General features: G+C 53.2%; 2 protein-coding genes across 4 annotated transcripts in view; both read left to right on the forward strand.

The window, feature by feature from the left end:
- Hmcn2 (hemicentin 2) overlaps positions 1–3,827 on the forward strand; it is a 152,281-nt gene extending 148,454 nt beyond the window's left edge. For all 3 annotated transcript variants that reach the window (XM_050155359.1, XM_050155357.1, XM_050155358.1), the window contains 4 exons: positions 647–967; positions 1,567–1,686; positions 2,212–2,338; positions 3,118–3,827. In XM_050155359.1, coding sequence (XP_050011316.1) covers positions 647–967; positions 1,567–1,686; positions 2,212–2,338; positions 3,118–3,463 — 914 coding nt within the window. In that variant the 3' untranslated portion in view covers positions 3,464–3,827. The remainder of the gene's footprint in view (positions 1–646; positions 968–1,566; positions 1,687–2,211; positions 2,339–3,117) is intronic.
- Positions 3,828–11,978: 8,151 nt separating this feature from the next.
- Ass1 (argininosuccinate synthase 1) lies at positions 11,979–60,636 on the forward strand. The gene is made up of 16 exons (XM_050155398.1): positions 11,979–12,076; positions 17,067–17,132; positions 18,886–18,995; positions 20,544–20,612; positions 22,501–22,689; positions 28,040–28,096; positions 29,927–30,001; positions 33,285–33,355; positions 33,994–34,024; positions 38,971–39,061; positions 41,618–41,702; positions 42,279–42,343; positions 49,597–49,728; positions 54,358–54,514; positions 58,912–58,977; positions 60,353–60,636. The coding sequence occupies exons 3-16, from the start codon at positions 18,891–18,893 to the stop codon at positions 60,396–60,398; spliced, it is 1,239 nt and encodes a 412-aa protein (XP_050011355.1). The 5' UTR covers positions 11,979–12,076; positions 17,067–17,132; positions 18,886–18,890; the 3' UTR covers positions 60,399–60,636.
- The last annotated feature ends 3,820 nt before the right edge of the window (positions 60,637–64,456 follow it).

Raw genomic sequence — 64,456 nt, forward strand, 5'->3', positions numbered from 1 at the left:
ATGCCAGAGGGGGAAGAGGTGAAGACAGGACAGGACCTCAGACAGGCAAAGGGGGTAGAACAGATGACTATCACTAAGGGCTGTGGGACTCTATAGCCTGGGGTGATGCTCAGAGCTGGCAGGTGGCCCCTGAATGCAGCCCTGAGAGCCCAGAGCTGGGAGGTGGCCCCTGATTGCAGCCCTGGATGCTCAGAGCTGGGAGGTGTCCCCTGACTGCAGCCCTGGGGTGCTCAGAGTGGGGAGGTGGTCCCTGGCTGCACCCCTAGGGTGCTCAGAGCTGGGAGGTGATTTTGTCCCTGACTGCAGCCCTGGGGTGCTCAAAGAGAGGAGGTGTCCCCTGATTTACAGTCATAGGGTCAGAGGATATGCTGGTAGAGGGATCCTCAGGAGGCCAGCGTGAAGGAAACATCTGTGTAGTGTGCAAAGCATTGAATTCTGGGAAGATGGCAGGAAGGGGCAGCTGGAGCCAGGCACAGAGGCACATGCCTCTCATCTCAACACTCAGGAGACAGAGGCAGGAGGATCATGAGTTTAGAAGCATTCTGAGCAAGACTCTGTTTCAAAAAAAAAGATATATGGGGACAGCTGAAGCAAAGGCAGCCACAGAGCACCCTATCCCTCACATCCCACCTGGCTTCCTCCACAGACATCAATGAGTGCCTACAGCTGCCCACACCCTGTGCCTACCAGTGCCACAACCTCCAGGGTAGCTACCGATGCCTATGCCCGCCGGGCCAGATCCTCCTACGGGATGACAGGACCTGCGCCCCATTGGAACGAAACAATCAAAATATCACCACTGTCAGCCTCCGGAGCCCATTTGTGTCCTGGCTTCGGTCTCGGATACCCAGGCCCAGTGGCTCCTACCATGCCTGGGTCTCCCTCCGGCCTGGTTCTGGAGCCCTGAGCAGTGTGGGAAGGGCCTGGTGCCCAGCTGGCTTCATAAGGCAGAACGGTGTGTGTACAGGTAAGGTGGGCCTGGGCTCCTAGGCTGGGCATGGAGCTGGGCAAACTCAGAATCCCAGCACTCATGGATAAAGTGAGATGGGGGGAGGGGGAATGCTGTAAGTGAGGGGCAGAGCCGTGTCATACTGATGGACCAAAGCAATCCCAAGAGGGCTACTGGCATGGTCGTTTGACTTTGGGGTGCTTTGTCCAGAGGGAGGCCCCTCCTAGAAAGACGCCTGAGAAAAATGCACTTTGAGAAACACTCCTCTTGAGGGAGAGAGGTTTGGGGAGTGAAAGTTCTCTTGGATGTGAAGGTACCATGAGGGGTGTGGGAGCAGGGGTGCAGTCTATGGACACTGTGCAAGGAGGGCTGACTGCACAGAGGGGCCCTGTGCCTCTGCCTGGGACAGGACTCTCAAGAGAATGGCCCCTCCTCTTGCCTCGGTGATGGAGGCGATAGAGCTTCCACACACTCCACCAGCCGCGTGCAGCAGGCCTGGGTGGGGCAGGCAGGGGAGGGGTTGCCTGGAGCGGGGACCTTCCCTGATGGGTCTCAGAGCTCTTGGCCTCTTGGCAATCTGACTCAGCACTTCTGTTCTATCCCCCCACCCGGACCAGACCTTGACGAGTGCCGTGTGAGGAGCCTGTGCCAGCATGCCTGCCAAAACACAGAGGGCAGCTACTATTGCCTCTGCCCCTCTGGCTACCGCCTCCTCCCCAGTGGGAAGAATTGCCAGGGTGAGCCAGCCAGGGCCAGTCCACACCCCTCCACAAGCTGTGCTGTGTGTCCCTGGGCTATTTTCCTCCGGTCTCTGAATCTCGCCTTTCTGATGGTTGAAGTGAGACAGGAAGAGGGTGGTACTACTGCTGGTGGGTGTTATAATGGCCTCTAATGTTAGCCCAAGAACCTTCCAGGATGCGCAAGGCCTGGGGCTGGTCCAGCTGCTTCTCAGACCTGTGGAGGGGGATCCTCCCTGTTCACCCTTGCCCTCTGCCATGCAGAGAATAGACAGGAGGGATGGCCACTGGTAAAGACCCAGAGGGGAGGCTAGTGTCACTACCCTTCCAAGTTCTCCAGCTGATAGCAGGAAGTCCCTACAAGCCCTGCCCTGTAAAGACACACCCTGGGAAGATGAGAGTGTGGGGAAGGGGGTCTATCCTCAGGGCTCCGCCCACAGAAGGCTAGTCTCTGACTCCTGGGCCTCCGGGCTTCCTCTGCTCTCCCCTCCCACGTTCTATCTCCCACTGCACCCTACTGCTCAGACATCAACGAGTGTGAGGAAGATGGCATCGAGTGTGGGCCTGGCCAGATGTGCTTCAACACCCGAGGCAGCTTCCAGTGTGTGGACACACCCTGTCCGACCGCTTACCGGCAGGGCTCCAGCCCTGGGTAAGAAAGGGCCTAACTAGCAAAGTACAGGAGGTGGGGCACACACATACTCCCAGGGCCTCTCCTACAGCTCCCCTATGCCTGGACCCCCCACCTCCAGGAAGTCTTCCCAAGGCCAGGGTTAGCTGTCCTGCCAGGAATCCTGGGCAGGGGCGGGTGTAAAGTGCTGGCACACCTGGCAAACCTGTACCCAGGTGGAGACGAGCTTGCCTCCTGTGCGTGGTGATCCGGGCGCCTTGTGTGGTGTGCTCTCCGGGACAGAGAATGCACCCTCCCTTCTACACACATAACCTCGGAGAGAAAGCACCCAGAAACATAGAAATTAGAGGAATCTCACCGACTCTGGGACTCTCAGCTCACTATGTTCACAAAGACCTGAGTACTTGGGTCAGACGGCTTGTACTCGTGGGGCATGAGACCCTCCAGAGAGAAAATGAGGCAGGCAGTGGAGGAGACTCCTACAAAGCTGACCATGTGTCTTTGAGCCTCTACTACGCTAGGAGTCTAGGCATGTGGCTCAGCCCCAGGCTTCTCTCCTCTGGGCACCGCTGAGTGGACCTGAGCAGCTGAGTTCTACCACTGCTGTGTGCCTTCTGAGCTGCCCTGGGCTTTGGACCAGGAAGGAGAGGAGGAAGGAAATGCTAGAGGGGAGACGGCCCTATCTGGTGTCTCAGTTTGCTCATCTCTGAAACAGGCTAATAGTGGCACCTGTAGGCAAGGTATTCGGGGTTGAGGAGTACTAGGTGGCAGTCACATGAGCGTGTCTCTGCCACCCACAGGACCTGCTTCCGCCGCTGCTCGCAGGACTGCAGTGCCAGCAGCCCGTCCACACTACAGTACCGCCTGTTGCCGCTGCCCCTTGGCGTGCGCGCCCACCATGATGTGGCGCGCCTGGCCACCTTCTCCGAGGTCGGCGTCCCTGCCAACCGTACAGAGCTCACGGTGCTGGAGCAGGACCCGCGAAGCCCCTTTGCTCTGCGCCAGCTGCGTGCTGGACAAGGGGCGATCTATACCCGCCAGGCGCTCACCCGCGCTGGCCTCTACCGCATGACCGTACGTGCAGCGGCACCGCGCCACCAGAGTGTCTATGTCCTGCTAATTGCGGTGTCGCCCTACCCATACTGAGCAAGCAAAGCCAGAGTTGCAGGTCCACCACGACCTCACAGGGAGGAACAGGGCGGCCCTTGCCCATGACACCTGCAGTGATAAGAGGAATGTCCTCTTCTCCCGCCCCTTGCGTCAGCGAGATCTTCAGTAAACACGGCTGTGCACAGGACCTTGGCCCCAGGGCAGAGAGGGCTACCCCTTGGTGGCAAAGCCCTTTGTGCAGGCCCAATCCTAGCCTGCCTCAAATCTCAACGGGGAGCTGAACAAGGTCTCAGGGGTCCAGGACCCCAAAGAAGACAGACCCAGTAGGGATTACAGGGGCTGACACTGACCTGACCACAGGGAGTGTGTATAATATAAAAACTTTTTTTTACTGACTTGATAGCTTTGCCGAGTTATTTTACCTTGCTGCGGAAGGCCCTGGGAGGGAGGTGACCAGCCCCTGCTGTGACCCCAGCTGCTGGCTCTAACAGATCCTTGACCTTAGGAATCACAAGGTCTCCATCACTAGCTCGGGTGTTGGTTTGGTGTAAAACAGAGCAGCTCAGCAGGGCCTCCCTTCCCCCACAGAGCTGTGGGGGGATTAATGAAACTTGAATGTTCTTCATGGACACCAACCTGTGTTAGCAAAAACTTGGTATATTAATTCTCAAGAATAATTTTAAATCACCATGCATGATGGCACATACCCTTAATCCCAGTACTAGGGAGGCAGAGGCAGGGAGTTAGGTCATCCTCCTCTGCATAGTGGATTAGCCTGGACTACAAGAGAGACCCTGCCTCAAAACAATGGTAGCAGGTTTTCCTGCTCCCTAGCACCCTTGTCTAACTGGCAGGCACACACTTGGCTCCATTCCTCTGTTGTTTGTGAATCTTGTCACTAGAACATGAGACCTTGAGCACAGGGTTGGTTTTTACAAAATCACTTCTGGTGCCAGTGAGTGAACGAATTAGCTGACTTAAAAAAAAAAAAAAACCAGAACAACAAAACAAAACTCAACTGTGAAGTAATTCGCAAATCAGCTACAGCAAGCAAACAGACTACACGATTTTGTGTGGATGCGGACTGTTGAGGGGGAAATGGGCTGAGGGGACGGCAGCTTTGGTAACCTTGCCAGCAAGCTCAAGTTCGAATCCTAGAAACCGCATACTGGCATGGCGACCCAAGCTTGTAATCCCAGCGTTGAGGTGGCAGTGGCAAGTGGAATCCTGCCGTCTAGACGTCTGGATGGGCTCTCAAAGCCAAGGAGAGGCTCTGTTTCAAAGATGAGCTGGATGGCTCAGGTGGAAGTGTGCTCGTTCAGGCTTGATAGCCTGAGTTTGGTCTCTAGAGTCCATGGTAAAAGGGAGAACCCACCCCCGAGAGGCATCCCCTGGACTCTGCACCTGGGCCGTGGCACCCAGACACCACACACACAAATAACAAATTATTTTGAAAAGTGGTCCGTGTGTCTGGGAAACAATACCCATGTTTGCACACATACAAATATGCACATACACATGCAAGGCAAATACATGGAAACAGAGATGAGGAGGGGCGGGAGATGGGGAGCTGGAAGGCTGTAGAGATACGGATGGATATAAATGCCCACAGAGTTAGCTCAGTGTACAATGGATGGGGCTGAATAGATTCCAGATGCTCTTGTCCTCCCCCCAGAGAGGGATGGGTCATTATGTATAAGCCAAGTCAGTCTCCTAATCTCACTGGCTGAGCTACAGCCACAGCCCCTCTGGGGCAGTTATTAACAGTCCCATGGGGTAGACCTCACCAAAGGGCTGACCTTTGAGCAGCTACCTGGTAAAGGGAGGGAGGGAGAGAGCTCAACCACCATAAGGAGCAGCAGGGGGTCCAGGGCTTCAAAGGGGAGGGCCTAGCAATGAGGGTGGGGATTACTGGGGAAAAGGGGAAAGGGAACGAGTCCATCAGAAAGGTGGGGGATTTGGAAGTAGGGTCTTTGGGTAGGTCAGGAATGTGGCTTTGTTGCCCTGGAGGGACTGAGGTGCCCCTGTGTGCTGACCCAAGGCACTGCTTTCCCCATAGCCCCTGCTCTTCTTTCTAAACGGACAAGCCCCTGCCTCAGTGACCTGCCTTCTTGCTGGCTACCCCCAGACATAGCTGTGAAAGTTTATCTCTTGTGCAGAAGGTTTTGAGGAGGATATATTTCTCCCTGCCTCCCTGGCTTACTGCAAGAGCTATCTCCCCCTGAATATACCTTTTCCCCATCTAGGACCCAGAAAAAGCAATAAGACAGGGTCTTTTTCTGTAGCTCAGGCCGGGCTTGAACTCACCACAGTTCCTCCCTCAGCCTCCCAAGCGTACTTCAGAGGTACCCCACCACTCCCAGATATCTAGGCCTCTGTGTGGGTGCTGGGAATCAAACTTCGGTCCTCTGCAAGAGCAGCCAGTGCGCTCAACCCTGAGTGGCTCACCAACCCTTAGACTAGAAGCTGTCATAACAGCCAACAGAATTTCTCCAGGGCATATCTACCCTCTTTTTGGTTTTTGGTTTTTGTTTGTTTTGTTGGCTGTTTGTTGAAACAGAGTCTCATGTAGCCCAGGATGGCCCCAAGCTCACCACGTAGTTAAAGATAACCTTGACGTTGGGGTTACGGCATGTGCCTCCATGTCCTGTTTAGCCTTCTACTTTCCAAACAGATTTATGCTAAGCCAGGGCTCTGTCCACTTCTCTAAAGGATGAAAAGAGTAAATATTTTTGGCTTTTCGGGACATCTCGTTGCTGTTGCAATTCACCCCCTGTGCCTTTTGGAGTGCCAAAGCAGGCAGAGACAACACAGGCATCTAGGGGTATGCACTGCCCATGGGAACTTCAGCAGCAGGGGCTGAGTTAGCTCAGTGGCAGGACAGGATCCCAGCAGGTCCAAGGCCCTGGACTGGGTCCCCAGCCCACACCCTCAGGGGCGCAAAAGCACGTCCCAGTACTTACATTTTAAGGTTTTTATTTTCACACCATGGACTTGTCTTCTTTCAGACACAGCACAGAAGCTGTAAGAAGCCTGACTCCGGCTGTAAGCCACTCTGATTGGAACTGCAGGCTGGAGGAGGAGCGGTGGGAGAAGGCACACTGGGGGGGGGGGGTGCCCCAAGCCCACATTCCATTTATCTTAGACCCACCCGTGAGAATCTCCTGGAGATGAGGACACCGCCTCCTCCTCCGGCTGCAAACAGGGTCAGGAATCAGAACCAGCGCTGTCTTTCTGCCGGGCTGTTAATTTTTTATGGACTTTGTAGCACTAAGGAGGACAGGGCCCCACACTGGGACGGAGGACCAGCTGGGGTCATTCTTGCAAACTAGGTACAGCTCCCCTCTCCCTGTGGCTCTGTTGCCCTCCCTTCTGGAGTCTCAGCCAGCCCCCTGGGTTGTAAAGCTACTGTCTGGAGGCTCAGAGGAGAGCTCTCTGCTTAAACCCACATGACCCTCTGACCCTTGCTGCAAGGCTCTGAGCTGCTGTTGGTCTGGGTTCTATGAACCAGCAGGGGAGAGGTCAGCGTTAGAAGAAGGCCTAGAGGAAGGGAGTGAGGAGTGTACCTTCCCCAGGAGCCCTCCCTCCTCTTCCTCCTCTTTCTGAGGTTGTGAAACAGACCAGTGAGCAAAGTGAGCTTCCCAGCATTGTTCGGCCAGTGAGTGGGGACTAAGCTCTCCCCAGGGGACCCATGGGGCTGCTGGCTCATAAAGAAGCCTCCCGAGGTGTCTGAGGTGTCTCTGCTGGACCCAGACCCACAAGAGGTGCTTTCCGCTTCTGCCCTGTCACTCCCAGCTGCCATTGGTCACAGCCCCATCTAGCCATCCAGTCCTTGGGGCTCCTGACCTCCAAGGCTCTTCCCACCATCCTGGTGGAAAACAGCTCCGCCTGGTCGGTCACTCATTAAACTTCCTGATGCAGCTTTTCCACGAAGGGCAACAACTGGACGCTGTGTTCCTCTGGATGGGAGGGGCAAGCCGGGGTCCAGCCTGGAGGTCATTCTCTGTTCTGGCCACTCTGCCCAAGCCTGGGCAGTGACGCAGTGGGTTCTGAGGCCAGTCATTAGAAGCTTCAGGGCAAGGACTTTGAATACACTCTCAGGCTCCTCTGACAGCAACAGCTACAGAGCTCTTGGGTGGCAGAGGATTGGAGAGGGAAGGAGGTCCCTCCACAGCTATGTGCATAAGCTAAGCTAGACCCAAAGGTTGCTGGCGGGAGGCTGTGAGACCACATACATTGAGGTTGTCCTTCAGCGCAGGCGCCTCAGGAGACCACTCTGGAGGGCATGGTGAGATATGTGAACAGCCAGGGGCGGCAGAGGGAAGAAGCGACGGTAGTGGAGGATAAGACCACAGCAGAGAAACAAGGGGAAGGGACCGGAGCCTCAGGCTCTTCGAATCATACCACCTGCTAACTTGACAGTACATGGTTAGTGGGGAGGGATCAGAAAGGACCAAAGGACCTCCGTTGTGTGTAAAAAGCAAACTGCAGAGAAGGGCATCCCACGTGAAAACAAGCCCACGGGACAGCCATACACAGGAGCACAAAAGACGATGGCCAAGAGGAAGGTACAGGTGTCTCAGTCTGAGTCTCAGAAGTCATTCTATCTATTCAGGGGCTGGAGAGATGGCTCTACCCCTGCCGCATTGCAGTCATGAGGACCAGAGTTTGGGTACCAGCACCCACGTAACAAGCCAAGGGTCCCCTGACTGTAGCCCCAGATCCAAGTACAGGGTGCTAGAGGATGCCCAATGGTAGAGGACACCCGATGCTCTCTTCTGGACTCTGCACCAGCACCCACAAGGGTACATATACTCATAGAGACACGTACATAATGTGTGTATGTATGTGTGTGTGAGAGAGAGAGACAGAGGCGGGGGGGGGGGGGAATCTCTTAGCCATCTCCCAAGAGTCAAGACTACAAGCGTGAGCCACCATGCTTGGTTCAGGGCTCCATGCACACTAGACGAGCATCCTGCCTGAGCTACATCCTCGGCCTGCAGCTGAAGGCGTCTTATAAAACCCCATCTCTTCCAGCACTGGATCTTGCTAGCTAGGCAGCATTTCTCTTTGCCTTTTGAAAAACAGTTTCTTTTTTGCCCCAGTTGGACTCAAACTCAACATTATCTAGTCTGCTTCCCAAGAAATGGGGATCACAGATCTGTCCACCAATCCCACCTTAGTCCACACGTCTTGCCCAGGCGCCCACATCCAACAATGGCCAGCTCCCTGGCTCTCAGGAGTGAATACTTGAAGGCCTGAGCTGTAACTCAGGCTATACTGTGCCTTCCCTGCCTGTGCAAAGTCTCTAGTTCAATCCCTGCCACTGGCAAGTAAGCAATAAACAAAAGAAGTGTAGCTGGGTGCAGTGTCTCAGGCTGTACCCCCAACACTCAGAGCAAAGGCAAGAGGACCAGTGCAAATCTGAGAGCACCCTGGGCTCCATGGAGAGTACCAGGCTAGCCCAGAGCTACATAATAGACTGCAAATCAATCCCACCCCCCAGAAGAGTATACACGTCCATGGTGTCTTTGACACATCCTGGTTTAAAACAGATACCTGAATTTCCCATAGTGAAGGCCAAGTCAGGAAGTCCCTTCCCACACTCCACAGATTGACCTAACTCTTGCCATGCCTTTCTTGTTGCTCAGATGATACTAATTAATCTTTCGTTTAATATTTTTAGGGTTTCTTTATGTTAAGAAAAATTAAAAAGCTACAGAGAGATATAGATACATACCACGTTCATGTACTGGAAGACGCAGTATTATCTGCCTTCCCAGGTTGATATAGAGATTTATGTGTCTAAATTTTTGGGGTAGCCCTGGATTTGATTGCCAGCCCCACATACACATCCCAACAGGTAGGGTACAGGTTCTTATGTAGCCCAGGCTGGCCTCAAACTCATTACTTAACCAAGGATGACCTTGAACTTTCGCCCCTCCCGCAAGTGCCAGGTGACAGGTGTGGTGCACCCAGGGCTTTGTGCATGCCAGCTGAGCCCCAGCCCCTGCACCAAGAGGCTCTTTTACAGACACTGGCAGGCTGTTTCTGCTGTTTTATGGAAATGTCAAGAACATGAAATAGCCAGAGGGCTCACCATGAAGCTACAAGAATCAAGACAACACAGACTCAGCCTGACAGCAGATAAATAAACCAATGCAACAGAACAGGGGTGCGAGAGACAGACGCGCACTTACACAATCGCTTAGAACAGTCATAAAGGAACACGGGGGGGGGGGGCAGTGACAAACCACCAAAGAATTTGTTCTTTTCTTTTTCATGCATTTGTCTTTCGGAGCTTGAATGTGTGCCTTGGCGCATGCGCGGATACTAAAGAACGTCTTAAAGGAATCGAGTGGTTCTCTCCTTTCACAGTATGGATTTCTTGGGTCAAATTCAGCGCCTTTACCTGTTGAGCCCTCTTGCTGGCCCATCAAGGAGCTTTAAGAAGAGTGTGTGTGGCCCTGTTCTGGTCTGTGTTTTCACGACGCCTCTGGCTGCTGGACAGAGGAAGGGCTGGGCAACTATGTAGTCAAGCAGGGAAATGAGCATAGAGATGGGAGCGAGGAAAGTCCAGTGGTCTGAGCAAGCAAGGGGTAGAGTGTGAAGGAGGCAGAGCTGGTGAACCGCCATGAGTTCAAGGCCAGCCTAGTCTACAAGCAAGTTCTAGGCCAGTCAGGGATACATAGTGAGACCCTTCTATCCTCCTCTCTCTCTCTTCCTTCCTCTTTCCTTCCTTCATCCTTTCCTTCCTTCCTTCCTTCCTCCCTTCCTTCCTCTCTTTCCTTTCTCACTCGCCTAGATCCTGAAGGAGCCCTGACCTTGGTGTGGGAAGGGGAAAGGTGAAGGTCAAAGTCGTGGTGACTCATTTCTAGGGCCACACTCCATCCAAATTCCAGAGCTGGTTTACAGTAGAACTGAGATGGGCTGGGCTGAGTGTCCACCTCGAAGGTGGGGGGAATGAAGAGAACTCGGCTTGTGCAGGAGCCAGCTAGGCCCCTGCATTTGACCTCTGCCTCCTCATATTCCCAGGGCACATGTGTCAGTCCTCTGGGCTGGGGTCATTTCTGTAGCAGGGAGTAAAGGTCCAGTTGCCTGTGACCCTGGGATCACACACAGTCCCTCTCTCCCCCAGTTCAGCTCAAACCTAAGTCAGAGGGAAGGGTTCAGGCCAGAGCTCCGGCCACTGGCTTCTGATTCTGCTGTGCTCTTGACACACGGTGTAGCCTTGGGAAAGATGCACCCCCACTCTGCACTGCAGCTCCTAACTGTAGAATGAGGACAGAATTACATATTCACTATAAAGGGTAGCAGTGAGGATGGAAACAGAAGACTAATATACACATTTGCCCCACCCTGGGCCACTTCTACAGAGAAGAAACAGTCGGCAAGTGGGGAAGAATGGCCTCAAAGTAGCTCAGAAGCTGCTGGTGTGTTCTCCTGTTAGTGTGCAAAGCCCAGAGATGGTCCAGTGAGTGTCCCCGGGTCAGCTGCCATAGGGTGTCTTAGGTTCCTCAAGCTGCCCTGGGCATCTAGTCCCACCTGGCTCACTGAGGTCTGTAACTATCACCGACCATATTTGGGTTGGATGCCAGGGCCAGGAGCTCAAGAGAGCCCAATACCTAGGGTGGTGTTTATAAATGTGTCTGCCACCTTCTCCCTCCCAGAAGCCCCCACGGGAGACAGAGTAAAGGGTTGGGATGAGTCCCAGGGGCACCCAGAGTCAAAGGCTGATGCAATAAGCTGGGCAAGGTATGGGTGTGGGGCGGGCTAAGGGTTGGAAACTAGGCCTACCTGTGGGGTAGTGACCTTGGCCATGATCCTGGGTGTTGGGGTTCACTGGGGCAGGAGCTGTTCTGCTTGCTGCATGGCTCAGGTCAAACTGGAAAGCCTCCGGCCAGACTTCTGGCTCACATGGGTCACATAACCCCCCAGTTTCATTTTACAAGCCAGCAGCTTCACCTCTGAGAACCTCCACCTTCCCTGTCTTCTGACGGGTCAGCAGACAGACGAGCTTTGATTCACCAATTTACTGCGAGCTCAGGGCAATCTGGTCAGGTGCCAGGCTGAGGGGAGACAGTCGGGACCTGAAGCAGGCAACACCGGTCTTCCGCGGCCAACTCCTTTGGGTTTTCTCCGGTGGACCCTTGGCTCTGGTATGGGAGCTAGGGAAAGCGAGGGGCTCCGAGGGCAGGCGCTTGCCATTACATGAATCGTGTACACAGCCTCCGAACCTAAGCAACTTCACTTAAAGCGCTTTTGAGGCTTTTTTTTTTCAAGACGGCTGCTATCAGCCTGCTAGTCACGCGGGTCCCAGCCTCTACCGCCCTCCGAGGCGCCACTAGCCGGCCAGGATCTGGGGACCAAAGCTGCAAGCGCCCACGCCCCTGCGCCCCCGGGAGGCTGTGCTGGCGCCGAGGGAAGTGGGAGGGGCCAGCAGGCCGAGAACGGCGGGCCACGCCCACCGCAGGTGGCCGTGAGCTCTGAGAGGCTGCTGGCAGGGGCCGGGCCCGTGGGCGGGGCCTGTCGCGCGCCCGTTCCCACGTGTCCCAGGTTCCTGCCCCCCAGGCCCTGTGCTTATAACCCCGGGATGCGCGCCTGTCCCAGCCCTGCTCCGCCGACTGCCACTGCTGCCTGGATTCACTGGTAAGAAGTTTCGGGCCTACCTCGTTATCCTAGGACCCGTCCCAGGAATCCCAGAGAGGGAGAGAGAGCGAGCGAGAGAGCAGCTGCAAGGGGTGGGCACAGGGAGGCCCCCGAGTGACCGCGCAGTCGGTGGAAAGATTGAGGCTGATGCCCGGGCTCCTGTGACGCACATGTTTCTGCTGCCTAAGGAACCCAGCGGAGGGCACAAGTCATAGGATCTGAGAAGCAGGGGAGTATCGAGGTCCCGTCTGATTTTCCTTCTTGGATCCTATGTGCTGCGAAGGCACCAAGTAGAGACCCAAGGAGAGTCCAGAGGGTTGGGGAAGAGTAGGCACCAAGGAGAGTCCAGAGTATTGGGGGCTCCGAGTCCCTCTCCCTGGATCGGACTCTCTGTTTATCCCCAGGCGTGTTTCTCAAAGTGAGGCAAGAGGTTCAGTCCATCCTTTCCCTTAGGGGCTTGGGCGCGTGGCTTTCTTCTGAGTCTGAGGGTGCCCTGCTCAGGTGGACGTGCGGACCCTGCCTACCGGCCTTGTTCTAGGCTGTGACTGGTGTCCCTTCCTGGTGGGGTGCAGTGCGAAGCTCAGTTTGGGTGGGGCTTCTCCTAGCCAGGTTTCCTGCTGGCTGGCTGGCTGGTTCTTTGGGAGGAGCCCCTCCACAGGAAACGTCTGTTTCTGGGTTGTTACCGCCTTGGGCCCCCTCCAGGGAGGCAGGATCACTCTGTTACGGAGGGAAATCTCCAGGAGAGCCAACTGCAGTCTCAGTATTCCCCTCTGTAAAATGGGAATGTCAGACTGTCTGCAAGCTCAGTGGCAGGAGCAGACCTGCCCTCTCCCCAGGGGTAGATCAGGAAAATCCTTCCTTTTGATCCCTTCCCTTGCATCTCCTCCACCTGGCAGGAGATGTCTGACGTCACCCGCGGGTCTCCGGAGGTGCCAGTCTTGTTCTGGGACTCGTGCCATCCTAGAGTCCAGTAAACTGCAGAGAGCTATGTGGCCTGGGTCTGTTCAGTTGCTCACTGGGTCTGGGATGCAGACCTGAAAAGACATTTTCCCTGCTAGACCTTCAGAAGGGGGAGACAGTGGAGGGAGCCAAGAACTGGGCTGGGCAGAGACTGGAATAGTTCCTTTTTAACATCCCCCCCCCCTGCCCTCCACATTCTCTCTAGGGTCTTCCATCACATTCCAACAAAGGCTGAGAAGCTTTGCGAATGACCCCAAGGGCTTCCCAAGGGATTTTGGCTCTGTCCTGTGTCAGTGGACTCCAAAAATGGGGGGTGACTTCTGTCCACCACCCACCTCCCCAACCTCTATGCTGGGGCCAAGCACAGGAAGCCCACAGTCTAGCCCTGGGGTATACATGCCCCTCCCCCACCCCACATGCCTGCGTGCTCTGGTCTGTGGAAGCCAAGCACTCCCCCGGAGTCAATCCAGCCCACCTGCTGCACCAGCGTTTTCACATGGCCCCTAAGCCAGCCAAATGCCTTCGTCCACTGTGAACACTCAGCTCCTGGAGTGAGAGTGGCTTGCTTGTGGGCACCCATGTAGAAAGAGATGCCTTGTTGAACTCTGGATCTGAGGCACTGATTTTTTCTGAAGGCTTTGGGCAGAGTGGGTTTCCCAGGACCAGGCTCCCTGCCTCCTTTGAGGCTGGTTCCTCCCTAGACCTGAGGAAAGGCCAGGCGCCCAGGGACTCTTTGTTGGTGGCACTAATGAGTGGGTCGATGTGCTCTTCCAGACCTGGAGCTGTTAGCCTCAGAGCTGCCCCTGAAAAGCTGAACTCTGCCAACTTTCCCCATAGGCTAAAGAGACAGCTAATAGTAAAAGGCGAGTCAGGCGTGGTGGGCGCGCCTTTAGTCCCAGGACCAGAGAGCAGAGATCAAGGCCAGCCAGGTCTACAGAGTGAGTTCCAGGACAGCTTGGGCTACACAGAGAAACCCTGTCTCTCGAAAAACAAAACCAAAGATAGTAAAAGGTAGACCCTAGAGAGCTGCTCAGTGTAGACACTGGGAGAGAAACAAAGAGGTCCAGGGACCCCCCCCCCCCCCCCCGCCAAGTCCATCTGACACAGGCTGGGGTTTAAACAGGGCAAGAGGCATTGCATACTGAGCAATTCTGTTCAAGATGTGGCCGGGCCATCATCACCCAAGCTCTAGTCAGAACTGAGTGACATTGAATCTCCATTCTTTATTTATTTTTGAGACAAAGTCCCACTGTGTGGCCCTGGCTGTTCTGGAACCAGGCTGACCTCAAGCCCACAGAGATCCCCTTGCCTCTGCCTTCCAAGTGCTGAGATTAAAGGTGTGTACCACCGTGCCTGGCCTCTTGGGAGAAAGGTTCTTCTCTGGCTCTCACAGGTGCTTCAGCTTTTCCATTCCTCCAGAATTTCCTGGGAAATTTCATCCTTTCAGTAGTCTGAAAGTCAAAGGAGGGGGCACTAGTGTCTTCACGCCCGCCAGGACAGTTACACTAGATAAGGGTTTGAATGCCATAACACAGTGTTCTCACCCTTCCTAATGCTGCGACCCTTTAATACGCTTCTCATGCTGTGGCGACCCCCAACTATAAAATTATTTCCTTGCTAATTCATAACTCTAATTTTGCTACTGTTATGAATTGTAATGCAAATATCTGATGTGACCTCTGTGAAAGGGTCATTCGACAACCCCCACCCAGGTTGAGAACCACTGCCATAGGAGGTTGGTGCGCCTCCTGCTGGTCGGTATTGGGATTGCAGGCTAGCTGTATCAGACATAAAGCTGGAGAGGTGAGCCTAGGGGGGGCAGGTACAGTTAGGATTTTATTAGGAAAGTAATGACAAACCCAATTTGAACTGAATAAGGATGTCATCAGTTGGAGAGGGGGTGGAGGAATAGCCCAGGTAGCTGTTGTCTGGTGACAAGTTGTCAGGACAGGAAGTGGAGAGCAAAATGTCCTAGGAGCCAGGGAATGGAGGGCAGTCTGCACTCAGCCTGGGCTTGAAGCCACAAGCCTCTGAGCTGGGCTCATCCCATCTTGGTCACTGTCTGAATAGGTGGCAGTGGCAGCCTGTGCCTGAAGACAGCATCATGTGACCCATGCTCTTGTCACTCAAACGCTGTTGTTTTAAAGCCATACAAGCTTCCTGGGTGTTGAGGAACAGCCTGGCTGACCTGATATGTGTTTCCTGGGCACTGGCCACTTGGCTTTGGCTGAGGACACAGAGAGTGTCCCCTACCTTGCCAACTTACACAAGCTGGCAGCCAACTTGATGTGTGGTCATTTGTCCTCTGGCCTGTGTCTATCATGGCAAAGGCTGCCTGCCCTGGCCTTGAAAGCTTGGGAGTTGGGAATATGGGTTCTGCACTTTTTCTTGGTTCAGCCAGCCTTGGCCACATGCTTTCCCTGGGAAAGAAGCTCCGTGTCCTGAGCACCCAGAGTCAGGGGCAAGCTGAGGTTATTATCTTCAGAAGTGGTGTGGGTGTTTGGGAGGCCCCACACTGGAATCCCATCTCCAGCACGCCCTTAAACCCTCGAATCCAATGTGAGGGATAAGATGTTCTCACCCCTGCCTGACAGATGAGTGGCCATGGTTGGGGTGCTAAAACAACTCCAGCCCACATCCAGAGTACTCCTTCCCCTCTGCCTCTTCCTGTCTCCTCCCCAAGTCAAGGCTATAGCTTCATTTAGCTTTTGAGACTGCAGTCTCCTTAACCAAGGTCCTGACTAGTTTCTAGGCAGGCATACATGTGTGCATGCATATACACACTTATGTAGACACACACACACTTGGGTCTGTACCCCTCAAGTTTCTCAGGTACACAACATCAAATGCACAAAGATACACACACAAATGCAGCACACACACTGCAAGCCCGCATGTGAGCTTCAAGGCACACAGTCCTTGCTGGGCACACCCTTCACACTATACCGCCCCAACGTAGGCTCCCACAACCACAGCCTGGCAGATGGAGGTAGGCATAGAAGCCCACATTTCAGGGCATCCTAGTTCCTCCTCCCCAACCCCCAACAAGGGGCTGACCGCCAAAGAGTATATCCGCTCTGAAGTGCTAAATGCCCGCCGTAGGCACTGGGAGATGATCTCTGCTCCGAGCAGCTCGTGACAGAAGCAGATCAGAATTCAGTGGGTTGTGTGCCCTGTTGGGAGGGGCCACTGAGAGTGGGCAGTACTGGTGTTTGGTTTGTCTCTATGGAGACCTACTCCCTTTTCACCCTTCTTGGCGCCAGGTGTCCTTGGAAGGGAAAGAGGAAGTCACCATTAAGAACTTAATGAATCTCAGGCAGCGTCCATTCCCAGTGGTACCCTACTCCCTTACCAAACCTTTTGCCTAGCTCTTCCCTCTGACACCCCCAGAGAGGGTGTCACAGCGTCTTATGGGTGTGGTGTTTTGACTGCCTATATAGTCCCACATGTGAGCAGTGTTCTCAGAGGCCAGAAGAGGGCGCCAAATCCTCCAGAACTGGAGTTAACAGGTGTGAGCCTCTGTGTGGGTGCTGGGAATCGAATCCAGGTCCTCCCCAGTGCTCTTAACTGTGGAGCTGTCTCTCTAGCCTCCTCCCCACCTTGCTTCAGTCTCTTACTGAATCCAGACCTTACAGATTTGACTAGACTGACTGACCAGTGAGTTCCAGGAATCTTCCTGTCTCTGCCTCTGGGGTTATAGTGCACACCACTATACCGGCTTTTAAAATGGTTGCCAGGGATCTGAACTCAGGTCTCAGGCTTCTGCGGCGGGTATTTTGCCACTAAGTTACTTCTTCAGCTCGTGTTTATCATCTGGATTGTGACAGAGGCTTCCAGGTTGATGCATACAAAACTTAACTGGATGATTTAGATCCGTGCAGCTAAGGGGTAGAGTGCCTGCTTAGCGAACACACGACTCTAGATCTAGTCTTCCATGACACCATGTCTCCTGTCTCAGTCGGGCCCCTCATAGCATCAAATGGCCACAGAAGCCAGATTCAGGATCTCAACATCACATTTGCTTCTACAGAGTGGTTCACCGGACCAGGGAGACAGACCGCGGACTCCATCCAGGAACCTGTACCAGCAATCGCAGGTATTTTCCACCTTGATCCTTCTCCCTCCTTCCCTTCATCCTCTATGGCCAGTTGCCTAGCTGCAGTTGCCATGGGCACCATCTTCTGGTCCCAAGGTCAGGGCCTGCTGAGTCACTGAATGCCAAGGTCCAGGGCAGCTGGCTGAGCATAGGCAGCCAGTTGCTGCCTGCTGGAGACTGCAGGAAGCAGGGAGAATCGGCCCTTGCACCAACCACCTTGTTCCTGAGGTGTTTGCCTCCTGAAGTCCAAAGGGCATCAGGGCCTTCAAGAGACCCGCTGGGACTGACTAGAGAGTGGGCCTGGCGTATATGTGAGGAACTGCATGGTCTTGGCTCAAGCTCCAAAGTCCACGGGCAGCATGGCACTGGGTGGCCTGGGAAAGCCACTGGAACCCAAGGGACAGCACTCAACAGTCTCCATGGTAGTGGTGGCAACCAGGGGACCCTGCTGAATTCTTGAGGCTTGTGGAGGGCTGTCCATCACCCTTCCCAGCGACATCTAACAAGGACCCTAGGTGCCTCTGCCCTAAGGCAGGGGTTCTCCACGGCCTAACGCTGCAGCCCTTAATAACACAGTTCCTCGTGTTGTGCTGACCCCCGACCATAAAATTATTTTCATCGCCACCTCATCACTGTAGTTTTGCTACTGTTCTGAATCATAATGTACATGTCTGCTATGCAACCCCTGGTTGAGAACCACTGCCCTAGTGGAACTGTGAGACACAGAGTCCTGGGCCCACATCTGGCCCCACTGCCCACTGACAGATTATAATCACCGAGTTTCAGACTCTGAGCTTCCTCTTCAGCGTGGTGGGCCACGTGCATGGCATGCCTGAGGGCACTCAAGGAGCCATCTAGACAGAAGAAACAGCTGCAATGGCCAAGAGACAACCGTAGTACTTTCTGGAAGGCTCTGTTAGTTGAAGAAGGGGTTGTATTGTGGTAGGGCTTCTGGGAAAGAACCCCAGACTACGGAGAGGTGTTCTGCCTGTCCTCTCTCCGTACCCCTTTCTCAGTCTACACACAAGACACTCTGTGCCCCTGTGGGTTTGAATCGACAGATACTGGAGGTCTCTCGGGTCCCTTGAAAACAGGGTGTCAAGCTACTTCGAATTGCAGTGAGGGAAGGAGGGAGAAGCTCCCAGGACCAGGTGGCCGATCCTGTGGCTTTTTCGCCCAAAGGCGGGAGGCGACATCACTTATTGGGCAAAAAGCCAAGTTCCAAAGCCAGGCTTTCTCTTTGCCCTTGAACTGTTTGTTCTGTGACCTTGACCGCTGACCTTCCTGTGCACCGTCCACCTACTTCTGGGGTCCTTGTGAAGGCTCAGGGTGCCCAGGGCTCTATCTGATGCATCTTGCTTGACAAGGAACAGTTCTAAGGGGGCATGTCGGCTGTCTGCGGCTCTGGCTCAGGCCCCTTCCCAGCCTCTGCTACACGCATTCCTCTTGCTGGCTTTGGTCCAGCCCTCAGCCTCTGTCTAGCTGGTGGGGACTGGTTCCTAGACTGACCTCCTTATCACTGGCCCCGACCCCTGCCGTGAGCATTCTTGGATCCTGTGTGGAATGTGTTCAGAACAGCCAGGCCAGGGTCTCCTAGGAGGGGTGGATTCAGGAAGGTGGACATTCTGTTCCCAGTGCTTTATTGTCCCAGGGATAAAGCTGCCCAAGGCCTCCCCCCCCCCCGTGGGCCCTGAGCCAGGAGGGACTTGCAGGGTTGGCCTGTTACACTGACCATTTCTTCACACTCCCTCAGACGAGATGTCCAGCAAGGGCTCCGTGGTTCTGGCCTACAGTGGCGGCCTGGACACCTCCTGCATTCTTGTGTGGCTGAAGGAACAAGGCTATGATGTCATCGCTTACCTGGTAAGGAGGTGCCCGGCATGCCTGCCATCTGTCACTCTCTGTCCCTGCTGCCCACAGGTCACCGCGTCCTTCCACCAAGTCTTGCTTTTCTCTCTCTACAACTGTCCTGAGCCAGAAGGGGAACCGGCTTCTCACTTGCTGAGCTGCCTCCATTTCTTTGGCCTTGAGATGCCCCTCAGAACCAGAGAAGGGAACAGGATGGTGGGAACAGGGGCGTGCCTTTAGCTAGGCCTCTGCTATCTCTGTGCTTCGAAGTGGCACACAGTCCTGGCCTCTTCTCTCCCTCTAAGTGATCTTTAGTTCTAGGGCAGCAAATGGATCATCAGACAGAGGCTGTGCTTGGTGCTACTTCTGCGCCCAGGACCTAGCACAGACATCACTAATCGAGCCAGCTGCCCTCAGGATCCTCAGCAGCCTAGAAATCCACTCCACAGCTGTGCTCATCAAGACTCTGGGTTAGAAGCCCTTCAGCTCCAGCCTAGAGCAGCTGAAGGCAAAACAGAGCAAAAATCGAAAAGCAGTTCTTGCCTCTCATAGTGATGTCCAGGAGTAGGGAAGCTCCAGGCACGGCTAGATCACAGCTGTCTTTCCTTGGCTTCATTCCTGGCCTCTCCGCAGCAAGCAAAATCATAACCCAGCTGTGTCAGGCTCACACACTGGTAGTAGAGCCCAAGGCTCCTCCCATTGGCTGGAGTCAGGCCTTCCAGGCATTCTCTGTGGGTCCACCTTAGGAACACAGGTCTGTCACGCAGGTGGGAGTGGGTGTGGCATAATAGTTCCCACCATTCCTGGGTGGGGGGTGAGGTGGGGGAGATCCTCCCAGGGAAATGAGCTGAAAAATCCTCTGAAGAATTTGGAATTTGTTGGCAGTTTCTGAATAGTCAGCTGACCCGCTACACAGGACTGGGCTTGTAAGAGAGGGGGCTTTGTTCCAAGCCACCTGGTGAGTGGCAGGTGCATGTGTGTCAGGCAGGGCGGTCCTAGCTCTACAGACACCAGATTTGACATCTGGCAGATTGAAAACTGGGTAATCTCAGATGGGAACCTACAGCTGGGCCTTAGGAGAGCAGAACCCACCTGTGGGTTCAGGTGGGGACAGGCAATGGGCTCAAGTCCACAGGCAGAACTTTATGTGTGCAAGCTGAACGCCTCTGACCTGCAGCCTGCAGCCCACTAGGACACTCAGATAAGCTGGTCCCTGCCTATGGCCAGGGTGATGGTGCAGGGGAGGCCTCAGAGGAAGCCTCAGCTTTGTGGATGGTTACGACACATCTCTGTGTCCCAATGACTCGGGCGCCAGGAGCAGCTTTGCTACCCTCTCAGCCCAGGGGAACCAGTGACATGCACACCCAGCCACATGGGGCCAAGTGTGAGCTGCTGGGGAGCCCCAGCCTCCAAGTCCCCCTGCAGGCCCCATTCTTCCTTCTGCCACCTCCTCATCATGAGGCACTCCTTCTGTGATGGCTGCTTGGGTTCACCCAGGGGCCTCGCGATCCTCTCGCACCCTCTCCGTCCCTCGGCTTACTGGCCTCTGTTTCTGCTCCACAGGCCAACATCGGCCAGAAGGAAGACTTTGAGGAAGCCAGGAAGAAGGCCCTGAAGCTTGGGGCCAAAAAGGTACGTGTAAGAGGCCGGGCTGGGGGCTGGAGTGGAGCTGCGAGGGGAGGGGCAGCAGAGCTCCTGTCTCCCACACCCATCCCTTCAGTTTGCCCTCTTGCTTCCAGGGGGGGTGAGATCAAATGTGCTGCATTCAGATATATGAACACCACCATCATCTGTTCATCTTCCTATCCACTTATGCATCCATGCACCTACCTACCCACTAACCTACCTATCCACTTATCCATCCATGCACCTACCTACCCACTAACCTACCTATCCACTTATCCATCCGTGCACCTACTTACCTACTAACCTACCTATCCACTTATGCATCCATGCACCTACCTACCCACTAACCTACCTATCCACTTATCCATCCATGCACCTACTTACCCACTAACCTACCTATCCATGCATCCATGTACCTACTTACCCACTAACCTACCTATCCACTTATGCATCCATCCATGTACCTACTTACCTACTAACCTGTCCATCTATCAGTCCATCTGCTCAGTCATCCATCCATCCAACTCCTCATTTGTCCCTTGTTTTGTCCACCCCTCTTCTATCTCTCTTCCATCCACTCCTCCATCATCTACCTGCCCATCCCGCTGTCTGTCCATCGGCTTATCCTTCCATCCTTTTCCATCCCCAGGAAAATCCAGCTGGACTCAGTGTTGGCTGCATCTCTAACCTTTGACAGATATGCCTATGTTGGGTGGCCCCACTGAGTGCCATCTGTGAGCTGCTTCTAGTGGGTAACCTTGCCGCTTGAACCCTTTTGCTTGGGGATTGGATAGGAGACATTCAGTCTGATTCAGAACTGATCCCTCTGTAGGATACTTTTTCAATTGCTTGTCCCCGCAGGACTCCACAGGTCAGAAAGAGCACTCAGGGGTCAAGTCTCACAAACCCAAGGCACCCTGTGGCCAAAGCCTGGAGTGAGACTCTATTCAGGGCTGCCCAGAGGAGGAGACAGGAGGGCAGGGCTGCCTTATCCTTACCTAGGCAGAAGGAAAAGCACTGAGGACTTCAGCCAGTTTCTGCACAGGGACTGGTGTGTGGTGCCCTCACCCCTCAGTTTCTGCACAGGGACTGGTTCCTCTGGTCTCAGCACCCCTCTGTGTTCCTCTATGGAGTTGGCTTGTTTGAAACATTTGGGTGTTACTTTTGTGTTGCCAGTATGAAAGCTACCTTAACAAAAACAGCAATTAACACTATAGTACATGATGTAATGTGTTATATATTTCAAATTTTATCATGTGTATGGATGCATGTATGTCTGTACCACGTGTGTACCTAATGCCTGCAGACATCAGAAGAAGGTGTTGGATCCACTATGTGGGTGCTGGGAATCAAACTCAGGTCCTACAAGGTCAGGGGGTCCTCTTAGCAGCTGAGCCATCTCTTCAGCCCCAATCAATTGTTTTCACTGGTCTTCCTAGAAGGGTCTTCATTCCTCAGAGCTAGACTCTCAGTAGTTCACACACGGCTACTTGGCCTGGACATTTGGAATGTAGCGGATCCCTGGCTGCATTTACTAGCTGTTCCGAGCTCTGTCCCCTCACCTATTCCAGCAATTGTGACAACTGACAATATCTCCAGGAATTGCCAGGTTCCTTCTAGAGAAGCTCACCTGGTTGATAACTTCTATTCCAGATCCTAGGGAACAACAGAGTTCCCTTCTGTTGAGAAGGATGCTGGATGATATATTGGGATTGATTAGTAATGTCTGCCATGAGTGCAGAAGGGGGACTGATAGTATGGTTGGCTGGAACTGATTAGTGGTGTGTACTACAGGGCAGAAAGGAAGTCTGCTCTGATCTTGTATGGACTTCCAGGGTTCTGTGTTGGGCCCCAATCCTTGCTAGGCTCCCTCTCACAACCACTCTCTCTTTAGGTGTTCATTGAAGATGTGAGCAAGGAGTTTGTGGAGGAGTTCATCTGGCCTGCTGTCCAGTCCAGTGCGCTCTATGAAGACCGCTATCTCCTGGGTACCTCTCTGGCCAGGCCTTGCATAGCCCGCAAACAGGTGGAAATCGCCCAGCGCGAGGGGGCCAAGTATGTGTCTCACGGTGCCACGGGAAAGGTAAGGCTAGAGATGGGTGGATGGGTCTGGTGGCTGGAAGGAGGAAGGGAAGACGGGCCGCTGAGGATTTCAGAGGTGGCCAGGGTGAAGGGCTGGGCTGCCTGAGCAGCAATGGTCATCCCTTCGGTCTGTGTGTTCAGCTTCCCAGGGAAGCCTTGTCACCCTTGGTAGACCTGACACAGCCCCAGATAAAGTCACAGCATATGTCACCACGGGATGTCACAGAAAGGGCTAGAAAGAACTGGAGAGCAAGGTGGGTTCTGAAGGCCAGAACTTCAATGGCACAGTGTAAGGACCTGCTCCTTCCTAAGGCCCAGAGAAGGACTATGTTCGAGACCACCCCTGTTCCCAGAACCCAGGCATTCAGTCCTTGCCTCATAGAGGCCTCAGTTGTGTTCCCATCTCTGAGATGTCTGTTTGTCTCCTTTCCATGGGGGACCCGTCTTCCTGGATACCCTAACAGCCTCATCAAAACCCAGCTCCTCTGTGAAGACCAAACAAGGTCACATCTGGGGATTTAGACCTGGCACCTGGCTGTTTTGTTTGTTTGTTCTTGTTATTCCAAACAGGGTTTCTCTGTGTTATAGCCTTGGCTACCTGGAACTCTCTGTGTAGACCTGGCTGACCTGAAACTCATAGAGCTCTACCTGCCTCTGCCTCCTCCCCAGTGCTGGGGTTAAAGGGATGTGCATCAACACCTGGCTATGGCACCTGGTTTGAGGGACACTTTTGCTTGCATGTATAGCACAGACTAAAGAGGACCCCCAGGGGCAGTTCCCAGCTTCTATCCCCAGATGGCCGCACTCAACTGTATTAATGAACTCTCTCTGGGTGACGCGGTGCACATCTTTAATTCTAGCACTCGGGAGGCAGAGGCAGGAGGATCTCTGTGAGTTTGAGGCCAGCTTGGTCTACAGAGCTAGTTCTAAGACAGCCAGGGCTACACAGAGAAACCCTGTCTCAAAAAAAAACAAAGAAACAAACAAAAAGACACAGATTCTCAAACAGTGTACGCCATGACAGTAGTCTAGGACAGGGCACAGCTGTCAAACCTGTCTGCTCCGTAACCCACGAGGCTTGCCACCTTGCTGACATGGGGCTGTGATGTTGGGGGGTACAGGAGACATGCAGCTTAGGCAGACCTGGTGGTGGCCTGGAAACACCAACCACCAAGGTAACACTGGTGTGAAAGCTTGGCTGCTCCTTTGTTGTCTTGGATACTGATGAGCTAGCTGTGTCTGACATGCCTAGGGTGGGGACCTGCTGGGTGGCAGGCGCAGTTGAATACTTCAAGGCTATATTGGCCGTCCTTAGGAAACCCGAGGCTGCTGAAGGTCAGGAGTCAAGGGCCTTGGGTCAAGGGTCAGGAGGAAGACCGCTTCCTGTCTTCATGACATCTGTACTCTGGATATGAGCACAGGTAGACACATTGCAGAACCAAGGAGCAGAGTGTCCCTGAGACCAGAGACTGTGATAACAAATGTCCCAACTGGGGACACAGAGAAGCTATGGGAGAAGCAGCAGGGTCTGAGCCCGGCTGAGACAATTCTCCAGAGGATACTGGAGAACAACCCTCCTGGGTAGGAGCCATGAAGGGGAGCAGACTGGCCAGCAGTCTTCACACCCAAGAGGGTCCCACTTTTCACTGGTACCCAGTCTGCTTAGCTGGATTTTAGGGCACCACATGAGGAGAGGTGGGTGCTACGGGCTATCTGGGCGGTCCGTAAGTACCATCTTCCCTAAGAGCCACGTTGGGAAGTCAGACCCAGGGCTCAGAGCTGCACACTCGGCTCAGATCGAGCACCATGGTCTCCACATTGTTCACTTTCCCCTGCGGGTCTCTGCTTCACCATCTACAGAAGAGTGTGAAGATGGCACCCAGCTCCTGGGCCATTTAGAGAGATGAGTGAGGACCGGCAAAGGTCTCAGTGCAGAATAAAGCCCCCTGAGCCACTGAACCTTTCCAGATGAAATGAGAAGGCAGTGAACCTCCCCATCTTGGGAGGCTTGCAGGCTGAAGCTGAGAACAGGGCTCTGAAGGTCCATTCTATGGGGAATCAACCGGGCAGCATTCAGGCCAGTAGAGCAAGAAACTGCATCTCCTTCTAGTTCTTTCTTGAGATTGACCACATGCTGTGCATATGGCCACCAGAGGGCACCAGAGGCTTAGGTTTGAGGATACTATGGGCACAGGGTGCAGACAGGGCTTGAGTTCACTGCAGAAGTTTTTCAGGGCTTCACCAGCAGGGCTCTAGATCTTTCCACGTGGGCCCTTACAGCTGCTTTGATTGGGCTTGGGGGTGTCTCCACTGTTCACAGGGAAGAGGTCCAGTTTGAAGCATCTCAGGGTCCCTGATACCAGCAGCCAAAAGGCCAGTGAGACGCTGGGGAGCCAGAGCGGCTCTGTCTCTGCTCTTCCTGGTCTGGGTGTTCTCCACATGTGTACAGCACCCCACCTCCTTCCCCAGCACATGGCCCTCGCAGACAACTTCCAAGAGCTGGAGAGTGGAGAGGTCCTGGGATCAGCTGGGGCTTAGCACTGGGTTGCAGTATCGGCCTCTCTGGAACACACCGGTGACTGCACATCTCAGGAAGTGGTTGTCCCGGGAGAATGGTGGGCACGGTGATCAAGAGGCAGAGCCACACTGGGCATGAGGACATGCCGAAGGCTGGCTGAGGCAGGTCCCAACAGGATATTGGCAGAGTCCCGCTAAAGGCGTAGGGGTCCATGGCCAAGATGTGAGCAGGCTACCGGTACCCCAGACCAGAGAGGTCCCTGGGTAACCTCAAGAGTGAATCTCTGAGGAGCTAGGCTCCTTGTTGTTTTTAGTAGTCTCTATATATCCCAGGCTGGTCTTGAACTTGCCATTCTTCTACCTTAGCACCTGTCACTAAGAGTTGGTACAATAGTTTAATTTTTTTACTTATGTGTTTGTGTATGCACCACACAGGTGAATTAACGCACAGGGGTCAGAATAAGGCATTGGATCCCTTGGAACTGGGGTTACGTTACGTATGGTTGTGAGCCACCAAGTATGTCCTGGCAACCTAACCCATGCCTTCGGCAAGAGCAGCCAGTGCTGAGCCATCTCTCCAGCCCCAGCACTCTCACTGTGCTTCCTAGGCAGTAGCTCTGTACAGCCAGATGGAGGCGCTGTGGGACTGAGACACAAAGCCAGCAGGAACACTGGCAGGATGTGTTCAGATAGCCTAGAAGGGCAGGAGTTAGCCAGAGACATTGAATGAAGTGCAGCCCTGGCTGTAGGCGTGGCCTGTGCAAAGGCCCGGGGTCAAGGTGACTCTCAACTAAAGAGTGTCATTCAGAACAGCATTGTTTCTTATCCTTGGTTGCTGCAAAAGTGAACCCCCACCCATCCAGAGAGCTCGAGCCCCTAGATTTCAAAGAAAAGCGAGGAAATATGAGCCTAAGACTCTGGGGGTGCAGGGGTAGTTTTGTAAATGGCACCATCTGCAAGGCTACCCCCGGGCAGATGGGAGGCACTCCCCCTTCCTTGCCTTTCCATTCCCATGGGCGCTCACCATGATACACGCATGTGCACACGCACCAGTATGTGGACGACATGTGTGTGATATGACTCTGTCCCCCGCCTCCATCTCCCACTTAGGGACGCTACTAGGAGCTGCCCCAGCACCAGGAGCCCAAGGGTCAGTAAAGAAAATGCAAGGCCCTAGACTCTTACCTAGGACAGATTTTGAATCAAGAAAGCCTGTTTGTCCAGCTTTTCCAAGGCTCTCGACTTCTGAACAGATGGGTATCCATCCCCCTGCCATGTCTGGGTCAGCAGACACCAGCCTAGCCGGGCCTGGCTCACGAGGCACAGTTTGCCTTTTGTGTCAGTGAAACATGAAGCCACAGGGGAAGAGTGGCCAGGCTAGGTAGCACTTGGCCATGCACGGTGCAAATCTAAGATGAGGCATCGTTGTGCTAGAGCGTTCTGGATTCCTAAGGGTGCCGCCTCACCTTGCCTCAGTGTCCCCCCACCCAATGGAGTGGTTTGTACGGAACCCATGGTCTCACTCACTGCACCTGCCCAACTGAGCAGTCTCAGGATGGATGTGTGGCCTTTGTGACCCTGAGCACTGGTTCCGCATCTCTGGCCTTCTTGTTGTTCATCTCTCAAGCACTGCTAAAGGGCCCTCTGGCCCCTGGAACTGTCCCTGTGACAGAAGTAGGTGCCAGTGTGGGACTGAATGGAGACGGAGGGGCTGGCTGTGGGGCCCGGTGTCCAAGAGGCTCAGCAGCCGCTCTTTTCTGTGGGGAGGGGCTGGATCCAGGCTTTCCGCACCACCTGACAAGACTCCGGAAAATAACATGTTATTCCCACTGCTGCCTGGCTGCGCCCGTGCAGTTTTCACAGTAGGCGAAAGGGGCCTCTATTATTTCTCAGTGCCTGAGCCTCCCTCTCTGTGAGTGGCAGAGCAGACAACACAGAGACAGCATCCCTGGTAGCCTGTGTCTGCCCTACCCCTCTTCCTCCTGACTCACGGAGTGGTCAGGATGACCGTCTACAGGCTGCGAGGCGTGTGGGACCGGGGTTGGGGGTCTGTCTCTGCCCCAGGAGGACACGCATCTGTTCGCTTTACAGTACTGTGCCCCTTCTGGGCCTCAGTCTCCCTGTCTGTACAGAAAGAGGCTGAAAGCAGAAGGCCTTCCCAGGTCATTTAGTCCTATTCCCCACCCAAACCGCTAGGAACTGGGGAAACTGAGGCTTGGGGAGTGACAGGAATCACCACTTTGTGAGTGTGAAAGATCAAACCGTGAGGCTGGGCCCCTTGGGGGCCTGTGTTTTCCTGCTTGGAGTCTCTGGGATCCAGGTCTCCAGCCCCTAAGGAGCAGCACGCTCCTACAGGACCCTCTAGACTACATCCATGCACACACACACACACACACACACACACACACACACACGCACGCACGCACGCACGCGTATTCCTCCAGGCCTCCACCATGTTCTCAACAGTGCACATACTCACAGATGTCTCCGTGTGCCCATGCCCTGCCCTCAGCTTGAACATGGTACAGCTGTGTCCTGTTCAGTGTGCGGTCACCCTTCAGCCGTGCACACACGGTACAGCTGTGTGCTATACCCTTCAGCTAGCTGTACACATGCTTACCCAAGCCTTGCATCTTGTGCATGCCGTGGGAAAGCCCTGGGGTCCAGTCGTGGCCCCTCGCATGGAGCAGCATCTGCTTCTTTGGTCTCTGGCCTTAAAACAGGCTAGCAATGTCACAGGCTGGCACTGTGTGAGAAGGGAGCCCTCTGCCATTTTGTCGTCCATCCCCAGATGCCATCCTGTGGCACTCATAATCCCTTGCTCTCTGTTCCAGGGGAACGACCAGGTCCGCTTTGAGCTTACTTGCTACTCCTTGGCACCCCAGATTAAGGTAAGATGTTGCTCTTCCCCCTAGGGAGTAGACAGTGAGGTCCAGGAGGTGATACGGGTGGAGTCCTTGTGCTGTTAATATCTCTGTGTCTCTCCATGGTGCCCCTGGGTCCTGTAAAGGACACCAGTAGACAGGAGGTGGCAGTCTCTGGGAAGGTTGCTGTCTTCCTAGCCATTCTCTCTTCCTGAGGTGCAGTCTGGGTATGGGGGGTGGGGCATTGATATCTCTGGTCATGGGTCAGAAAAGTCTCTTCTTGCTACGTTCTGACCCCTTTCTGGATATTTGTGGCTGACTCCCTCCGTGTCTCAGAGCCTTCCCCAGGGACCTTTGGCATGTAACCTGGGGGTATATACATGTGCATGGACCAGACTGTTCCCTTCGGTCACCCTTGTCCCTCAGCCTGACTGACCTGGGCCTCTGTCTACTTACCCCTCCATCCCTTCACTCAATCATCCCTGCAGTATTTGCTGGGCATTAATATGATGCAGGCTGCATCCTCTAGTTTCTTCATCTTTAAAAAATTAAAATCCAGGCCTAGCACTCAGGAGGTAGAGGAAGGCAGTTCACTATGAATTAAAGCCCAACCTGATCTACATAGTGAATTCCAGGCTAGCCAGGGCTATGTAGTAAGATCCTGTCGAGAGAGAGAGAGAGAGAGAGAGAGAGAGAGAGAGAGAGAGAGAGAGAGAGAGAGAGAGAGAGAGAGAGAGAGAGAGAGAGAGAGAGAGAAAGAGAGAGAGAGAGAGAATTGGGTAACATAATTTAATATTTCATTGAACTCCATGTATCCAAAAAGTTATCCAACATGGACTCAGCATTTCCCAAACTGTTATAGAGGTTTTCACATCCTTTTCATGGTGCCAGCCCTCCAGGCGCGGTCTTGTCAACCAGTGGCTGCATTCTGCATTACACAACCTCAATCTGAGCTCCTTGGTAACCCCAGGAGACCTAATCCTTCTCCTTCCCCCTGGGCTTCTTCCTCTCTGTAGCATGTCTTTCTCTGTCCCTTGCCCGGACTGCCAGCTGTCCCCAGCCTGGGGACGGAGCTGGCCTGGAAGTGAGCGGTAATGAGTTCTGATACATCTGACCTCTGCAGGCCAGGCCTCCAAAGGTGCCCAGCACAGTAGCTGCGCTGCAGGGCCTCTGGCGCCAGGGCCCATCCTTCAACCTCTGCCTCTGGTTCCCACGGCCACTGTGGGGGATGGGGTGACTAGTTTCTGGATCTTTATTTAAAGAGGCAAAGCCCAGGGGCTATGGTGGGATGGGGCAGGGACCCAAACTGGCTGGTCTCTGGGAGCCTGGCCAATCATGAAGTTTCTCAGTTCTGAGCCTGATTAAGGACTGCTGTGTCTAGGGCTGGGCATTGAGGAGCGTACCCTGGTACCACTACACCCCACCGTGTCCACCACACCCCACTATGTCCACCACACCAGCGACATTGTACTGGGCGATATGCTGAGTTTACTTCTTGGGGACCAGTCCCTGACCCTGAAGGCCAGCAGGGCCCATATGGAATATGTATAGCTGGGACTCTTCCATAACGCCCCCCCCCCACTGCAGCATTATGGGGGGGGGCAAATTACACTCATGCTGTCTCCCTCCCACCCCAGCTCAGTTCACCAAGACTCACACTTTCAGACACTCAGGTCCCAGCTGGAGAAACAGGCCCAGAGGGATGCACAGCCGTTTGGTCACAGAACACAGGTCTCTCCAGCACCCAGTATTCCTTCCTTAGTCTCCCTGCTCACTCCCCAGGGAGTCTTTTGAGGGACACAGTGAGAGACTCCTTACCCAGGTCCTGACCCTTTGTCCCCTTTGTCCTGCCTCCAGGTCATCGCCCCCTGGAGGATGCCTGAGTTTTACAACCGGTTCAAGGGCCGAAATGATTTGATGGAGTATGCCAAGGTAGGTCTGAGCGTCAGCTAAGCCGCGGGCTATTAGGGCTGAGGCCACCTTGGTGGCATGAGACAAGATGGAGCCCCCTCCCATAGCATTTGTCCCCCAAGTCAGCCTCATAGGTGTGTGGTCCATTTCCTAGGTGGGCCTCTGTGAGGTGACCCAGTTCACTGAGCTGGGAGGCATTGAGTTGCCTGCCCTAAGAATCCTGCATGCCCCTTCTGCAGCATGTAGGCGTGGGTTCCAAGGAAACTGCCAGGAAGGGGGAGCAGGGGAGCTGTTCTGCACCTCAATTACCTGGCCACTGATGTCCCCAGTGCTTTCCCTGGATCAGGGAGACACTCCCAGGCCAATGTCAGACAAAGCCTTTCCTGGCGTCAGCCTTTTTTTTTGAAATACAAGTTGCAATAAAACATATTAGAAGTTTTGCATCGTGATCCTTAGCTGCTCCCCAGGGCACCTTTCTTTTTAGCGACTCGATGGCAGCACTTGACAAACAGCCTCAATCAATCAGACAGGGGGAAAAGCAAGTCGGTGCACACACCAGAAAATTGCTCAGGTTTTTAAATAGCAGTCGCCGAGGCTGGCTGTGTGAGCTCACTTCAGCCAAGGTGCCGCGTGGTAGGGGACGCTGCGGGGAACACGGGACTGCAGGGAAGGCAGCCCTGCCCCAGCCGCCAGCATCCCATTAGGCCCCTGAGCGCTGGGAGGAAAGGCGTCCTCCACCATCTGTTGTTTTATTATTAAGAGTGGAGTTTACAAGAGCAAACCCATATGTTGCCAAACAAATCGTCAAATAGTGGGGCTATTAAGGGAGTGGAGGTTGGCGAGGCGTCTTTTTTCCTGCCCCCTTGTCTCCTTGATGAAGAAGAATATGAAGCAGGCCCCGTCTTTAGGGATAATGAATTACAAGCCCTGTTCTTGGCCTCGCTCCCTCCCCTAGTCCAGTTAGAAGCAAGGGCCAGGCCGACCCGCGGCTGCTTGTACCCTCCCTCTGGACCCCACTGGTCGACAGCCCTGGTTTTTCCCAGCACAGCTGAATTTGTGGCCCCTTTTTTTCTGGATTCTGGGGAGAAGACACTTAGCTTCCACCTTGAATAACCTTCAGAGCAGGAAGAGTTTGTCCAGGAAGGTGTCTCCCCACCTTCTTCATGGGTGCTAGGTTCGGAATGGGGCTATGGAAAAACTTTAGCATATCCAGCTAGGAAAGGAGACCGCACCCAGGAAGTGACCAGAAGCATCAAGCAGCCGGGAGGCTTTGTGTGAGATTCACAGCCAGGCAGTATCTGAGACAGATGAGGGGAAAGGAAATCAATGGGGCTTTGAAAATCTCTGCTTTCAAAGCCCTTAAGTAGCCAGGGTCAAAGGGTGCTGTGGAGGCACGGGGAAGCCTTGGCTTCTGCCTGTCCCCAGACCACTGCTCAAGGCTCAGAACCACCTATGGTTGTCATTATCACAACTGATTAGAAATGATAGTGCCCTCATGGTGCGGGCGTACAATCCGAGAGCTGAGAGAGCGGAGGAAGGATCGCGAGTTCAGGGTCAGTCTGGGTAAATTAGTGCAGAAGGGAGCTGGAGTAGATGCCCATTTTACATGATGAATCCCTGGGTTCGATCCTCTCATAACTCAAAAAATTACTACTAAAGGTAACATTCTAAACCAGAGTTTGAGGTGGACACTAGAGCAGCACCTGCCCCAAGACCCCGCCACCACTGCCGCCTGCCCCCTGCCTGCTCCCCGCCTGCCCCCTGCCAAGGTTGTTTATTGTCATTAGTTAACCTGGGAGTCCTTAGGGCTGGGGTGAGTGAGGACAGAGAAGAGTGAAGAGACGAACTCGCTGTGCTGGATTCTGCTCTGTTCAGCATCTATGGCTCTGCCTAGGGCAGCCACCTGCCCTGCTCCTCCTTGCTGCCCCTTCCCACACTCCTCCCCTTTCTCTGTGGTCGAGGCCAATTGAGAAAGAGGCGAGGGTCCCGCATCGCCCCCAGAAATAAAGGCTCCAGGGAACCTGGCCAGCCACTTCTCTTGGCTGCCCAGCAACGTGCCCTCATATGTCACCAGCACCATCTTGCAAAGTTCTGGTCCCCAACCTGTCAGTTCCACATGGAGAGAGCATAGAGCAAGTGTGGGCGTTAGATCTGTGTCGAGCAGCGGGGAAATGAAGTTTTCTGGTTGCCTATGCTGTTTTAAAAAAGGACAAACGTCTCAAGGGCAGTTGTGGCTTATTTGGGGGGCTGCTGTTTTTTTAAGTTTAGCTAAAGGAACACCAAAGGGACTTCCTCTCTTTTCTTTTAGCATCACTTGAAGCTCGGGCCTATAATGAACTCGCACTAGCCCACACCTGGCGGAGGGCTCTAGAATCTTAGGCACCAGCCTGTGAACTGGGTGGGCAAACCTATCCCCTGAGAGACTCCCTAAATGGTTAAAGTTCCCACTGTGACCCCAGGGTTGAGGTGTAGAGGGACCTCAGAGGCGCTGTCTGGCCTCATAAGCTTGAGGGGCCATTGACCTGGCCATCTCTCCCAAGCTCCATGCCCACCAGAGTTGAAAGGGTGTAGCAATTTCTGAGCTGAAGCTCAGAACTCATGTGGGGTTACAGTCGAGTGTCTGTGCACAGAGGTGACTAGGACAGTCACCTACCCTTTCCCTGGAAACTGAGCCCGTGAAGGATGGCCAGCCGCTGTCTGGCCTGGGGTCTGGGCATCTATCCTTCAGCAATGGTGAGGACCATTTGGAAATCAAATAGCATCAAGCCACAAGAGATGGAGATGGAGGCTGGCTACCTGGCTCTACTTTGAGGGTCTGCAGAGTGGTTGCATGGCTTGGAAAGATGGCTCCCAGGAGATACCTTGTGATGGGGGCTCCTATAGGTGTTCCTCCTTTCATTGGGTTCACACGAAGCATTATAAACTCGGGATGGATGTCTCTGTGGCCCACTTGAGGCTGCATGGTAGATACTTAGGCTGCTATAGCCCTAGCTCTTAGGATGTGGTGGGTATCATAGCAGGTGCCAAGAAATGCCTAGCCAGTTCCTGCCCCTAAGTGCTTCTATGGGTCCTGGGACTGTGGGCTGATGATATCTTCTGGAAAGAACTCCACGGTCAGCCTCCATTCTGAGTAATGAGGGCACTCTAGTGTTTAAGATCCTCCCTCCCTCCCTAGGTAGCCTGGGAAGGGGAGAGGGACATGATTTGGGGCTAACTGGCACCTTGAGGGATCCCAGGCAGTGGAGCATGACCTTCATGTACCCTCCCAAGAACCTCCACCTGACCATTCTGTCTTCTTCTGTAGCAACATGGAATTCCCATCCCTGTCACACCCAAGAGCCCCTGGAGTATGGATGAGAACCTAATGCACATCAGGTAAGTCCAGCCCCTTCTGGCACTGAGGCTATGGCCGGGTGGTTAAGAACGCTGACTGCTCTTGCAGAGGACCTGGGTTTGGTTCCCAGCATCCTCATGGTGGCTCACAACCATCTGTAACTTCAGGGTACCAGCATTCTCTTCTGGTACCCATGGGCACTGCATACATACATGCAGGCAAACAGTCATACACATAAAATACAAATTAAGTTGGCGTGAGAAAGTACAGCCCCTTTGTTCCCAGGCCTGACTTTGCCATGTTCTCTTCACTAGGTGCAGGCAAGCCCTGCGTATTGATCTGGCAGGCCTGGGGTATTGGGAACAACTTCTCAGAGGAACTGGTCTCTCGAGTTAACACCTCAAGGGTGAAGAGGGCCAGACTGGAATGAGTGTTGAAGGCAGAGGTCCCCATGTGTGGCATCCCAGGGCTGCACCCATAAGACTGAGTGGGGAAACCCCAGTTCTTCCTTGCAGTCTGCAGCTTCCTTAGCTAACTGGGGTGGCTCAGAGTGTTCAGGGTGGGGTTGGCAGCATAGGCTTCGGCCGAGAGAAAAGGCAGACGACCTGTGGGCGATCCACAGGACAGTAGAGGTTTACGTGACACTACTGTGTATACTCAATTCACCTCTCCCCTACAGCTACGAGGCTGGAATCCTGGAGAACCCCAAGGTAAGCCCTTTGCCTAGGAGCCAGCTGCCCGTGGTGGTCCCCAGTGCTCACGCTATCTAATGCGCGTGAGGCCTAATTGAAATTTCACCAGGGGCCAGGGTAGTTTTACATGGCAGTCTCCCAAACTCTCCTCGTTGGCCACTCTGCCTGCCGTCTGCATGCTGGGCTCTGACTCCTGCGCCCCCTTGCCCCTGTCACCCTTGCCACCCCACTTCCCTGGTGTTCTAACTGCTGTAGAGATGAATACTGGAAGGAGCAGAAAGGATGGGCAATTGAAAGACAATAGGGAAGCGTTTGAGCAGATGAGGCACGTGAGAGAGGGTGCAGCCTGTCCCAACCAGCTGGGTAGGCGCTGGGCCACTGCCTGGATTGGGGTGCGAGGGCTCGAACCCAATGAGCCATATGTCTGGGTCTGTGTTCACACCCATCCTGGCTTAGTCTCTTGGGTTGGCCAGGGTGAGCCCGCAGACCCATTTCAGATGTCAGGTTTCTCTCCCCAGGGGCTTCTTGTCTCCTCCTGCCCACTGTGGGAAATGGGGGGCGGGCAGAGCAAAGCCTATCATAGGGAGAGAAAAATCTCTTTGTCCCCAAGGGAATGACTCCATTCCTGGCCCAGCCCCACACCCTGGGGGCTGCTTTGGTGGTGGTGGGGGTAGTCTGCTTGGAAGACATTAGAGAATTTGGCAGCTGGGCCTGGGGGTTCTGAAGGCTGGAGGAGAATCGACTGGGTGGTTTGGATCAGGATCTCCATTCCAAGGCCCCAGGGTACACCCTTGCCCAGGTCTGCACTCTACTGACCCCATTCCTAACCTAGCAGTACCAGGTCATGATGGCCACCCTAAAATGTATGACCCCAGACCTGCTTCTGGCATTTTCCTGCTTTGATTTCCTTGGATTCTGACTGTGAGCAGTCTCATTTTACCGACGGGGAAACCGAGGCCCAGAGAAATGACTCAGCTGAGCAAGACTTGGAGCTGGGACCCTCAGTGGCCTCGTTCTCCCCGTACCTTCCCACAGGCACCCATCCTGTCTGAGCCTCCAGTTTCTCTTGCACAAGGTAGCAATAGAAAGTGCTTAGCATGGCTTGGAACAAGGTCTGGGGTAGGGGGATGAGGGTCTTGCCTTCTCTTCAGGCCACAGTTAAGACTAAGAGTCTGAGGTCTGCTCAGAGCCTCCCTCACAAGCAGTAGGACCAGGCTGGGCCGGGTCTAAGGCTGTGGCAGAGGCAACAGCATGGCAGAGCCCTCACTTGTCACAAGGGAAAGCTGGTGCCCGGTGCCCCCACCCCACCCTGGGGACTGACGGCCCGTGGGGCTGCTGCCTGCTGGCCACAGGTTTTTCCAGTTCATGCTCTGCTGACCCCATGACACTCAGGCCAACCACAGCTCATTAGCCAGTCAGTCACACCGAGGGGGGCCTGGAACTGAAGCCCTGAGCAAGCCTTCTAGGTCCTTCCAAGCTAGCTCCTGTGAGGCCAGGAACCTGGGAAAACTCCCAGCCTCTTCTTAGCAGCCTGGGCCCTATCCTCACTAGAGAAGCAGAACTCCCAAACTGGTCACCTCAGAACGGGGAAGCAGCCTGGAGCCTGAGATTTAGTGTGATTTCCATGTCACTAAGGACAGATCTGGGTCCCAGAGCTAACATGTCCCAGTCAAAGGTATTGTGACTGCCAGGTCCCAGAGACAAGTGCCCTGCAGCAGAACCCCAAATCCCTGCTGCTCACTGCTGCACAGTCTCTAACCGCGCTCCCCTCACCAAGCAGTAGAAATGGGCCAGGCTGGGCTGAGGAGAGGCAACAGCATGGCTGCTGAGAGTCCCAGCCACTCCCTCCACTCTGGCCAGGAGACCCACATTGTCCTCTCTCTATGTTTTGGCCATGGAGGCTTTCCCCAATCCTATGGCACCCAGATGCTTTTGCTTCTGTGTCCCCTGCTCCATGCAGCGCCCCCCCCCACAGCCCTCCCCCACCCTCAGAGAGGAGCACTGAGAGCTTCCAGGGCCCCTCCCCCTCCCCAAAAAAGACCCGAGGTCTGCGGAAGGGAGGGTCTGAAGCAGATGGCTGAGCCATTTTCTGCCTCCGCCAGGGCTGATTGAAGGGCAATGAGGCAGCTAATACGAAGAAAGATAGAAATTTACTTGCTTTAACTTCATACGGCCCACAGTGAAAGAGTTCATTCAGCTGCCGGCCGCCATATCTGATGGGTGAATAAGCCACCCCCACATCCATCATGCCTCTACATCATGGGTTAGTTCATGGGCCATTTGCTGCAATCCTTCCTTCGCAGGCCTGTTTCATGCTTTCTTTCAATCTCCACCCCAACTCCCGTCTCTCCTCTCTCTCTCTCTCTCTCTCTCTCTCTCTCTCTCTCTCTCTCTCTCTCCCCCCCCCCCCCCCCCCCCCTCTCCTCTCTCTCTCTCTCTCTCTCTCTCTCTCTCTCTCTCTCCCCTCTCTCCTCTCCCTCCCTCCCTCCCTCCCTCTCCTCTCTTCCCCCCACCCAACCCAGATGACATTGGAAGTGAGCCCTCCCGCTGGGGTGGATAAATGGCACCAGATACTCAGCAATGAACTATTTGTCATTTGAACTGGGCTTTTAGGAGGGACAGTTAAAAAGAAGCCAGGCACCCCCTGAGCTCAGAATGCAAAGCAAACACCAGTTTATTTCTATTTAGTTATTTGATGGAATGGGGCTGTCAGCTGCCCACCCCACCCCGACTCCTGCTGTAGAGTGTATGAACTTGTCCTGTCCCGAGCACCTTCCTGTCTCTTGTCTTTCCCAAGGCATCCTTCCTCTACCATTAGGCTATGTGACCAGGGAAAGGACAGGTTCAAAACTGAAGTGGTTGCAGTCACTATAGACAGAGGCGGGAGGAGCGGTTTATGGGCTTGGAGCTCTGGACGTGTGGGGAAGTGATTGCTGTGCTGGTCACCCTGAAATCCACCTTCAGTCCGCTCCACCTGTGAGCTGAGCTTCAGGCATTTCTATGCACTGAGTGGGTCTGGGAACATGGCAAGGCTTTTCTATGCACTGAGCGGGTCTGGGAACATGGCATTTCTCTGAAGTCTGCTCCAGGATGAATGGCGTTGACACTCAACCGTAGGCATCAAACTGTTTCGCAGCCCAGGTTGCCATAGCAGCTGGGAAGCAGCATGAGATGCTGAAAGAGTACTAAGGTGTGGTTTGGACCAGCTACTTCTTTGGGCCTTACTTTTCCCTCTGGTTCCTGGAGGCCTCTTGCAGCGTGTGTGTGTGTGTGTGTGTGTGTGTGTGTGTGTGTGTGTGTGTCTTACAGACCCTTCACACCTCCCTGGGTCTGCCTTTAAGGCCACACTGTGTCCACCACACAAATAACACTTTAGGGGGGTGTGGCTGCCAGTCTAGGGTCCCTTGGAGCTCTGTAGTTGAGTGGGAAAGATAAACCTTACCACTGTGTGGCACCAAGGATTCTTGACAGATGACACTTGGTGTTAAATCTAGGGGGACCCTGGGAAAATAAGGTTGCTAGTCACTCCAGCAGAGAGCTGATGGGTAAGCATAGATAAGCATCCCAGGGTGCCTTTCTGTGGCCTCCCTTGGAGAAGGCACAGTGTCCATCTCCAAGCCGATGTCCCACCTGCAGAGTGAGTTTCCATCCACACCAGCCCTTGCTTGACATTTCCTGTGTTGCATTTAAACTTTAACGCAGTCAAGGGCACAGATCCCTTCCCCAGATGGAAACTAGAGTTTGAAGAATCACTTCTGAGGGTACCACAGCCTGACATCTGCCTTAGGGGTATTTTCCACAAGTCTCCCACAGTTGAATATGATGGTAATCCCAGCACTTAGGAGTTAGGGGGCAGGGAGATCCAGGAGTTCAAGGCCAAACTGGGTTACTTGAGACCCTGCCTGTACAATAGCACAAAGTAAAGTTCCCCATAGTTGTTGGGGGCCTTGTGATTTCCCCTCCCGTGTGCTAGGTGGCCTGGGCTGTTTGTGGTCGTGTGGAGCATGGTTCGTGCAAAACCTAGAAGTGGACGGTGCCCCCCAGCAGCCTCCCTGTCTGCCCCTGCTGATGGGGCAGCATTTGTTCCTGCCAGGCAAGGCTGCTTGGAGCTCCAAAGTGAGCAGTGATGTGTGAATGCGCTCGAAGTTTGAAAGGAAAGGCTGACGGCTGTGGTTCCCAGACGTCAGCAGGTGGACAGAACAGCTGGGCACAGGATGCCCCCGGGACGAACTTGAGCAGCCAAGCCCACAGGCTCCCAGCCCTGTGGTGGCAAGTATTCAGGCTTCAGACTTGGGTGGTGGGGGAACTGGAGCCTCTAGAGGCGAGAGGAAATTTCGAGAAAGTCCTGGGTAGCAAGCAGCCCCTCCGCCTCCTCCTAAGGAAGAGAGGCCCATTTTCTAACGCACCCAAGAAAAAAAATATACATAAAGGTTGATGTGTTTTCAAATGGTTTTGCTTTGTTCTTCTTTTCTCCCCGTGAGTATTAACCTCAGGGACCCCAGGGACGGCTTGGCCCGCTAGAGCACCTGCTGGGGTCACGCGCAGTCATTAGCTTTGCGGTCAGTGCAGAATAAACCCCAATTCCAGGCAGTGACGCGCGTGTGCGTGCGGCTCCCGGGAAGCCTGTGCACCGCAGTCCTGTGAAGTCCCACTCTTTCCTGCCTGACTTGCTTCTCTCCTGCTATTCTGCCTCCAGCTGTGGGGGCGTCAAAGAAAAAGATGAGATCAAGTTGAGGGGAAAAATTGTCTGATTTCTTGAGCCCTTTGTTTCTCAGGCCCCTGGCAGGCGGGGCTGGCTGGGAGCTGGTAGTCCCCGGGACCCACTGAACTGGTGGGGGAGTGCCAGGGACCAGTGGTCCTGGACAGGGACAAGTTGATACAGGTACCTGCAGGAGGTGGCGAGCAGGTGTGTGTGCTTGGTGTGGCTCGCGATGCCTCAACTTCCTACCTCTGTCTCTTTTTAGAACCAAGCACCTCCAGGTCTCTACACAAAGACTCAGGACCCTGCCAAAGCACCCAACAGCCCAGATGTCCTTGAGATAGAATTTAAAAAAGGTACGTGCCCATCCATGCAGAATAAGGGTGAGTGGATTGAAGGGGCCCCGCTCCTTTCCCCTCCTTGCCTGGGATGCAGGCCCTCTAACTCCTTGCATTCCTGGAAGCTAGAGCACAGGCAGGGCCTTTAAAGACTCCCAACCGTATGAGCTTCCAAGCTTGGGGGGAGAGTTTCCCAGGCTGTACTCCAGGGCACTGACATCAGATCTTGTCAGAGAACTTTCTGTCTCAAGTAGCTGGCTTTGGGAGAGTCACTCTCTATGTCCTTGAGCCTCAGTTTTCCCCATCTATAAACTGGGGGTGGGAGTACCTGCTATTTTCCTAGCATGCAAGGAGTTCTGTAGGGAGGGCATCCAGCCAGGTGCTGCCACCAGGAAGTACTTAGTAGTGGTTAGCCTGCCACATAGCTGGCCTCTGGGACTCCATTGAGACTCCACTCAGAAAGCTGGGCCCATTTGGGTCATCTGGGGTCTCCAGTCCCTGGACTCAAAGCTACTGCCCCTCTGGTTCCCTTCTCTTGCCCTGGAGGAAGGAATGGGTCATGGACTGTGTAGTGATTGAAACGGAGCCCAACTGAGAGGGTACAGGGATACAAGAAGGGGACTCTTTTAGGAAGGCTTCCTGAAGGAGACAGTACCTAGCAGAAGAACCTAGGGAGGCCGGAGGTTACGCATCCACCAAGTGGCCCCCAGGCTGAAACATAAGCAAGAGTCAGTCTCGGATGGCTCAGACTCTCTCCAAGGGACCTCAGAATTGGAGGACAGGGTGATGGGGGATGGTAGAGGCTCCGTGCGTCCCTGGCTGCTATGACCTTGTGGAACTTATCTCTCTGGGGCTGAGGTATAAGCCACGGAAAGGCTGTTTACAGATACCCAGTGTAAGGTATGGATGGAGTGAGGGTATGGTACCACAACGGGTCAGCTGCCCCCTCCAGCCTCTCCCAAGGAGCTGCCTCACCTGCCTGTGGCTACCTTCTTTGTCCCTCTTCAACTGTGTCAACTTGAATCTCACACTACCCAGGGACCAAAGAGGCCTTGGTTGGGACCCTAAACACAGGGGCAGCCTTGAGTCCCCTCAAGCCTTCTGTTGGGAAGGGGCCTCCCTGGAGCTTTACTCTGAGCAGATGGTAGGATGTGCCAGGCCACACTGCAGGATTCTCTCACAGGGCCTGTCAGCCCCTGGGAGCCGGGAGAGCAGAGGGCGGGAGGTAAGCAGGAGGTGCAGGGAGTCCCAGGCACAAGCCTCCAACAGCCCATCCTCGAGGAGCAGGGCAGCCCCAGGCGGAGTTGGAGAAGAGAGGGCTATCTGAGAAAGAGAGGGAGGCGCCCTCCCTTGCCTAGTCCTCATTCGCTCTCTAGTTAATTTATTTGAAGTTTTAATCTAATTATTAACTATTTTAAAAGCTAAGAGGCTTTCTCCGGCAGCAGCACCAACAATGTCAACCTCTCCTCCCCAGGCAGGCCCCATCCAAGGCCCCAGCGTTGGGTGATAATAGGACCAGGGATGGAGAGAAAGAGGGAGGCGAGGGGTAGGGGGTGGCGAGGGGGCTTAAGGTTCATTATTGGGCAGACTTACATTTAATAGCAATTTACAACCAAGTTATAAAACCCCTGGAAATGGGGGTTAAGAATGGTGAGGCTGTCAGCGCCCTGAGCAGAGCCCCTCCAAACGGCGCCTGGCTAATAAAGACTCCAAAGCCGCTATTGAGCCCTGATTGGCACCCGATGGCTCGCTACATGGTAATGAGCCGGGCAGATGGGTGGGGGATTAGCCGCCAACTTTGAACGGCTTTTCTTTGTCACTGTTACGGCTCTCTTGTTAGCCCCCTAATACATTTATTACCCATTTCACACCGCTCGAGAAAGTGCCCCCTCGCTATTCAAAGTCAACCCCAAACCCACCCACTGCCCCCTCCCCACCACCCCCCTCGACATGGCCCTTCCCTGGCTGAGCCTCGGCTGTCTCCCTCCTGCCACCCCAGACAACACATTTCAGAATTCATGGGTGTCTGCTGGAGTGAGCACCACCCCCAGATCATCCATCAGGTGGCTTTCTGAGGGTCTGGGGTACATGGCTGGGACCGAGAGGTCCCTGTCCACCTGGCAAGCATGGCAGAGCACTGCTTAGATGCATGTGTGTATGCACGCGCATGCACACACGCCTGTGCGTACTCGAAGGGTCTGGCTGCACCTCGGCCAGGCGGCCCCCGGGTAGCTGGTGGGGACAGAAGGTGCTCACTGGTAAGACAATGACGAAGCGTGAAATTCAATTAGTTCAGGGCCTGGTTCCAATTTCACAGCCCCTAAATGCTAAAGGGGCAGAGAGAATGGGAGGGAGGGGGCGAGCGTTTTTATTGCATTTTTCCCTTTCATTCTGGGGGGCTTTCTGGCCCCTTCTCTCCCCCCAGCACAGGGCTTTGAAGGAGTCATTGGGACTCCATATCTGTCACATCCATTTAAGGCGATGTGGGTGGAGGGAGAGGGTGGGGTGGTGGGCACAGGCTGCTCTGTTGAGCCCCAGCCTGGAGGCCCACTGCTCTCTCTCTGTCTGCCCCAGGGGTCCCTGTGAAGGTGACAAACGTCAAAGATGGCACTACCCACAGCACTTCCTTGGAGCTCTTCATGTACCTGAACGAAGTTGCGTGAGTGTCCATAGACTGCCCCGACTCCCAGGACTGCCACCGCAGGCAAGCGCTGGCTTGGATCGGGGTGACTAGTGATCACAGCTGAGGTTCACGACCTGGAGATCCGACTGTCCGGGCCCTGTAGACAGAGTCTCTCAGACCATGTTGGTTTGACAGGAGCATCCTGGTGTCTATTTAACCCACAACCCATGATAATAAAGGCCCCAAGGCTACCACTACCACCTATGATCGGTCCAGCTGGGGCTGCAGGCCTTTGGTTGAGCCAGGCATCCAGAGACAAAGAAAGATGAGTCTTAATGAGGCCGGGGGCCAAGCAAATCCCACCCAGTTCAGAGGTAACAGGTGAAACAGGTGTCACTCTGCGTGACCCAGACGGGGCCTTAGTTTACCCAGCATCCCCTGGGGCCTGTCTTCCCAACTCGGGTGCTCTCTAAGTTGAGCCTTAGAACCTGAGATAGAGCCAGTATGCCCATAAGCTGCTCTATAGGCAATCCAAAGCCACCTGCTCAGTAGGTGGCCTCGGTCCCCAAGCCTGGTGGCTGCACCTGAATCCAAGTGACCTGTTCTTCCCAGGGGCAAGCACGGAGTAGGTCGCATTGACATCGTGGAGAACCGCTTCATTGGAATGAAATCCAGGGGTAAGTGTGTGTGGCACCTGCTGGGGCCTACTTGGGCACCTCCCAAAGCAGACCCCACCAGTACCATTTGGATGTCACCATTCACCGGACACCACGGGGCTTACCCTTCTTTCTCTCTACCCCATGAAGTGAGGACTGTGGCCTTTGCCACACCCCCCTACCCCAACAAACACACTTCCCAGGTGCTGTAAGCAAGGCTGCCTCTAGAGGAGGGAGGGGTCTAGGAGAGAGGTCGGTCTAGAGGTCAGGCTGTCTTGTGTCGCAGGCGGGCCAGCCAGGTTAAGAGGCGGACCGTGCAGGGCCAATTTCGTGGTCATTAAGGCATTTCTCTAGCACCAGGAGGGCAGTAGAGTGGGACTCTTGCCAGGGAGGGCGCTGTGAGTTACACACAGGAACCCTGAACAGGCCAGGCCGGTTCTGGCATGTCTCCAAGGCCTTTTTGCCAGGGACAGATAGACCCTACTTTTCTGTGGTATGCCTGCCACTTTGGCTGGTGTAGGCTGCCACCATGGGGCCATCAGATCCTCTTCTTGGCTGGGGGATGGAGAATTAGTTGATCCCAGGGTGATGGGGGTTTGGTGCCTTGGTGTTTTCATGACTCCTTATCATCAGTCATGTGCCATCCCTGGTCCCTGCCAGTCGTGTGTGTGTGTGTGTGTGTGTGTGTGTGTGTGTGTGTGTGTGTGACCAATGCTGCAGTGTTTTTAGGGTCTTCTTCTTATTTCGGCACTTAGGGCCCCTGAACTGGCCACCTGAATATTTAAATACCAGTGACATACTGGTAGGGACTTCAGATCACTTTGCTTCCACATTGATTGTAGATGAAAACGGCCAAATAAAACGAGGCCAAGGTTCAGTCCCAGCCCTGGTCCTGGGGACTTTTCATATTGAGATTCTAAGTCCCAAGAGAGCTGATGGGCTCTCAGCTGTTAGGGGAGATGAAGATCCGGAGACCTGCCCTGGTGAGCTTGGGCTGGTAATCTCTGGGCCTCGGTTTCCCCTAACGTATCTGCCTCTGCCGGTTGGGCAGAGCTAGAGTTGTGAGAACGTGCACCACTGCCGCTCTCCAAGGCCTTGTAAAGAACAATGCGCTAATGAGTGTCTCTCTTCGTTCCCTGTCTACCTTTGTCTCTAACCTATTTAGCATCTGATTAAATGCCCCTTTGTCTCCACCTGCCCTTGAGAGCCACACAAAGGAATTCCTCCAAGGCAGCTCCACTTGGGGCCTTGGGAGAAACTAGCACCTAGTTTTACAGATGGGCACACCAAGACCCTGACGGGGCAAGGGCTTACTCCAAGTTACAGGCAGGATTCAGAGGGGTATCCGCCCAGGGAGGCCAGGGGAGGAGGTCTGAGAGCCTAGGGTGTGGAGATGGACAGATCCAGGTTCGAATCTACCCACGATAGTATGCACAGCTTCTGTGGAGGTGGTTCATCAGTGGCTTCAGTCCCCAGGGGATTCTGGGGGAGCACAAAAGCAGCCTTACACCTTCTGGGATCCAGTGCAACTCAGGTATGTCAGATACCCATCAGACCCTTCCTGGGCCCGTGGAGGATATCACTGGTTGCGGCAATGTCCCGTTGATCCAAATGCAGCTCAGTGCTACTGGGGGCGGGGGGGGGGGGGGGCTGCCAATCTAACAGGCTAGTTACTGATGTCCTTTCCCGGGAAGATAAGGGTTGGCCAGACCCGACTGAAATGTCGTCCTGCCGCTCAGAGAAACAAAACTGAGAGGGAGGGGGTGATGATAAAGGCCTGGCCTGCAGCAGTCAGGGTAGAGAAGCTGGAGACGATGGCGGTGGAATATCTCCCACCTGGTTGAAACTGGGATGGACTGAGAGGATGGAGAAGGCAGGGGCTGGAGGAGACAGCTGGCCTAGTGGTTGGCGGGCTCTCTGAAGACCTAACGTTGAAGGCCAAGGCTTTGGCACCCAGCCCAAGTCCTGGTCCTGACTTCGTCTCCATTGAGAATCAGTGAGCCTTGACTTCTTCACGTGTGAGATGGGTTTGGGTGCTGTGTCCTGAAGGTAGGCCACCCTCCTGATAGAGACCCCCAGAAGAGCCACAGCATGAAATCAAGTGTGTCCCAACCGGATTGGCTCCTAGAGCCAGTCCATAGAGAAGCCTGGCGCTCAGTCCTCAACTCTGCCTAGATACAGTGGGTGTCTCTAAAAGCTCAGGATTTTACAGTCTCAGGGAGGGAGATTGCTACGTGACCTTAGGCAAGTTGCTTTCCTTCTTCAGAAGGAAGGGGCCAGCCTAGGGGAGCTCCCCAGGAGTCCTCGCTTGCCAGTTTTTATGCTTGGTAATTTTAGGGTATCCTGTTTTTATTTCTGCACGCCCAACATTTCTCTGTGAAAGCAAAAACAGACAATTAATGAGGGTCCTATGGACTCCCCTTGAGGAGTTTATTAGGTGTACAGTGACAGCAAGACTGTTAATCATTGATTATGCCGAGGGCAGAGCTGGGGTGTTCCGGATCTCCGTGTATGTGGGGGGAAATGTCATTTGTATTGATTTTACAAAGCTGGTAATTGACATTCATTAAGAGCCTGATTTTTTTTTCTTAGGGGGCAGGAGCCTAGGGAATTGGGCAGCATAGCACCCTGGGTCTGGGTGGCCTGGCTGGAAGGCCCTGTGGGGAACCGTAGGGTCAAGGACTGCAGGCTGGGAGAGCCTCACGGAGTGGCTTCTCTGTTTTTTGCCTATTCCCTCCTCCTTATCACATTATCTTTTTAACTCTGGAGGGGGGCTAATTAAGTGAAGTAAATTAAATCAGTAGGGAAGAGAAGGAGGAGGCAGGCAGGAGGGAGCCCAGGAAGGAGTCTCCTGGCTGTGTCTGTCCCTCCTGCCTGCCTCTATGTGTCCTTTACCTCAGCCTCTCTGGCCTGGCTCTCAAGCCCTCTCCCCTTCTGCCTTGTCCCACTGGCCTGGCCTTCCCTTCATGGCTGCTCACCCACCCCACCCCTGTCTCCCCATGCTGGCCTTTTCTCCCCTCGCTGCTGGCCCCCCACCTCCGCCCACCGGACCTGGTCAGCATCTTCTCTCGCAAGCTTCCTCCTTTCCTTTATCTTCCCACTCTCTCTCCCACTTGCCCCCTGAACTTCATTTCCAAGAGAGTAACAACTCGCTTGCCCTTTGATCCAGCCTTCCTGCCTGTCTATCCAGCACCCCCTGCCGCCCTCCCAGAAGCTGTGCTCACATGGAGTATGACAGACAGAGAGCAAGAGCAGACTTGTGAAGCAGGAGACTCGGCCCAGCAGCTAGTCTCAGAGACCCAGTCTGATCCACAGGATGGGCCACCTGGGCACAAGAGCCTAGAGAATAGCTTAGACTCCCACCCTGACTTGTTTCTCGTCACCATGGCAACCATCTCCAGTCTTGTCCCTAGTACCTAAGAAAGGAGACCTGGGGCTCCAGTCAATACCCGTCCACCTCCCAGTCCCTTCCCTGGGTGTCAGAGCCTTGGGTTCAAGTACCCTAGCCCCTAGCCTGACTCCTACGTGTTTGGTAGAGGCTATTTCATTTCTAGCACAGTTCTCAGCCCAAGCCAAGCCTCAGTCTTGAACTGATAAAAATTTGAGCTGCTGCGGCTGTGTGGTCCCCACCTTTTCCTCTTGGTCCACTCTCCACTTCCCAGCACCCCTGCTCCTTGGCCTCCCCAGCCCCCCACCTTTCCTAACAGCAATTAGGGTGTGATTGAAGCTGCTCCACAGAGGGCTGCTGACACCTCTGTCTTTCCCGTAAACACGGGGAGATGAAAATAGACACTTGGAACCGCGGTGCGTGTCACTCTGAAGATATCTGTTGTCTATTCCACAGCCGCGCAGTTCAGCTGTCATTTCCTCCTCTTTGCACGGTGGTTTGTATGCCGACTGTCAAAAGCCCCCAAATCCATAGTCTTTTAGAATCAGGTTTCTGTCACCGGTTTTTTTTTTTCTCTCTCAGAAGAAATACAGAAATCATCTGTATCCCCTGTCCCTGCCAAGAGAGTGGATAGCTTTAAAATACACACACACACACACACACACACACACACGAGAACTAAAACCAAGCCTTTTGATCAGTCACAATTAACTTTGAGACCACCTGGGATGTGATCGGGAATATTAATTGTGCTCACATCTCTTGGCTAGGACTTTGCTGTACGCCTGTGACCTTCCAGCTGCCGGCTGACAACCGTGAGGCTGGTGCTGAGAGCTCTAAGGGAGACGGGTTCTGCCCGCCCTTCTGACCACTCTTTGCTGCTGGTGCCACTGGTCTCATTTTCTGAGGGACACCAGACATGGGCAGTACCGTCATACCTTGGGCCCCTGGTGGCTCTTTCCAGAATCCTAGACACTGCCTGCGTTCTCCTCCTCCTGGACTGTTGAGGGTGATGCTGTGGAGACACCTCAGTGGTTCTCTCCAGGACTGGTTGTGAATCTCGATGCTTGCTCTCGGGGCATGTCAGAGGTTAGCCTGTAAGACGCAGCCACTTAGCAACTTCCTGTTTTCCTGTCGGGGCTCAGAGAGGGCGCTGAGTGGGACCAAGGCCACACAGTCAAGCCAGATGCAATGTCAAGTGGCTGAGATTTCTGGTTCCAACTCCAGCTATGGACAGACAGCTTGGCTGTGTCCCCAGTGGCTTGGGAAGGAGAGACTTGCAAAGAGGGCATCTGGGGCCCCAGAACTTGAGAACATGGAGGCATCAGGCCTGGGATGCTGCCACCACCACTACCTATAGCCGGTGTGAGGACAGGCGTCTCCAAGCTATGACAAAATAGATCCTCACAAGGTCCCTGCTCTGTATCCAGAGGTGACCCACAGGTTGTGCAAAGTCACTTTGTCACATTGTTGGTCTTCCTAGGGTGACAGAACCCGCCTTGAACCTTATTTTATCACTGCCATTTTGGAGGCAGGTACTTCCTGCATCTATCTGTCTTTCTGAACAGCCTGCTGGGTCACTGGGCCTTTCCTAGTGACTTGGGAGCATCCAAAGACACTGGTAGGTGGAGCCATCCTGCCCCAAGGACTGACTTCAACCTCTGTGCTTAGAATTGTGATGTTGGGTCTTGTTTGGTCATGGTTTATTTTTTGAGGCAGAATCTCAGGTAACCAAGCTGGCCTTGAACTCCTGATCCTCTGGCCTCTACCTCCAAGCCTCCCAAGTGCTGGGATTACAGATGTAGAACTACACATCCAGCTCAGAAAGTTATCGGAGTTGTTGGGGAGGGGTTGCAGTACTGAGGTGAACCCAGGGTGTATGCCGGGCAAGCGCCCTATCACTTTGTTTTTGGTTTTCTCTGTTATGGGTCACTAGTGGCTGTTTTTAGACACTGTTGTGCTCTGAGGCCTAGGTAGGTCTCGAACTAACAGCCTCCACCACCTGGCTCTACCTCCTTGGTGATGGAATTACAGGCACATCCCACCAGGATCAGCTACTCCCTGCTGAGGTCTTGGGTTTCCTGCCCTCAGGCTGTCAGCAGTGGCTTTTCTTGGTCACCCTGCCTGTCACTGCCTCCAGCTGCCTTTCTGACTCCCTGGACGTTGCTATGGAAATGAGAAGACCCGGGGGCCTCGGAGGTCTAGAGCACAAATGTGAGGACATCCAGGGTGTGGTGGGGAGCGAGGTCACAGGGAGATTCAGGAAGGTGGAGGACATTGTCTAGAATGGCAGCCTCACAAGTAAGAGGGATATGGGTGTGTGTGTTATGTGTGTTAAGCATTTTTAAACTATCATAAAAATAAAGACAACATAACTTCTTTTAGAGACAGGGTCTCTCTCTATAGCTTTGGCAGACTTGAAACTCAGAGACCCACCTGACTCTGCCTCCTGGGTGCTGGGATTAAAGGTGCTACCATGCCCAGCTCAGGTGCGCAGCCTGGTGACATTAACACGTGTACATTACCACCTTCCTCTCGGGGGGCTTTTTCACTTGCTCGGACTGGAATGCTATCCCCTTTAAATATTTGCCCCTCATTTCCCTACGCCCCAGCAGCCACCTGCTATTTGCACCTCTGGAAATGGAGGAATGCAGGATTTGGCCTTATAGAACAGGTTTATTTCATTTGGTGGACTTCAGTAGTTTTGAGATGGGATCTTCTATAGCCCAGGCTGGCCTTGAATTTGCTCTGTAGCTAAGGGCGACTTTGAACTTGTGGTCCTGCTTGTCTCCACCTCCCAAGTACTTGGATTACAGTGTTGTTCTTTTACACCAGTTTGTATGGTGCTGGGGTGGATCCCAGGACCAGGGCCTCAGGCCTCTTAGGCAAACCCTGTCCTATGGAGCCTGCCTGCTTGTTGTCTCTGAGATAGGGTCTCATCACACAGCGCCCAGGCTAGCCTTGAGTTTGTGTTCCTCCTTCCTCAGCCTCCATCAGTGCTCTGTAGAGCTTGGGGATTGGCTAGCATGGCACTGTGGCTGGGTTTGTGAACAAACAGTGCTGGTGTACATGTGTGAATCAGTGTGGGAAGATGGTAGCGAGTTGCCAGGACAGCTGAAAAGCTCTCTTCAGCTTTGTGTGTTGAGAAGAAAAGGTTCAAGGGGAAGGTACTGCTCCTGTCCCTCCTCCATCAGGACAGTGGACACAGGTTCTGTCCAAGGCCATACCAGAGCAGGGCCTGGCTCCAGAACAGGTAGAGAGAGTCCTGCCTCTTGGCACCTCTGTGTCGCACAGATCAGGGATCCAGGGGCCTGGATTCCATTCCCTCTCTGGCAAGTCCATTTTCAGGGGCTCGGCTTCCCCATCTGTACAGTGGAGCCGCTGCTCAAGCCCTAAGCAACCCGGCGATCTCTGGAGAGACATGTGTGTGTGCTTACATGTTCATGTGTGTGTGCACGCAGCGGTCTCCCCCTCCCCAGACTCCCTGGTGGAAGGAAGGAAGGGATATTTGGGGCCCTGGGCTCCACTGTAGTTGGTTTAATTACAGGTTTTCAACTGCAGGCCGGTGGGCATGCATTGGGGAGGGGGTGCGCTGCTCAGAAACCCTGTCATTTTCCCACGTCTGAGGGCCTCTTCAAAGGGGGCATCTAGACATTTTCTCCACAAGCCGCAGAGTGGACTGTCGTGGCCCCAGCATGAACATAATGACAGACGCATTTTGCAGCAAGCTGGGAGTGAATGGGTCCGACCGGCTTCTCTCCTGTCAGACAAGTCATTATTTTTTTCTTTCTTTCTTTTTTTTTTTTTTTGTCATTTGCTGACAGTTTGGGTTTCATGTGTTTCTTTCTTTTTTTCTCTTTTTCCCCCTGCCTGGAAAAATGGCTAGGTATCTACGAGACCCCAGCAGGGACCATCCTTTACCACGCTCATTTAGACATAGAGGCCTTCACCATGGATCGGGAAGTACGCAAAATCAAGCAGGGCCTGGGCCTCAAATTCGCAGAGCTCGTGTACACGGGTACGTACAACTCAGCTGTCCCCAGAGCCCCACCCTCAGGCCCCATCTCCTTCAGAACTCAGAAGTAGGAGCGGAGGGGTTGGGCCCAGGGTGAGGGAGCAGAAGGGACAGTGGGATTGGCCTTTTCAGTGCTCTTCTGTCCCCAGTGTCAGAGAAGGACTCTGCGTCATTACCAGTGTTAGCCAGCCTGAATCCAACAGGTATGGGTATTGGCAAGATGTATGGACAACCTGCATTGTTCCCACAAGTCTCCCAGGTCATCCGCAGCTCATTTTACAGATAGGGGAGCAAGCAAGGAGTGGGGAGGGGGAGGGGGACCCTGCTAGTCTGTCCATAGGAGATGCTCCCTACTGACCTCCAGTGGGGGACAACAGAGGGGGACATGTGTACCCAACATGTGTGGCCACATCCTCCAGACGAGCAGTGCCCGCTCCAGGACCCAGACTCTAGACGGCACATACAGTCTTCATGGCAACCAAGGGTCTTAAGCCGGAGTCCATGCCAACCCCCACTGTTGCCCAATTTTCTTCAACTTGTGAGCTAAGAGTCATTTTAAGCTTTTTTCTTTTAAACTTTTAAAAGGTTGAAAAGGGGAAAAAACCTTTCATGACATATGGAAATTATGAAATTCAAATCCATAAATAGTTCCAAGGGACACAGCCTTCATGTCCCTGTGATCTGGGACAGCTGTTTGAGCTGTGGTGGCAGAGACCTGGAGGTGCACACAGCTGTAACGGTGACACTGGTCCTGGGTGTGATGACACAGCCTATCATCCCAGCACTCCTCATCTGTGAGTTTGAGGCAAGCCTGGGCTACACAGTGAGACTCTGTCTTTACAAAGAGCAAAACAGAGCTGAGTGTGCTATTGCACACCTGCAACCCACGCTCGCATGCGTACACACCCACACTCTTTTTTAGGAGGCATTTCCTGATCTTGTCTGTAAGTTTGGGGGATCCCGTCAGACTGCCAACCTTGGCAGCTCTGAGGACCGGAAGTCTGGGTCTCTGGATAGAGTATGTCGATCGCGGGCACCTGGCCGAGCCCTCTGGTCACGCCTGTCCCCTTCCCATCCTCCCGGGCCTGCTGGAATTCATCCCAGGGTCTCAGGAGAGCACGCTGACTCGACTGGCTGGCTTTCCTTCTTGCTGCCATTGTTCTTGCAGCTTTGAAGCCCAATCTCCCCCTCTCCAGGTACAGACAGGTGTTTAAATATCATTGTTTCCTACGGGCTCTGCGGGATCTCAGTGCTGAAAGGTGGATTTTGGTTACAAAGTGGGATTGACATTAAGACGTGGCAGGGTGTGAGGGAGGGCAGAGAGCACCTGGCCTGAGAGCCCAGGAGGCATCCCTGAGGGCCAAGTCAGGCAGAGGACAGAGAGAGAGAGAGAGAGAGAGAGAGAGAGAGAGAGAGAGAGAGAGAGCGAGAGCGCGCTTCCGGGCCCCACGGTGTCAGCATCTGTCACTGTCCTGCTGGCGCTGGGCTAGGTACCTAATGAGTTTTACCTGACTTCGGCTGCACAGAGGTGGGGCACTGAGGCCCAGGCAGACGAAGATATTTAATCAAAGTTTTTATGGCTGATAATTTACAGTGGCCGAGCCTGAGACTGGTTGGCTTCAAAAGCCAGGGTCACTCCCACGGGACCTGGGAAGCTGCTAGCTAGCAAGAAATGGTCGGGGGGTGCTGCAAGACACAGAAGTCCTGACTGCAGGCTCTGTGCCTGGGCTAAGTCCCTGCTCTGTCAGCCAGCAATGAGCCCCGTAAATCCCAAAATGAGGCTGAGCGATTAGGAGCTTTCAAAGGAAACAAAACCCTGGAGTAGCGAGAGGAGCAAGGCTTAGACCAGGTCATTACTGCTGATATTAACTCTGCCTGAGTCCTGTAATGTCCAGGTGTCCACAGAGGTCAAAGCCAGCCCTCTGGAGGTCCAAAGTGCTGTTTGATTGGTCCATTGCTGGAAGGAGAGGTGCTGTAGACCCAGCTTAGCTGGATGCTGTCCCTTACCCTCTCTGCTCCTCAGCTTCCCTGTCTGAAGAGTAGAAATGGCGACCCTAGGGGCCAAGGGCATGGATGCACTGTGCATCAGGGACAGTGCCAGCAAGTGCTACATCACTAAGGCCTGGTGTGGTTTCCAGTGTGGGAGCTGGGAGGCTTTGCCTTTAGTTGGCTGAATGATCTTAGCCCCTGGACCTCAGTTTCCCCTCCTGTAAATTTCAAAGGTGCCAGGCCGAAGACGTGCTGATCCCCGCCCACTGATTACCCCTGGTTCACAGCCCGCCTCTTTGCTGTAGCAGTTTATTTTATGTGGCCTCAAGACACAAATGGGGAGACTGGGCGGACATAGGAAGTCCAGCTCCTGGGTTCACAGGATTCCAGGACCACTGTCCCCCTGTCTTTGTGAGTCTCCGTCCACCTTGCTATCTCCCTCTGCCTTCTCCATTTCCAGAGTTCCTTACTGGCTACGTGGGGTTCGGGGATACTCTCTTCTTCCAGGTCAGCCTTCAGGACACCCCCCCCCCAAAAAAAGGGGCCTGGTCGAACATCTTAGTTGGCAGCTGTAGCCCACCCAGTAGACATGGGGCCCCCTCACCTGTCTTCAACATGAAGATATAATTACAACTTTAACTGACATTTGTCCCCATCAGAAATGGGGCCTGTATCCCAGGCCTAGGAGAGGGACACCCTCTGCAGCTCAACCCCAAGCCCCTCACAGGCCTGGACATGCAGGATCTCCTTTATACAGTGGGACCAGGCTCACTGGCCCATTTCAGGCTGGGTCCACTGGGAAAAGAAACTTGAGTCAAAGACCTCTATGGGCTACAGACACAGATCCCAAGAAACAGCAGGGGCCATAGCAGGGGCCAGTGGCTCCTACACTGCTCTCTGCTCTTTCTGTCTCCAGCTCCATCTCCCAGCCTCCCAGCCTGGGAGGATAATGGGCTAATTATCCCAACTGAGAAAAGCAGACTCTAGGCAGGCTGCAGAGATGGGGGCATGTCCCTGCCCAAAAAATCCAATGGTGCGTCTTTAAAGTCCCTTGTTTAGAAGTATTCCATCAGACCTGGAATCTGCCATGATCCTACTGTGTGACTTTGGACAAGTCCTTTCCTTCTCTGGGCCTGTCTCCCAGAGAAGACAGTGACAGTGAGGGGCTGCCAGAGGTCACACAGTGTTTAAACAGCAGAGTTAAATTCTCATTGGATCCACACATTCCTGAAGAGCAGTTAAGTAATCATATCTTGCTATGTACTGGGGAAAACAGTCCTGAGGAGGTCTATCCTGTGTCGCGGTAGAAGTGACCTGTGAACTAACATGGTGGAGGCTATCTCCCTGTCTGGTGCTCGCTCTCTCTCTCTCTCTCTCTCTCTGTCTTTCTCTCTCTTCCTCTCTCTCTCCTTCTCTCTGTCTTTCTCTCTCTCTCCTTCTCTCTCTCTTTCTCTTTCTCTGTCTCTCTCATACACACACACACACACACACACACACACACACACCAGACTGAGCCTCCCTCTTCCCCGTGCTGTCCCCTCTAGGCCTCTAACTGTAGCTGGGCCCTGCTGACCTACCATCTTATCAAGGCAGGAGATCGCAGGCCATCTGGCCCCTGCAGCTGCCCAGGTGGGCTCACCTTCCTGGTTCTTTAAAAAAAAAAACCTTGTGCCTAGCCTGCCCTTCCCCCAATCCTGACTCCAGCCACCTGCTGTCCCTCAGTCCCAGGCTCCCTGCTCTTACCCAAAAGGGTGGCTGTCCAAGGACAGTGGGCTCTAGGGGGAGGACGTGTACTTTGTTCCCTAGTCCCCTATAGCCTTCAACACCGTGTGCAAACAGCCAGTGCTCTAGTCATAGAGAGGAAAGCGCCTGTCATCACAGCAGACAGTCCGTACCATCTAGCCCAATCCAGGCCACACTTACAGCCTCTGTCAGCTTGAACAAACTCTTCTCTCCTTCTGTGGAAATACAGGCTCTCTGAGTTCTTGTCCCCAGGCTGTAAGGTTGTCTGTGAGCTGACTTGATGATATACATCTGGTAATATTCACGGGGCAGAGAGAACAGTTCAGGGGTCTGCCCAGGGCGCCACTCAAAGGAGCGCCACATACCCCATGCGTTTGGGTGCACGGGCTGTGGTATTCCCACTTAGCAAGAAGGGAAACAGCAGAAGATCATGGAGCCCATGGCCTGTCTGACCACAAACCAGGGTGACAGCCCTGGATACCCTCACTTCTTAGCCCCATGACATGTGCCTCTGAGCCCAATCAGAAGATTCCTATCGTCCTCACCAAAGTGGAGCACCCATGAGTCAGGGCCAGGTCTTTCTGTGACTCCTGTGACACCTGCATGAGGCAGGGGTATTCCTCCTCCTGACCCTTATGCAGTGATTGCCTTTGGGGGACAAAGAGGTCACTTCTTGACCCATGTATCCCTTGCATGTTTATGGAATGGGGCACAACTGTGGGTTCCTCAGTGCATTAACAGTGACACACGCCAGCACTCACAAGTGAGTAAGGCAGACCTGAGTCCCAGACCATCACAGGATAAAGCCTGGAGTTCTCCTCCTCTATCCCCATCCTTCCTGTGCCCCAGCCTGAGGCCCAGCGGGACCCTCCCAACACCTTTGTGGTTTCCTCCCCACAGGTTTCTGGCACAGCCCTGAGTGTGAATTTGTCCGCCACTGCATCGCCAAGTCCCAGGAGCGGGTGGAAGGGAAGGTGCAGGTGTCCGTCTTCAAGGGCCAGGTGTACATCCTTGGCCGGGAGTCTCCACTCTCGCTGTACAATGAAGAGCTGGTGAGGTAGGTTCCCGGTGCCGCAGCCCGTCATCTCTGGGCAGCTTTCCCAGCACATTCTTGTTGATTTCATGTCGAGCTCTCTGTGGGAGACCAGGGGAATGGTTATGATGGACAGATATCTGTAACATCATGGACCCCACAATAGGCCATTTGGGGAGGAAAGTGTCATTCAAATGACAGCCATGGGCTAGGGATGGGGCTCGGTTGGTAGAGTGCCTGCTTACATGAAGCCCTAGGTTCCAGCTCCAGCGCCGCACAAGCTGGGTGTGGTGGTGGCATCATCCTAGCACTCAGGACGTAGAAGCAGGAGGATCAGTAGTTCAATGTCATTTTCTGATGCAAATGAAAAATCATTCTGAGCCACAGGAGACTGACTCAAAAAATGAGACAACAAAGGAAAGGAAGCCAGGCAGGCTGAAATATGGAATTAGGAAAAATTGCAGAGTTGGAAAAGAAGCAAGATAGTCTGGCTGGGTATAAAAGTTAGGCTGTGGAGCAACTTCCTTGATAGGAATTCTCCTGGAGGGTTTGGTAGACTCCAGGGGCAGCACCTCTGATTCTGAGCCTGGGAAGAGCTTGGGAAAATCCAGACTTGCAAGGACACCTGGGAGAGAGGAAACTGAGAAGCCAGGTTAAGAGATTGAGCTAGATAATAAGGAGGACAGGATCGGATCTTCTGGTCCTTGTGTCTGCTCTGAGGTACGGGTTCTCACTGGCAAGGGCGGACACTGGCAAGGGGTGGTCACAAGGGTGCTAGAGAGATGCTGGCAGGCTGGACTGGGTTGGTGATAACAGAAAAGCACATGAGTCAACCCACCTTTAGGAGTTGTACTGGAAGTGGAGGGGGAAGTGCAGGAACACTAGGGATGACAAGGCATAAGGGGGGGCGCGCATTTTCCTCAGTGGTGCCAATAGAACCCAAGGCTCTCACCCGGCAGTGCTCAGCCACTGACCCACACCCAAGCTGTACGGGAGTAAGTGCTGAGGGAGGTGAGAGGTAAGTGACAAGCACCTTGAGTGTGAGTCTTATCTGAGATAGCCCAGGAGAACCCATCTTGTCTGTTTTTGGGCAATGAGTACAGAATAGAGTGACATTGGAGGGCCTCAAGCCTGTTGTTCTCTATGGACAGAAGGGGCCACCTAAAGCCGAGGGAGGTGAGTAGGGAACTCAGAAGGAGAGTCTCAAGGAGCTTCCTTCTGGGAGGACCAAGCCAAGGGTGACTGATGTTAGGGAAACCTATGGCAGATAGTGAGCTAGCTAAGCTGATACGTTCTAAACTCCTCCACATCAATGCCTAGAGTTTGTTTTGACTTGGAAGACAAGGGAGACACAAGGTTTGATTGTGACTAAGGGTAGCCTGCCCTGGGAAGCCCAGCCATGTCCCCTGGGCGTCACTTGGCCAGGCTGTGGATGGGGACAAGCCCACAGAGCCAGGCAGAACGACCTGAGGAGGACCCTAGCCCCAGCTGGCTCAGGCAAGGCCTGCCCTGCCCTCCCAGGGACCACTTGGAATTAAGAACGAGTTTTGTTTGGCAGTCAATATTATTTTTCTCCTTCCCCTCTCTCTGCCATATTGAGTTTCCTCCCCCCCCACTTCAATCTCTCTAAACACTTTATAAGCCATAAATATAACCGAATCAGTTTAGATCAGTCGGGGTAAATGTCAAATTATCTTCTCTCTTTCTCTCTCTGGCTCTTTCTCCCCTCCCCCTCCAAATGAACAGCCTCTAATAACCTGCCCAACCCTTCATTAAACCTTACAGTCTCACTCAGGGAGATTAAATGAATAAAGTAAAAAGGGAAAGGGGGGAAAAAAGAGAAAAGCAGAAGCAGTTATTCTCACTGCGTCTCCGACCATTTCCCTTTTCTTTTTGATTTCTACATCGCTGACTTGAAAGCCCTTGAGTGACAGCGTCACAGGGACCAGCGAGGAAGCTGCGAGAGGTAGCAGAGCTGGAAATGCCGGGCGCAGTAGGTAGAAAGTAATGTAATTACAGAGCAGGTCAGAGCCACTCGAATGAGCAAAAATAAAAGCACAGAGGTTTTTCTGTAGACCGTCAGAGGCGGTAAAAAAAAATCATTGTAAACTCTGTTTCCACCCCCCCCCCCCCATACGCACCAAAGCACTATTCAAAAAAGAGGCTTTCCGTTCCCAAACAAGCACGGCTTGGGACTCTGGGCAGCCTCACGGGGCAGGTCTGTCCTTGATGGGGCCCTCTCTGCGGGACTCCTCGAGCTGTTTGTCCAGCTTGTCTTGGATGCGGGGAGGGTTTTGTTGTTTCTGTTTGTTTGTTTTTGTGATGAGGTCTTGTGTAGCCCAGGCTTCTGCAGATTCAGTATAAGAGGATGACCTTGAACTCCTGTCCTTCAGCCTCTACCTCCTCTGGTCTGTGATCTAGAGAGTTTGTTTTGACTTGGGAGACGTGGAGGTGAAGGGGGAAAGGCCCTATGGCCCGGGATGAGGGAAGGGCTCCGTGACCAGCCTGCTCCCAGGACGGTAACTAAAGGCAAGGACTTTGGACAGAGGTGAGGCTGGGTTTCCAGAGCCCGCTTGACAGGAGGTGGAGAGCAAGTGATGCTAGCTTGTGTGTTCCTAGCGCTGCAAATGAACCCAGGCAAGCAAAGCTTGTTGACTATAATTGCACAAATTGGTACCCTAGTCTAGACCAGCCGTTCCTGACTATATAGGCACAATGAAGGAAGCCCAGTGCTCGCCTGACATCCTCTTCTCCTGAGGGAGCACACTGGTCACTGGTTAGCTCCTGGTGTCATCAGGACCCAAACCTCAAAGGGAACTCTGGAGAAGAAAGGGAAATCAAGAGAAAGGTCATGGAAGGCAGAGCATGGGGTGACTTTGAGACCTGAAAAACATCAAGGTTAAAACTCAAGGCTCCCATGGGACATGGACAGAGACTCCTTTTGGTTTTTAGGGGGAGACGAAGGTGAAGAGACAGGGTTTTGCTAGGTATGTAGCCTAGGCTAGCTTTCACCTCTCAACCCTGGTGCTGGGGTTATAGGTGAGGCCACCTTTCCTCATTTGTCCTTAGAAAAGGTTCAGAGTTAAATTGGAGGTGTGGCTCAGCGGTATAACACTTCCCTTGAATGTGCAAAACCAGGGCCACCAGAAATGGGAGTGGGGGTGTTTCAGAGAACCAGAGGCATGACCTCAGTCACGTGGTGGCAGGTACTTCTCACGAGAGGCGTGACTTTGGGTCCCATGGTGGCAGGTACTTCTCACCTGCTTCCCAGTCTTACCTCTTGGAAAGGACTCCTGAGGAGATAGGCCATCTCCTTGTCCTCAGGAACCTTGAGATTGCTTTGCTGTGAGGCCGGCACTGTGCCAGACTAAAGACAAGGGCATGATAAAGAACAACATGGAAGTCAGGGGTAACAGACTGCAGGGCCCCGAAAGCCTAACTTATCCAGGTGCTGGGGTGACAGTGGTATTTGCGCCTGTAGCCTGTGACGCTCTTTTGTTGTTGTTGTTTTGTTTTGGTTGTTTGTTTGTTTTTCGAGACAGGGATTTCCTATGTAGCCCTGGCTGTCCTGGTACTTGCTCTGTAGACCAGGTCAGCCTCAAACTCACAGAAATATGCCTGTCTCTGTCTCTTGAGTGCTGGGATTTAAAGACATGCACCACCACCACTTGCCCTGGCCCAGCTGGCCCAAGAGTGCTTAAAAAATGTCTGAATGAATGAAAGATGGATGGACGGACGGACGGATGGACAGACGGATGGATGGGATGTCAGTCATAGCAAGTGCTTGCCATGTTCTAGCTCCATGACTTCATGTGAGCCCTTGACAATGATGAGAGTCACTGGTATTCACATTCCCAAGGTGCACATTCATCGCCGGGAACCGGCATGCTTCCCTGGGCTCTCTGAGTTGGCTGGCAGGCATAGTCGCCAGTCCTGGATGGCTGCCAGGGAGGATGCTGCTATGGGTGGAGCTGCATAGGGGAGGACAGCTTTACTGAGCTCAGCAGATGACAGATACTGTCAGACCATGGGTATCTGGGTCAGGATGGTTCTGTAAGGTCTGCATGGTTTGACAAACCAGGGTGAAGGTGACTCTATGGGATTCCGTGCTGTAAATGCCTCCCAGGAAGCCCATCATCTGCTCCAGTCTGTAAACCATCGGATGTTGTAGGCCGTTTCAGGCTCTGTGGAGGACCTCAGTTTACAAATGGCAGGAGGAATTCACAGACCCAGAGTTAGCCGAGCTGGGACTCAACCTGGTGCCTCTTTGTACTCAGGGTAGAGGCTTCTGGGCGCTACTTGGCCGTCAGCTGCTGGCATGGCACCTGACCCAGTGCAGAGCTCCCAGAATATGCTGAACAGAGGGGGGCTGGGCAGCGGGGAGTGGCCGGGCATCGCTAAGCTCCACTCTTTCTTCACAGCATGAACGTGCAGGGCGATTATGAGCCCATTGATGCTACTGGCTTCATCAACATCAACTCGCTCAGGTGAGAGACTCTGGGCCATGCCGATCATCAGAGGTCTCCGGCTATAGGCAGCAGGGTCTGATGTTCCGCTGACCCCTCGCGCACCATGTCCCTGTCCATCCACCTGTAGCTCCTCCACCCAAAAAGTTTCCATTCTCAGCAGGCCTGATAGGCAACAGAATCTGAGGGAGTGAACATTTGACTCCCTGGATTCTATCCTGGCCTCTAACAATTGCCCTAATGCCTCCAGTCACAAGGACACTGTGAGCTCCTAGACTGTACAGACAATATAGGGAAATGGCCGGAAAGGCAAAAGAATCTTTACGTCACTGTCCCCAGCTGGAGGTCAAGGCATCAAGTCACTGAGGCCTGGAGGTCGTATGCAATACCTGAAGTTACTTGGACCCGGAGTCTCAGACCCCACCCCAAGCTCCAGGAGGGTGGGTACCCCTGCCCCACGGGTGTGATGACGTTCTCACAGGAGCCTATGGGAATCAAGCTCACAGCTACAGATGCTGGTACACAGCAGGGCTCAGCAGCTTGCCACCCCCTCCCCCCCAGGGCTGCTGTGCTCAAAGCGAGGTCATTGTGACAGCTGTTCCTGGGCTCTTTCCTAGTTTGTTTTAGTTCTTTTTAAATTTTTTATTTTATTTATGTGTATGCTTTTTGTATATGGAAGTCAAAGACCACTTTGGAAGGCCAGTTCTCGCCTTCCACCGTGCAGGCCCGAGGTTTCAAACTCAGACCTTAAAACTTGGCAGCAAGCACCTTTACTCACTAAGCCATCTTGCCAGCCCCTAGTTTATTTTAATTTGTGCAGAGATTTTGAAAGTTCCTCAGACCCGGGCCCAGAATAGTTAAATAACTCGACGAGAGTCACACAGAGTCAGTGGTGCTGAGTGAGGAAGACCAACTCTGGGTTTTCCATTGCCAGCTCCTGACGCATGGGGTTGTGTCGGGAAGACAGAGATGGCCTCTCCTGACTAGCATCATGCCTTGGTTCCCGGGAGCCACCCCAGGTCTGCAGAGACCTCTGCAGCCAGACTTCCCAGACCCCTCCACCTTCTGCCTCCTGCTGCCAGTAGTTTATAACCCCATAAACCTATTGAAAAGGCCAGAACATAATGGCCTCTTCATTTCTCCTATTGCCTGTTAAATGCTTTATCTTCAACAATGACAAACAATGTTTCCCCCCTCTGATAAATTAATTACATTATCCTGATTGGAGGAGCCAGGGGAGGCTAGGGCAGGAGAGGGGACCGAAGAAAAAGACAACTTCACACACATCTTAACAAACAGCTGCCCCCACCGCCCCCATCCCGCCTGAATTAATTGAAGGGAGCACATGTTGTTATTGTGAAATTACATTTTTCTTTGTTTTCCATCTGGTTTACAGGCTGAAGGAATACCATCGCCTTCAGAGCAAGGTCACCGGCAAATAGACCCTGACAAAGAGGAGCTGGCCTCCCACTCTGCAGCTCTCCCAGGCTTTAGTGCTAATTGTGATAAATTCGTAACTGTGGCTTGTTCTCCCACCACCTGACTGGGGCTGCTGGGTGCCCCCCCACCCCAGGCTTTGTTCCCTAGTCCCCCATAGCCTACAAAATGGTCATCCCAGGGAAGGGGAGGGTGGGGGCAGCTGCAGAGAGCGTAAAATGGCAATTAAAAGAAGCCACATTAGTCTTTGTCTCTGCCTGTGTGCATGTGTGCTCACGCCTAGCCCGACCTCCGTGTCTTCCTTTAAACAATGTTTTATGTTATACATACACACATATGCATACATACATATATACCTATATGTGTGTGTATGTACACACACATATGCATACACACACTCACATGCACACACTGGGGGTGGGGGTGCACATGAGTGCAGGTAGGTGCCCACAGATCTCTGAAGCACTGAATCTCCTGGTGCTGGAGTCACAGGACATTGTGAGCCATCAGACATGGATGCTAAGAACCAAGTTTGGTTCTTTGTGAGAACAGTAAGCACTTTTAAGCGCTTCCCCACTGGGGCATCTCTCCACACTCCTGGGGTGGACAGTCTCCAGGCCGCCGGAGGTTCTGCCACTCCTTAGCTGTATTTGAGAGCATGTTGCCAGCCCTTGCACTTGAAAGTCTTGTATATGGTGACGCCGCCACCATGTCAAATGTCCCCAGCACAGCTGAGTGGCTTTAGAGAAGCCTAGAAAGAGAGGAATATGCAGAATTTTTTAAAAAGATTTATTTATTTATTATGTATACAACATTCCTTCCATGTATGTTTGCATACCAGAAGAGGGCACCAGATCTCATTACAGATGGCTGTGAGCTACCATGTGGTTGCTGGGAATTGAACTCAATACCTCTGAAAGAGCAGTCAGTGCTCTTAACCTCTGAGCCATCTCTCCAGCCCGAAGAAGCAGAATTTAAACGCTCTTTGAGGTGCCCAGGCTGCATGGCCAGAGACCTGAACTGAATCTTAGCCCCAGGAGTTAGTTAGCCTGTGCACCTGGTCAGAAGTGAAGATAAGACCCTAGATATCCTGGGTGCCAGACAAAGAAGGAGACGGGACCTGGGGTGATGGTTTGGCATGCATGGAAGTGAGGCTCTGAGTTCGAATCCCCAAAGCCTATATATATAAAAAGCCTGGAAGCCACCTGCCATCCCAGTACCCAAGAGGAGCCACGGGATTGCTGGTCCACCTAAGTAAACTGTGAAACCTCCTGCTCCAGGCTGTTAGTCACCGGAGTCCCCTCATCTTGGGGGAGGGGGTTTAAAGGTTTACCTTTATTTATTATGAGGAATGCAATCATGTTGCAGTGTGCGTGTGGAAGCCAGAAGGCAGCTTGCAGGAGTCAATCCAACTCAACCTGCCAGGCGTGGCAGCAGGCCCCTGAGCCACGTCATCAGCCCCCAAAGCATCTTCACTGGGAAGACCCCAACATCAGCTGCTCTGAGCCTAGCCTAGTTCTGGACCCTGGGAATCTCCACACTGCTGCCTTTGTCCACTGGAGTTCCTTTCAAACTTCCTTGACTGTAAATGCCCATGTTAATAATGAATGATCCCAGCCCCATGACACATTACTACACACACACACACACACACACACACACACACGGCTACCAGGTAGGCGTGGCGGTGCATGCCTGCCATCCAGATGTTGGATTGCCAGGAGACAGGCAGGCCACTCAACGTGATCTCGCTGCATTGCCGTGTGGCATCGCGAGCTAGGAGAGCAGCAGAAAACTCAGTCGTAGACCAGAGCCTGCCTCACCCCTGCATCTTTTTAGTTTTTCGAGACAGAGTTTCTCTATAGCTTTGGAGCCTGTCCTGGCACTAGCTCTTGTAGACCAGCCTGGCCTCAAACTCACAGAGATCCGCCTGCCTCTGCCTCCCGAGTGCTGGGATTAAAGGCGTGCGCCACCATCGCCCGGCTTCACCCCTGCATCTTTTTATTTAGACACTAGCTTACCATCACCCAGTTCCAACACTGCTTATATTTCCCATTCCTTTTTCATTCACTTTTGTTCTGTTTTTATAACGTTTTCTGTAGCTATTTAGTTAAAAGATAAATTGAGTGGTGGTGGGGCACGCCTTTAATCCCAGAACTCAGGAGGCAGAGGCAAGTGGATCTCTGTGAGTTCGAGGCCAGCCTGGTCTACAGAGCGAGTTCCAGGACAGGCTCCAAAGCTACAGAGAAATCCTGTCTTGAAAAACAAACAAATAAAAACAAAGGAAAAACCCACATTTCTAGGGGTTCTGGACATTGAACTCAGGATCTCTTACATCTAAACTCTACTGCTAAGCCACATACCCAGCCCCACACACTAGAAAATGCACACACACACACTCACACACACAGAGTGCGTATACAGACAAGTAGGCTCACACATATACATAACGAGCTAATTAATCAATTGAAAATAAAATCTGTCCTTTCAAACTAGACATGGTTGTATGAATCCGTAATCCTAGCACTGAGGAGGCAGATGTAGTACACTCTCAAATTCAAGACCAAGCCTAGACTTTACAGCACAAGGCCAGCCTGCATCACATAGTGAAATCTTACCCGAAACAAAGAAACTAAAGCTACTAAATCACCTTTGTTTCCTTGTCAAAAAACTGGTGGCACCCGCGCCTTTAATCCCAGCACTTGGGAGGCAGAGGAAGGTGGATAACTGAGTTCGAGGTCAGCCTGGTCTACAGAGCTCCAGGACAGCCAAAGCTACAAACAAACACGCAAATCAAATCAATCAATCAATACTCTGGCCCATTTTTTTCAATCTCTATTTTTCTTCACTGATTTATACTGCAACCTTTGACAAAAACACTCTGACTGGGTTATTGTAGTTTTATGTTAATCCTGAAGTTAGGTAGCATACAGCTCCAACATTATTTGTCAAGATTTTTTTTTATTATTCCAAAGCCTTAGCTTTCCCATATAAACATTAAAAATATTCTGCCAATTTCTTCAAAAACTCTACTAGTATTTTGTTTGCCATTGCATTAAAAAAAAATGGGTCAATTTGAGAGCAATTCCATGTTTGTAAGTTCCCAGTCCATGAGCATGGTATACTTCATCCCTTTAATGCTGCACAATTTTGTCTTTTTTTCCTTCCTTCCTTCCTTCCTTCCTTCCTTCCTTCCTTCCTTCCTTTCTTCCTTCCTTCCTTCCTCCCTTTCTCTCTCTTTTTTTTTTCCAGAGAGGGTTTCTCTGTATAACAGTTCTGGCTGTCCTGGAACTCAGTCTCAAACTCAGAGATTTACCTGCTCCTTCTACCTGAGAGTTGGGATTAAAGGTATGTGCCACCAATGCCCAGCTATACAGTATAATTTTCTCATATATTCTGTTATCTTTGGTGCTTCTAATTTAATTTTATTTTTAAAGATTTACCTTCTTATTTTAAGGCGTGTGTGTGTGTGTGTGTGTGTGCACGCATGCGCAAGACTGCAGGGGCTTGAATTCAGAAGTGCCAGGTCACCTGGAGCTACAGGCAGTTGTGACCCACTAGACAAGAATGCTAGGAACTAAACTTGGGTCCTCTTTAAGAGCAATGCATGCTTTTAACCACTGAGCCATCCCTCCTGTACATAATTTAATTAATTTATTAATTTGTTTCTGAGACAGGGTCTCACTGTAGCTGCCTGACTGGCCTTAGCCTCTCAGGGATTCCCCTGCCTCTGCTTCATGATTGCTGGACTTTAAACCAAGCACTACCAACCATGGCTTTCCTTGTTTTAATTGTGGGTTTCTGTTTGGTTGGTTGATTGGTTGGTTTGGGGGATTTTTCTGTTTTTGTTTTTTGGTTTGGTTTTTGTTTTGCGAGACAGGGTTTCTCTGTGTAATAGTCCTAGCTGTCCTGAAATGTGTTTTATAGACCAGGTTGACCTCAAACTCACTGAGATCTGCCTGTCTCTGCTTCCTGAGTGCTGGGATTAAAGGTGTGCGCCAACTATTCCAACTTAATTTTCCCCCCCAAAGAATTAAAAGAATTAAAATTATGAAGGATAAAG

Source organism: Alexandromys fortis, unplaced genomic scaffold, assembly GCF_014885135.2.
Source record: "Alexandromys fortis isolate MF-2015 unplaced genomic scaffold, M_Fortis_MF-2015_v1.1 scaffold_72, whole genome shotgun sequence".
Lineage (NCBI taxonomy): Eukaryota > Metazoa > Chordata > Mammalia > Rodentia > Cricetidae > Alexandromys > Alexandromys fortis.

Coding starts and splice junctions, on each gene's coding strand:
- Ass1 (XM_050155398.1), top strand. CDS start 18,891: ATGTCCAGCAAGGGCTCCGTGGTTCTGGCCTACAGTGGCGGCCTGGAC. Junction 18,996..20,543: donor ATGATGTCATCGCTTACCTG/GTAAGGAGGTGC, acceptor TCTGCTCCACAG/GCCAACATCGGCCAGAAGGA. Junction 20,613..22,500: donor TGAAGCTTGGGGCCAAAAAG/GTACGTGTAAGA, acceptor CTCTCTCTTTAG/GTGTTCATTGAAGATGTGAG.